Source organism: Alexandromys fortis, unplaced genomic scaffold (genome assembly GCF_014885135.2).
Source record: "Alexandromys fortis isolate MF-2015 unplaced genomic scaffold, M_Fortis_MF-2015_v1.1 scaffold_80, whole genome shotgun sequence".
NCBI classification, from domain to species: domain Eukaryota; kingdom Metazoa; phylum Chordata; class Mammalia; order Rodentia; family Cricetidae; genus Alexandromys; species Alexandromys fortis.
This window is the reverse complement of record NW_026068174.1, coordinates 892,910-964,746: the sequence shown is the minus strand read 5'-3', so window position 1 is coordinate 964,746 and position 71,837 is coordinate 892,910. Positions and strand designations below refer to the sequence as shown.

Here is a 71,837-nt window from a genome sequence, read left to right as displayed (position 1 = left end):
CTGGTTCCAGATCGGGTACTAGAATGTATTTGAATAGTTGCTAACCATGGAAAGGGGGTGCTAAGGAAATGGCAGGGATGATCAGGGTAGAGGAACCAGTTGCTTTCTTTGGAAGATGTATACATAGCTTGGTACAGGTGGTGGTACTGAGTTGCTAAGCACTTTGTGGATGCGTGTGTGTGTGTGTGTGTGTGTGTGTGTGTGTGTAGCTCAAGCCAAGTGCGAACCTGGTTTTCTAAGCTGTCCCTACACTTGCTGCTTCCCATGATACTAAATTTCTGGAAGCTGAGATTGTATGGTCCCTGGATTACATAACAAGACCAAGCAAGATTATAATGCCTTGTTCTCTGAGCCACAGACATGCAGCAATGTCCAGAGCTATAATGTTAAAGTCTTTCTGCACCTGAGTGGGCACATTGTGGGGACCTTCTGTGTCTCCAAAATCCTACAGGCCACCAGGTAAGCACAGAGACCAAGGAGGATTTTTTAAAATCCACTGGTTTCTCCAGGCCATTCCCTGACTTCTTTCTCATACTGCATGGTGATAAATTACATTTCATAATCTTTTCCTTTTTTGGTCCCATCCCCAGGCAGATGCCAAGTCCCACCCATGGGTTTGTGTTTCTTTCTGTCTTGCTATCTGTCCAGGAGCTGGCTTGTGTTCCACCTCTCAAGACCCCTCCTTCATGACCTTGTGCAGACAACTGTCTTCTCTGGAAGCTTCCACCCACTCTGCTCCCTATAAAGGTAGACAGGATAGCCAGCAGAGCAGAGAGGCAGAGAGGCAGAGAGGCAGAGAGGCTGAGATCAACGCAGAAACGTCCAACTGTCTCCCTCCACCATGCAGATCTCCACAGGGCTTCTGTGCCTGCTGCTTGTGGTCACCGCCTTCACCTCCCAGGTTTTGGCTCACCCAGGTAAGTCCCCTCCTTCCTTTGAGGGATGCCAGCCTTTTCTCAATCCAGATGGCAGGACTTTTCAGAGACTCTCTGCTAACTCTGCAATTTAAAGATGGGACAAGAAACCCCGACCAGTCAAGCAGCCAGAACTGACGTTGGTCCACATTCCCCACCACCCCCTCTTTTTCTCTCCCCAGAAGGATCATTGAGTCAGCTGCCAAATGCATCCACAGACAGCTCCTCACCTTGTCTGGGTACATGGCACAGTGAGCATTTGGGTAGTGGTGACCTGGAAGTATTTTGAGGGGAAGAGTTTCTGGAGGGTCTAAGATAACAACAGTGGCAAAAACGGGGAGGGGGGTCTTGAGACACAAGCTCACCTTGACTCTGTTTAGGACCTGCTGGAGGTGTTTGTGTCTTACCCCTTTTCCTATCTTTGGATAACTTACTTTTCCTGGGTGTGAACTTATGCATGCTAATCTAAATCAAATCAACAAGGGCCTAGAGCAAATTGTAATAATGCACACGCTCGGCTCTGGTATTGTATGCTCAGGTTTCCAGGCTGGTTAGGGCAGCAAAGGAAAAGAGTGCTCGCTCAAGGGCTCTGCGAGCAACCATTGCAAGCTCAGAAACATCGCGTGCCATTTCATCATCTCCCTCACTGGCCAAACTGATTAATACTGCCAGCCGACCAAAGTGGTGGAGAGGGAAAGAGAAAGAGAGAGAGAGAGAGAGAGAAACAGAGACACAGAGAGACACAGAGAGAGAGCAAAGTAACAACCCTAGTGTTCAAAACCTTCAGCAGGCATTGACAAGGGGAGTCCCTTTAAAGGGGTTCCCAACAGATATATTCCCTCAGGTGAGGCTTCCAAACCAGAGAGAGAATAGTAAGAGAAAGCACACTGCTAAATTGCGGGCTCATAACACTCACACGAAACTGACTTGGAAGCAGGAACAGGGAGTTCCCCTTTTGAGATTTCTTCCATGGATGAGCTTCCCACGGCTGAGCATCTGGCTTCTCTTTCCCATGACAAGCACTTTCATATCAGGGGATAAGTGAGAATAGCCTCTGTTGGCAAGAGTTCACCTTTTAACAGTTCTTAAGGGAATAATATTTTCCCTCTTGGACGTCTGTCTGTTTCCTCCTCCCGACTGCAGAGTTTGGGGGGGGGGTGTTAGTCCATCCCCAAGCAAAGAGATCTTGAAGAACTCTGGAGGGGGAGCAAGTCCGCTTTCAGAGACAGCTTCTAGTGAGCTCAAACAACACATAACAATTTAGCAACATAATGTACAATGTATTCAGCCTTTAAATTGCCTGCATGTTGTTATATGGCACTGCCATCTCTGTTGTTTGGGGACAAAAAAGGTGGATTGATTTAGTACATCGTAAGACAAATGTGCAGTAATATTCTGGGTGACCCCGCAGTCCTCAGTAGAAGGAAGTGAGCATGGCGGTCAAGTAATGTTAATTTGCTACACAATAATAACATGTATATAATTTGAATTCAATTCTTATTTATAGAAATGAAATTTTAAAGTAACTAGATGTAAGGGACCGTTTAAAAGAATGTAACTATGTGACTTCATCTTTTTATTAAATGGGTAAAGTTTTAAAAATTAAATACAGATTTTAAGTGATAAGACAATTTTAAAAAAGCTTAAATCCAAATCACACGATGTTTGAGTGAACTGTGCAAGGTGCGTGGGGATGGGAATTAACGATCCGGTGGATTTGATACCAGGAAGTTATTAAAATTTCTGCAATCTGCTCGTGGCAACATTACCCAAACTGATTTGAAAGCCAAAAATTGCAAGGTCTTTGTGTCTTTGCTAACTTTATTAGACTGGTTCATACTTGGAAAAACCTTGTTTTAGCAAAATCGGGATTTATTTAAGATTTCCTTTGTCTAAACTGTATTGAATGTTACACCAAAGTTAACAATATAGGAACAGTAAGGCTGCCCTTCTGGGTGTCCAGCAACTACAACTTGGAGACCTACATCAGCGCAGAGCAGAGGAAACTAGGGCCAGTTTTTTAGCCTTTGACCTCCAAGGACAGTCAGAACCTGGACTGTCCCTTCAAATCAGCAATCCTTTTGATAGGAGAGGCCACGGAATCTCCAGAAACTGGGCTCTAAGCAGTGCGTACCCTGTTGGAGGGCGAGTCGCCAGAGAAGGACGTGTTTTCTATGCTTCTGAAGGAAGCCATATGGTTAGCAGGCTCTGAGCCATCCTACAGGGAGCACAATTAATACGAAACAAACTGAACGAACAGAGCCAAAGCTTCTCCCAGCACCCATGGCAACCCCTAAGGAATATCCTGTGACTGAAAAAGAAGTTTCTCTGTGGTTAACCACATGGTCTAAAACAGCCAACAAATAATGTACAACGAAGACAGTCATTCAGATGCTCAGCTTTGGCCAGTTTAAAAGGGGCAAGCTGTTAAATTCCATAATGTTACTGATTTCACCTGTCCAAAGTTAAGTTCTGTAAGGCATTAAAAACTCCAAAAGAAGAAAGGCCCACTATAAAACAATAAACCAGCTGAGGGCTTACACTTTCTCCCTGATAGATACCCCCTGCCTCCAGATAATCACCTATGCACGCCAGAGGTTTATTTATTTGTCTGTAAAGCCTTCCTTAAACACTCCCTGCCTCCTTAAAGGGTTAAATAGGTGTTTTCCTCCATAAATCTTTCTGAAAACATCAGACCCTTAGCCATCTTACTATTTTAATTCTGCTTAGTTTCTTTGGTCCTTTATCTATTATCAGTGTCGTCCAGACGTTAAGCCCTAAAACTTCAAGTAATGCAGACAAAAGCTGCTAATTCCTGGCTGCTATGACCCCAGTCAATCTATCTTTTTCTCTTGACCTGAAGGCTCATATTACTAAGCTACCAAGTTTTTTTGGTTTGGAGTTTTGTTTGGCTCTTTGTTTGTTTGTGTTGTTTTCAGGCAAACCATTTTGCCACTTGGACTGTTTGCTTTTCTCCTTTCTGGTCTTTACCATCCTGAGAATGTTCTAGCACTGTGAGCAGAGCCTGCAGGGAAATCAATGACCTTGATCTGAACACTGTGTAAATAAGATGAGGCCAAAGGAAAAGTTCACAGAGAGACAAAATCTTTACACGTGAACAGGAGATGGTCATTCCCTTGTTTCAGCAGTGGGAAGCTAAGTGTCTATGGCTGCACCTTTACTCCCTCCATCACTGGTCTCTCCTGTGTGCCCCTCCTTTCACTTTATCTGAGGGTCACTCCTTTAAAACAGAAATGGCTGTTATCAGATCCTGCTGACGGTGCCAATTGTAGGCCGTGTGGTCTGGGGAGTGGGCTGTGTGAAGTTCTGAATTAGTGAGTACATTTCCTAAATACATACCAAGTCAAAGAAATAGTAAAAATACACACACACACACACACACACACACACACACGGGAGGGGGGGATTTACCATCAGATCCATTGTGCAAAACACCCAGTAGAAATGGACTTGAGGAGCCTTGTTGAAGCTGTCAGTTGGTGCTTCCAAAGACAGAGTAGAGTGCCCCTCCCTGGAGAGAATATAAGAGAAAGGTACCACCACCAAATCAGGGCATGAAAACCAGCAGAAACTGGCTGAGGAAGCCCATGAGGCAGTCAGCTGGAGCCCCTCACTGAGTTCTGGGGGCGGTGGGGGGGGCAGAAGCTTTGCCACGTCCTGTTAGTAACGGTCTCCCTTCCTGCTGTTGTCTGGGGCTCCCTACTGTCCCTCGTGGTCTGTTCTGCCATTCTGTCCTCTCTGTCACAGAGTTGGACAGTCATTCCCCTGACAGACAAGTCTTGGGGAAAACTTGATATACAAATGCTTAACTGAAATGGAAGGGAGCTTCCGGGGCCAGCTTCTCAGTGAGCGCAACAATATATCCCAGTTTAACAATGTAATGCCCATTCCATCTGGTCAGAGCTGATGGGTCCCCACTGTGCAGAGGACCATGGGCCGGGCAGTGTCCCACATCAAAGACACAGGGCTTTGTGATGTTCCCTCTACCCAGGATGTGCCTTTACTTCTTCCTAACTCTCTTCCTACAAAGCCCTGTTTGCATACAGCCATGCATCACAGATGGCTCATTCTTCCTGTCCATTTCCTTCTTCCAAAATTTAGGGTCCATCCCAGCTTCCTGCTGCTTTGTGATGACCAGTAAGAAGATCCCCAAACACCTCCTGAAGAGCTACAAAAAAATCACCAACAGCAGATGCACCCTAAAAGCCACAGTGTGAGTAGACACCCTATCCCCCACCCCGATATCAAACCTCTGGACCCAAACTCATTTCCAAGGCTGTGTCCTGATTAAAGAATCAGACAGCTTGTCACCTATAACCCAATCCATGAGCTTTCACAGCACAATGTACGGAGTCCCACCCAGCTCTCCGCCTCAGATTTGTTTCCTGGCCATGTCAGATCCTTCAGGTCCAAGAGAAAAAGATAAATTTACTGGGCCTTCAAGAACAGAAACCAAGACTAGAATCCCACTCTTCCTCTGCCCATTTTTACCACAGCGACCTCTGCACCCCTTAGCAAATGCTTCGGGAGGGTTTGAGGAGGAAAGAGGAGAAATTTCTGAGTATCCCCCTGACTGTTTTTTGCTCTTTTCTACAGCTTCAGGACCAAGTCGGGCAAAGATATATGTGCTGACCCCAAGCAGAAGTGGGTCCAGGATGCCACAAAGTACCTTGACCAAATCCTCCGAATCCCGAAACCATAAACCATCCCATCTGTTGAGACTAAACCACAGCCTAAAACACAAATGCTTGATTTATTCCCCATTCCTAAGCTGTGCTCTCGGGTCATCCCAACTCCATTCCCCAAGGACTTGACCTCATTTCGTTACGGGTGGGACTGGAAGTCATTTCGTCCTGTGAAATAAGCCAGACTCGGAAAGGCTGTGCAATTTCTTAAATATGCAAAATCCTAAAAGGGGGCTTAAAAGATGCCAGATTATTGAGGAATGGGGTGGAACAGGATGGGGGAAAAATTGAGGATCATACAGGAGTAAATATGATCAAAACACCTTATAAACATGTGTGAAAATGTCATAATATAATGCATTGCTTTGCATCATTAATATTATAGTAATTAAATATTAATATTTTAAAACTTGTTACATTTAAATATTTGGAGTTTTAAAGCATATTTTTATGGATATCAGTTCTTTTTGTTGCTCATTTGTTTGAGACGGTGTCTTATTGTGTCACTCTGGCTGACCTAGAACTCAATATGTAGACCAGGCTGTCAAACTCACAGAGATCAACCTGTCTCTGCTTTCCAAGTGCTAGGATTGTAAAGGAATGTGCTACCATGCTAAGCCAACATATTTTTTATTAGTATATACTAATTATATGTAATAACATATTTCACTACAACTTTTCTTACATATCATTTTTAATGCCTGAGCCTTTTTAATTGTTTTTATTGAGCTATGTATCTGAGCTTGAGGAGATCCTAGCCCTCTATGAGTCCAGATTAAGTCCTCTTATGTTCTGTTCTCCTCCCCATTTACCTGGTAGTGGTCACCGTTGTGGAAGTCTGTTTTTGTATTTCCAGGAGGATATTGTTATTGTGGATGTAAGGTGTGTGGTGTTAAATGGAAGTGATTTGATTTGGCATTCATAAAATCCATGTGTATCTTTATCATCACTGAGTTGTGTTTTCCTGTGGGAAATTCCATGCATGTTGGGTGGGCTAAAGATGGCAGTCGAGGGAGAACTGCTTGTGAGGTGGGGCTGTGTTCTTCACAAAATGACTCTTCGGCACGTGTTTATCGAAATCCAAATGTTCCATTCTGGCCTTACAATTCTTGTTCCTACCAGCAAAATCCCAGACACACACACACACACTGAAACAGTCATTCTGAAGGAGTCCCCCACTATACCTGCACCCAGCCTGGGAATCCTGCTCCAGTCAGCCAGGTCCCCACTCCATGGTCCTCAGTCAGTAGCTCTGCTGGAGCCCTCCACCGTGATGGAATGCCATGCTTGTTCCAAGTCCCCACTGTGACCCACTACAACTGTCTTCGGTAGGTTTCCACCCTGACCTTACTTCTTTGTCTTGCAACCCAGACCACACAGACACTGCAGACAAAGAAAGCACAGGAAGGCAGGTGGGGCTGGACTTGGATGAAGGCATCACTGGTTATTACCTGACCAAAGCCATCTTAAGGAGAGAAAGGCCTATTCCAGCTGGAGTTTGAAGGCACAGTCCATTGGGTGGGCAATGTGGCAAGAGCACATTTATCTGCAGCAACAGGAGCACGAGGCAGCTGAGCTCCCTGGTTCTGCAGTCAGGATGCAAGGTTGATGCAGACTGGCATTCCACCACCTTCTCCTGTTTGTGCCCCTGGCTTAGGAATAGTGTTGCCCCTCCCCCAGGGCAGTTCTTTCCTCCCTCATTTTAACCTTTCTGGAAATTCCTGCAAAGATAAAACCGGAGGCATCCCTCCTGTGTGATTCCCGATTTTGTCTGTATTAAAAGATAAGCTATCACAAGATTAAGAGATGGGTAGATGGTAGACAGTGGGAGTTCCAGGAGGCACTGCGGTCCAGGCAGGGAAGAGTCATTGCTTTAGCCAATGCCTAAGAATAAGAGTTAGTGATGTCTGTCCAATTCATTGGGTACCTCCCCTAGGTATATATGTCCAAGATGGTAAGAAACCCTGGAAAGAGCACAGAGGCCAGGCTGTCATGGTGGGAAGTTTAGAGAGTGGTAAGTAGGGTGAGCATAACGTTTTATCACCCAACTTTGGGTAGTTTTCCAAATGAATGGTAGCTATGACTAATTCCTCTTAGAAAGCAGATATAATTTGGTCAGTAAACCATTACCCTGATCAGAACATAGATTGTTTCCAGTTAGTGAGAAGAGAAGGTTCATGGCAGAGAAACTTCATGAAAAACAGGTGGCTATGAGTGGGAATATTGAGAGAAAGAGGGAGAAGCACTTGACATACTATCACATTAGGTAGACAAGAAGCTGTGTCCGTGTGTGTAGAGGAAGTATCTCTGGTAGACAGAAAGGAAGGAGAAACCACTAGAGGAGTCCAATGCCAAATGAAGTGCTATGTATTGAGAAACCGGTGACAGAAACTTCCCAAGCACCACCAAGCTGCAATCAGAACTACTCTCTAACACAGCAGCCTCAAAAGAGCAGCATTAGATTCCAACTTTACACACTTGAGAGAAGTCAGCTGCAAGGAGACGGGGCTCCAATTCCTGGGTGAGCAACTCAAATCTGCATTCTCCTTCAGTATGTCAGATGGAGCAGCATCTCTCTATGACTCTAGTGCCTAGCCATAGAGACCAGCTCAGTCGCCAAGGGTTGAAAAGGTCATGGCTGCTTGCGTGTATAACTGTATCATCTGCAACTGCTAGTCCTGGGCCTGAAGCTTGCTGGGTAAGGCTGTGTACAGAGGATCACTACATTGCATGGCCCCAAGAGACACCATCATGTCAAGCTCTCCTGGGACCATGGTCACCATGGCAGAAGGCAATAAATACGTCAGCATGAGGCACTTGGAAGAATGACGTCGGGGAGGTGGGTGATCTCAGTTTATAAGTACAAGTGATCGCTCTTACTTATTTGGGGTCTTTATCATGTTAGTCTGATACCATCTTTTGGGTAGGAAACTAAAGACTCTGGCCAACAACCCTGTAAAAATCATCCACACTGAGACTTGTCTCTTCACTGTATCATGAGCTCCACTCACAGAAGCAAGAAAGGCTGGCAGAGGATTCTGCATGCTCGGTAACTGGAATCCCTGTTCTCTTTTCTTTTCTTTTCTTTTCTTTTCTTTTCTTTTCTTTTCTTTTCTTTTCTTCCTTCCTTCCTTCCTTCTTTCTTTCTTTCCTATTTTTTGTTTTCTATTTGTGTCTCTGGCTGTCCTAGAATTCACTCTGTAGGCTAGGGTGGCCTCGAACTCACAGATATCCGCCTGCTTCTGCCTCCCTGAGTACTGAGATTAAAGGTGTGTGCCACCACTGCCTGGCTTGGAATTCCTATTCTATCTTATACTGAACCTTTCTGGAAGTTTTTCTGTGACACAGCATCTAGTAACAACTAAGTAATGGCTCCATGGCCCTGACATCATTTAAAAGCCCTTTATCTCTTCTATAGCCTAGCAGACCAACTCTTAACACCAACTAGGGCAAGGTGCATGCCCAGGAGACACATAGCAGCCATCAGACAGTCCATTGGAAGCACCAGGCTCACAGACCCTCCTGATCCAGTAAAATACCAAAGACACATCAGAATAAAAGATCAAAGGGTAGCAATCTTTGTTTATGTGAAGGACTGAATAGAATTTGGTCACATCCCTTATACCAAGCTTCCTTTCCTATCTTTTGAAGGATTTTGAATCCATTTCTCCTCTAGCAGATCATAGCATGACTTACCTCTGGAACAGAAAGTCTGATGTACAAATCACTGTACATGTTGAAGCCTTCTACTGCTATACAGACTTCAACCAACACCTGGGCTGTCATTGGTCTATCTGGGAAGGAAACTTCTAGATGATAATATTCTGGCAGAGTGCTGGAATGTGAGGAAAGTAGAATTTTTGTCATGATGTAGTCATAGCTAGATAATCCTACAGAGAGCACCAGGATGATGCTAACCCAAAGTGTGGGGCCTGGCTCTTATATACTTCCTTTCTTGTCATGGCTCAAGGTTTCAGGGGAAGATCCTATGGTGGAGACATAGAGGGAACTTCAGGCAGCTCATACACTGAAATAGAGCTTTAGTCCTCAGGAGGGAAAACCTGGACAGCACACCAGACTCCATTCGGGCCCTTCCTCATCTCTCTTCAAATACATTTGCTCATATGAGATCTAGAAAATTCCAGAAGTCTTCTTAGCTCCAGCCCTCCAGAAAACTTGCAAGAGAAAGGTCAACAGATTGAGCTTCAGTCTGCTTCCCACCACTGTGGGTGCTCTGTAGTGGTGTTTATTCTCATTCCACAGCTCACCCAGCCTCAACCAACACCAAAGCTAGGCCAGGCAGCTTGACTGTGCTGTTGACTACCCCCCCCCCCCCATACATGAGGGCTTAACCTCTGGTCATCCTGTTCTTCTGAAGGCCAGCTTGTGGCAGCTGCTCATAACCACCTGCCAGCCTTGAGTGAAGGAACATCAGGAAATAGATAAACATTCTACCCAGATGCCAACATTGCCCAATGAGGAGGACCAGCTCCATCTCCCTCTGATGACCAGGGCCCACATCCAGCCTTGTCTCTAGGTCTGTGCCAAGTGATAACACAGCTGTAACTTGCTATTTCATGAGACGCTCCAGCACACATGGATGTATTCTTCGCCCATGAGTCAAGATTTCTCAAACCCACCACCTTGATCAGCTATAGCAGAAAATATAAGTACCTGTAGTTGATCATGAGAAAAGATAAAAAGTGAGGTCACTCTAATCTCCACCTTTGATTCTTGGATTATGGATTTTACAATTAGGGATACAATACCACACAGTACTGTATTGTCATGACTTTGAAGTCTGTAATGATTCTCAAGATAGATTCCATCTTTTCCACTCAACTATATTTTCAGCAGGCTGCCTACTATGCTCTCTCACTGGGAGCTTCCAGGGAAAAGTGGGTACTGAGCAGGAACCATGGATCCCCTAAGCACAACCCAGTGGCACACCTCATTAGTTGTGGTGTGCCTGGTATTCTGCACTGATGTGAAGTGGAACGTTATGTCAAGGAATCTCTGGAAATAGTGCAGGCTAAGGTACTGGAGTCAAAAAATGGCAAACTCACACCTGGAAATTGTTTGTTCCAGTTAAGGTGAGTCATTGCCGCTTTCAGGGTAGAACCTGTACACATTAATCAGATGCACCGTTTCTGCTGCAGCTCTTTAGGTTTCTGGATGGATAGTCCCACAGTAGGGCTCAGCATTAGCCTCTGCTACTAGCCTGCCAAGCTGCACGCTACATCAATCTTGGTGGGCAGGAGCCCTTGCCATGGGGCCCAGCATTAGATAAACTGGCTCCTATGACTAATTTATGCATGCTCCTACCGCTCCAACACTGTTTCTAGAGGCTGCTCTGTGGCAATGACTAGCCCATTCTATTTCCCTGGGGTCAGTATATCCTCATGTGCTGTGTGCTGTTTTGTGGAAGCATGCATTATGCCTCCTACTTCAGTTGTGGTTTTGTTTCTCTTTGATAAGGTCCCTTACAAAACATCCCAACCAGTCATCTATGACCACAAAAGTAGTCACAAACCACATAATGATGCTCCAGGCAATTGCAGCCAGCACACAGGAGGGGAGGGCCCAAGAGATGATGTGTAGTGAGACACACCTAGTACTGGCATTATCATAGTTCCTTGAATCAGCTTCCAGTGCAGATTCTAGGAACATGGTTCAAGTGATGCTAGAAGGGGCTTTAAGATCTGAGATGAGCTTAGCTGCTAACACGGCACACGGTTTACAAGGGTTTGATTTTGAACAATTTTTAAAGATCTTCTGTATAGAACAAACTATTGAGCTGAGTTACTCATTTGCAGAGAAATACTCCATGAAAGAAAAAGTCAACATGGCAAATTCCACTGTTGGCTCAGGGAGACTGGAGAGATGGCTCAGTGGTTAAGAGCACTGGCTGCTGATCCAGAGGACCCAAGTTCAGTTTCCAGCACTCACATGTTGGTTCACAACTGCCTGTAACTCCTGTCCCAAGGGATCTGATGTCCTCTTCTGGTTTCTGAGGGCACACATGTACATAATACACAGGCACACATGCAAGCAAAATACCCATATGCATAAAATAGAAATAAATAAATAAATAAATAAATAAATAAATAAATAAATAAATAAATAAATGCTTACCCCAATCACTCCAATACTTAGTGGCCAGTCTAATAGGTCTGCTTCCATTGATACCCAGCCAAGACCCTCCATCAGCAACAAACGATTATGACTCAGTGAAGGACCTGATAATCATTAGCACCTTCCAGCAATAGGATTGTTTTTAAGGTATGCGCACTGATTTCAGACATGATTCCAGGACATGTTTAATGGACAACAGCAGAATCTAAAGGCAACTTTTATATGCATAGGGAAACAACAACAAAATTCATGTGGTTCTCTTCTCTGGGATATCCTTTTATTGTAAGGGTTTGGGAATGGATCCTCAGCGTGTGAAGCGCGCACAGTACATAATATTTCACAATGACAATGAATTACGATTTGCTGGCTCACATGCTTATTTACTATGCTGTACCTTTTACTGTTTCCTTTAGAGTATGCTGCTTCCAGCTATGTTTTTTTTTTCCCAAAGGTGAACTGTAAAACCGTGTGCTGTGTTCCATAGTCACCAGCCTCAAGCAACTCGTACTCACCGAGTCTCTTGATTGCATCTTTTTCTCTGGTGCTGATTCGATCTCCTACCTCCTGCTTGGTATGGCCTATGATTAGCATATCAGATGGGCTCAGTAAGTGGCCCCATCAAATGACTGACCTGAAAATGAAATTAAACGTGATTAAGGATTACAGAGGTGGAAAACCAGAGGCGATCACTCTCCAACCATGTCCCATTTTATCACAGCAGTCATCTTGAAGAATAAACGCAAAGGAAAGGAGACCATTAATTCAAGTTTCTGCTTCATTAAAGGCCATGAGATGAACAGACGTTCAAGAAGGCCGGCATCAGGGAAATTCTGATGACTGAGTTGGAGGCACGCAGAAGCATGCCCCACTCGGTTCCATGGGGATCTTTGCTAAAAGTTTTCAATGTTAAAAGGCTGGAGCTGGGTATGATGTTGGATTTAGGAGTAGTTCTAGGTGATTAAAAAATTGAGCAGCAAACCTCTGAGTGCTTCTGTAAAGACACTTGAAGAAAGCCAGTCATGGAAGGAAACGGTTTGCCAGAGGAAATCTCACAGAACTGTTGCCTTTGCCACATAACCTGGATGTACATAGGCAGTGCCAATAGGTTCATTTTGAGTACCTTGTGGTGACTACACAGTGGCCAAAGCTGATGATGCTTATCTCAGGACAATGCCTTTATCCTTGACGTGCCCTTGAGTTCCAGCCCCAGGCCTCCTCTCATTCTATATGAACAAGTGAGCAGAAGATATCCCCAAACTGTGTCCACCAGGAAGATGCTCCTACAACTTCTGCCTTCTAAGGCTACTCTGAGATGAGCAGCAGAATGACAGATACCCATGTTTGTCTTCTGTCCACACACAAAGCTAAAGCTTTCATGAACCAAGCTCAACCTTGCTCTACCGTCACTTTTCATAAGTGACCAATCGGGCAGCCATGGTGGGAGCAGAGTATGTGTCCTGGCAGAGAGGCTGATGTAGAGATCGGAGCCAACTCTTCCTCTGGCTTACTGTGTCTTGGTTGTGTTCATCCCAGTGGACCAACAGCTTCATCATCCAGGGGATGGCTGTCAGGCCACCCCACACCATGATTTAATGTATTTCTTAAACCCACTTCATAGTGGCTAGTACTGGCCACAAAGTCATTCTATTTCCCACAGCCAATGCCAATTCATAAGGAGGTAACCAGTAGAGACCCATAGGCCACAGGCACCACCAAAGATATGGGAATGTCTTTCCTGATACTGGTGGAGTGCCAGGCAGAACATAAGGGTAGCCAAGACAAGAAGTATCCCGAGGCAAGACTTGCTCATCATAATGTTGTTCTGTAGCTCACACTTTCTTTCTGTGCTTTAATCTCCACCACCACAAATGGGGTACAAATTTATGAACTATATGCCTAGCTTCTATTTGGGTATTTATCAAATAACCAGGGATGTGTCCCAAAGCACAGATTCTAAAATGTGGAGGTCAGAGGACAACAAACGGCAATCATTTCTTTCCTGCCACCATGTGTGATGCAAGAATCAAACTCGGATCATCAGGTCTACATGCAAGCATCTCTGCCCACGAGCTGTCTCGCTGACCCCCAAGCATAGATCTTCCCCCAAAGACTCCCCTTTGCTACACCACAACAGGGCTGTACTACAATCCCTGGGCTGTCTGCAGCTCTGACACCCCACACTTAACCACACTGGAAGAGAAGGGTTAAAGAAGCCTGCCCATAAAGGATTTCATGAACAACAAGCAAGCAATACTGTACATTTAGTGGTGTGGGTATGTACTCAGCAGGGGCCAAGGGCACATCCATAGGTCTTGTCTGCTGTGGGAAAAGCACACGGTTTCACTGAACATTGGTAGTAAGAGCTTTCTAATAACTTCCAGAGAAGCAGTGTTAACAGCAGAGATTTATCGGGAGGATTAAACTCATTAACACACAAACTCTAAAATCCTGGCATGAAGAAAACATTTTTACAAGAGTAGCCATCAATATTTATAAAGCACCCTCTGCATACATTTCTGTATTAAAATTGGGTTTGTGTAAACATTTCTTTTATGACAGCTATTCTCAACCTGTGGGTCTCAACCCCTTTGGGGGTTACATATCAGATATCCTGCATATCAGACGTTTACATTATGATTTATGACAGTAGCACAATTACAGTTACGAAGCTGAAATGAAAGAATTTTACTACTGGGGGGTCACCACAACATGAGGAGCTGCATTAAAGGGTCACGGCATTAGGAAGGCCGAGAAGCACTGCTCTATGGGCTGCCAAGAAACTTTGTGAAAGACTCGTAGCAAATCCCAATGCATTCTCTTTAGCAGGTAGCTAAACTGAAACTCAGGCATTAGGGATACAGATACGCTCAGGGGACAGGCATGGGACCACTGTGTGAGAGACAGGGGCCACTGATACCTTAAGCGTCTTATTTCTGTCCTAAGTCCTCAGTTTTCCTCTCTGGGGAAGAACAAGGTGGAACATAGTCAGCTACGGGGTCCTAGTCAATTCTTCCTCTAGTTGTATCGCCCAGGCAGAGGGTAGGAATCCGAGACAGCTACACAGCGAAGCTGGGAGTCAGGGCTCCAGCTCTGTGCCCCTTATCATCTGTGCTCTCTGGAGACCAGGTAGCAAACCAGGGAGTCTCTTCTTCACTGTTTCCAGCTGCCATCAGGGTGCCTTCTTCCCATTCTCAGTAGTGGGGAAGATGACTTACGTCCACATTCAACAGCTGCTACACAAAGCCTCATGAGAGAGAAATACACAGATAGGCAGCCACCCGCTCGCTAGAGGGCAACCGCGCTGGGCAGAGTAGCTGCCAGATCCAAAGCTAAAGGGTTGGCCTGACATGACCCACTGGAGCCCTGTGGGTGGTCTGGGTGAAGAGTCCAAAATGACAATGGCAATCCAAATGTCTGATGTCATTATCACTCAGCCATTGACTCAGGTCACATGGACTCTCGGGCTCTGATCCAATTTAGCCACAGTCCTCAGGTCCAGGGAGCTCTGATCTTGGGCAAGAGACCTTGGGTCTCATTCATCTGTCTGGAATTCCTTATCTATTTTTCTGGAACACAGGCATTCCTTGGAAAATCAAGTGCCCTGCCGTGCCCACTTTAAAAGCATGAATCACTCTCTAGGAGAAAAGTTGAGAATTGCTGCTTATACTTGGCAGTCCCAGGATCCCACATTTCCTCTGACGTCTCTAATCCCAGTGACTATTAAAATTACTGAAAACGGATTAAGTACTCTTCACTGACAAAACACTTCAGGGCTGGTAAAGATGGCTCAGTCAGTAAGTTCCTGTCGCTAATGTACATGAACCTGAATTCGGAACCCAAGCACTCACAGAAAAAGCTGAGGCTTGTGGGCCAGCTGTTCTAGTGAATCAGCAAGCTGCAAGTTCCAGAAGAAACCCTCTTGGAAATAAAATTATGGTGGAGAAGAAATCGAGAAAGACATCTAACATCAACTTCTAGCCTTCACAAATATATATGTACATGGGGTATACACACACACACACACACACACAAATACCCATACACATCCCCCACACACAATGTTAAACCCTTTTCATGTGTCTACTCATTGGACCTTTCTGGCAGCAATGCCCACTGGTTTTAAAAGTTGAAACTGCGTTACAGCTTCATCTCTTTCCCCCTTTGCCACAGTCCATGGCTGGTGAGCACCAAGCACCTACCTAGGAGGCACAAGTGAGCATTTCGCTCTGTCTTAGGACAGCAAATGCCCAATGCCTTCATCCTGAAGAAGTCCAAGTAATGGACATAGTCCTTGACATATTGATCTAATGACCCCAAAAGATATGTGCCCTCTGTTTGGGGCCCCTGTGTCCATTACGATAGTCAACTATGGTAGGGTTTTTTTTTTTTTTTTCCATTGGAGGTTCTCTTTGGGACCACAGAATGACTGAGGAAATCCCCTCCAGATATGAGGAAAAAGGAGAGTCATGCCCATCACGCATGCTGCCAGCTGACTGGAACCTGCAATCCAGACCACCAAAACTCTGTTGTCTAATATGCAAATCTGATCAGCGCTGGATGATACGTGGAGGAAGGGGATGGAAATCGAGTCGCAAACCCTTCCTGGGATTTGGAACAATGGAGGGAAAAAGGCAGCCATTCAAGGAGCTGATGGTGAGGGCCGTGAGGAGCAGGCAGCACAGGAATGCATGGAGCACAGCGAAGCTGGACAGAAAGATGCTCCATGCTGGTAGTGATGCAGCTTTTCTCTGTGCTGTTTGCTGTAAACTCTCCCACTCTACGCTGAGTGTCCACTGGAGGGAGCCAGTCTTCAGCAGACGCCACATCTGAGTGCTTCACACCTTGTATGCCTATGAGACACCTTGCTCTGGTGTGTGTGTGTGTGTGTGTGTGTGTGTGTGTGTGTGTGTGTGTGTGTGTGTGTGTGTGTGTGTGTGTGAAGGGGACTGCCTTTCTGTGTTCATGTATTTTATATTGTGCTGTTCCCTGAAGCTGGGAGTGAAGGCAAGGCACATCAGAGCCTGCATCATTCAGTCTACTGTTATGGGACAATGGTCTGTATTCTGTCTATTTTATTTTAAATAAATGCTGATTGGCCATAGCCAGGCAGGAAGTATAGGTGGGACAACCAGACAGGAAGTAGAGGCAGGTCAATGAGAACAGGAAAATTCTGGGAAGAGGAAAGCTTGGTCTGCCCAGCCACAGAAGAAGCAAGATGTGACTGCCCCACTGAATAAGGTGCCCCACGTGGCTAGCATAGACAAAAATAATGGGCTAATATAAGTTTTATATATATATATATATGTGTGTGTGTGTGTGTGTGTGTGTGTTATATAGCCAATTATAAGAGTTAATAAGAAGCCTGAACTAATGGGCCAATCAGTTTATAACTAATGTAGACCTCTGTGTGATTTCTTTGGGACTTAACAATAGCGGAAAACAGACAGGACAGAAAACCCAGAACAACAGTCTGCTCCACTTGCCCACATAGCACTGGGACCCCTGCTACCATTCACTCTGAGAAGGCACTGACAACACAGGCTTGAAGAACTACTGTTCTCCATAGCCACCGATGCCTCCAGCTCGACATCCTCTGATCTCCAGACCCTAGCGCTTTCTCCCAGTAAGACTCTATAGTCCTCCATCCAGCCAACTTCTTCATTTAACAAACCCTAGAGATTAGAAGGCTGATGGGGCCAGCACTGGAAAGCCTGGATCTTCTCACCTCTCTGAGGACCATGGCTTCCTTTCCCACAGAAGACATTTCAAGGCAAAAGAAGCAGGGTCATAGGATGATCCAACTCAGGACACTTCCTTTCTTAGACTGAGCCTGGCTGCTCCTCCTCTCCTGATCTCACCCTGTGATCCTCAGAAGTGGGTGGAAGACTGAAGCTTCAGCCCACAGGTTCCCTCTTCCACTTTCTGGAAACTTCCCCAAGGCCCAGTGCCTACTCTGCAGATTGGAGATCTCATTTCATCATTCCTAGACTGTGCCCTGCCATGAAAGGAATTCCTTTCACCTCCTGGACTTCCACCTGATATCAAGGAGCAGGACACAAGTCTGTAAAAGCCAGGGACATCACTCAGAGGAGAGATGTCAAGAGAACACTGGACTCCTCCAACATGAAGATCTCCACAATGCTTCTGCACATGACACTCAGTGCAACTCCCAGGATTTACTCAGCATAGGAGGAACCCTTCATCCCTGTAGCTATATTGAGCAACTCCAAGACAATCAGATCATGAACAAATTGTGTGTGTGTGTGTGCGCGCGCGCGCGCACGCGCTTAAAATTAGGTATCAGTTATCTTTTCTTTTGTAGTCACACAAACCTTGCAGGTAAAACTGAGACTAGAGGGTAAAAGTATGGTCTTGAGAGATGACCCACCATCTTAGGGTCACCAGGCTTTCTAACAAGACTGGTCAACAGGGAGTTTTACAAATGACAAGGCTGCTCTGACATGGTGATTCCAATGCCCAGTATCAGCTTCCTGAAAGCCAAGATTTTGGTTTCTGTCCAACTCCAGCCCGTGGCTACTCCTTCCTTCTGTTCACCAGAACCTCTATCACCACTGGAGGAAATACTATCAATTATTGTGATACCTTCTAGAACATCCCCCACCATGTCATCTCCATTTATCTAACCTATTCTTAGCCTAGAGAATGACTCATTATCTATGAAGAGAGAGACCCCTGGGAAAGAGGCAACAATGGGTATAGTGTCCATGCTTCCCGTTGCAGTGGACAGAATGAAGAGAGATGGAAGGAGGAATTAGTTAGAATGGACAGGGAAGGGCAGGCAAGAGACAGAAAGCCTAACTGGCAGGCTTTGGATGTTGGTCTAGGTTAAAATATATATCAGAAGTTTCAAGGTGTCAAGCATGGAGGTTTGGAGGTTCTTAAGGTCATGAAATGTACAGCCTGGGTTCATTCCAAAAGTGACAGAGAATCACAAGTGGCCTTTGAACTAGCCAGAAAGAGAGGCAACCTAATCAGTAGTAGGCTTCTGGTGGCCATGGCAGATCAGTGTGTGGAAAGGAGCAGGTCTCTATAGTAACTCAGGAAAGAAAGGTGTAGGAGAGCCAACAGCTCGTAGCAATAGCAGGCTGTAATGTGACTTAACGGAAGGCAAGTAGTTCTAAGGGCAGACCCGAAGGGCTGGAGAAGACATACTACAACCAATGCCCTAAATACCCCCCAATTCTAATTCCTCTGTCACTGCTCTACCAGCCCCAGCGCAGAGGTACATGGTGTGTGAACTCAGAGCTAGGACCTCCTCCTCCTGGAAGGCTCCCCAAGAATCCTTTGCAGCATACAAACTTGGCCAGCTTCTTTTTCCAATCTGGGACTCACTGCAGAAAGCAACCTTTTCCCTGTAGGAGAGACCAAATCTGCAAGACTCGAGGAGAGGGGGATGGCTTCTGCAGAAAGCACTGTCAGAACCATGGAACACTGGCAGACCACTGACTAGGGAGGGTCACAAGATGAACTAATGCTAGTACCAGACCTGGTGCTGAAACCCAGTACAAAGAGATAGGTTAATCCCCTCCCCTTCTGGGTCTCAGTTTTCCACTCTAATAAATGGGGATGGGCCTGACTTAGAGGCAAGAAACGAGGGAAATGGGTTCACAGATCCCTACAGCTCTAGGAGCCATGACTCTGAGTAGCATGACTCCATGTACACGGTGTCATGTGGACATGGGCTGGGGGAAGAGATGGTAGGAAAACTATTTCAAATGTGTCATCAAGTACCATCCAGGGACAAGACTAAGAATCTTCTCACAGCATAGGCACTGCCTAAGATAGGTACCCAAAGTCTCAGAGACAGTATCAACTAAACAGACTCATTCATCATCCTGCCAGACCCAGTAGCTCTTGGTGTCTCTTTTGCCACCAAGATTCTACCCTCGAGCACCAATCAGCACTAAAAAATCAAGCCTGGTATAGGAGCATACACTACTCTGGAATAAAGAGGACAGAGATGTCCCTACATGTTCTGCAGTACTGGGCAAATCTCGGCAGATGATGGGGGGATGATGACAGGCAGGGAGTGGTGACATGGACACCAGGTACCGAGCTTCAGATATGTTTTTCTCACACATCTTTTGTGATGCTCTGTCTTTTGATTTTGCAGCGGTCCTCACCCCATGTGTCACCATGGAAGAGTTACACGTCATTATTGAATGTTGCAACCTCAATGTCTCTTCAGGCTGTGGCTCTGCACCGAAGTGTCAGGGCAATCTGTGCACACCTCGCTCACTTTTGTACTAGCAATGGTTTCTAAATTGGACACTAATCAAAATCGCTGGGACTGCTCTAGAAAACATAGGTATCCAGTTGTGTTGTATAAGCAGTTTCCTATGAATTAAAACATTATCTCCAGGAGGGAGCCAAGAAGATCATGAGACTGGGGGGGGGGGAGTGCATGAACAAACATGTTTGGGAAAGTTGGATCTTGCAAGAACCAAAAAGGCTCCTCCTCGGTGTTGAGAAACAGTAAACAACAGCTGGGGAAAGACACTCTGACCTGGGGAGCTGTAAGGAGGAGATTTCTCACCTGTAGAGCTTTTGTTGAGCCTGTGAATGGACTTTTTGGTGACATCGATGCTTCTGAGTCGTGTTTGCTCTTACAAGTAACCCCTACCCAGACGTCTGTGGTTAACCCCAATTATACTCATTGATTTATTAAGTTGTACTTGAGAGCAGGTGGTCCATTGGTCTGTTTGGAGTCCCCTTTCTGGGGTGGGAAGATGTGTGTCTTGTGTCTCTCTAGGAACAGTCCCACGCACAGCACCAGACCTTGTCCCAAGGTTCTGAGTCAGGGTGCTGAGTTGTGGGAAGATGCCCATCAGGTTTTTAACTGGGTTATTCAGAGATGTCAAAGGTTCTTATACCCCGATATTCTCTGGACTTCCTCATGGTCTCGTTGGGTTCTAGCTCACTACTCTGAACTTGCGTGTGACTACAATTTCAAATTACTTGCCCACGTTCTACACTGGCCTCTGATTACCCTTCAGTCCCAGCTTACCACCAATCATGCGTGTCTCTTTCTATGAGTTTTATGATTTTTGTAAACCTTGACTACATCTACGAAAAAGTCAAGGGTGTCCCAAGGACATGTGACACTAGAGGCATCTTGCACCTGTCCTTGGCCCATTGCCTCAGTCTCTACTAAGACGGAAGGCAGATTTCATCACAAGAAACTTGGCTCTTCCATTGCACAATCATAGTCATCCATAACTAACTCCCTGTCTAGACCACAGCTGTCACTGAAAGAGATTCCACACAGCAAGGAGTACCTCCCGGACTCAAGATTAGGCACAAACCACAGAGAGATTCTTTATTAAAGAAAAGTTAAAGTGGCTGCTCTCTGACTCAGGCAGGAAAAAGGCAGCAAATAACCTTGCAGGTGCAATTGGTTTTGGTTTGTTTGTTTGTTTGTTTTATGTTTTTTTTTTTTGAGACAAGATTTCTCGGTGTAACAGCCCTAGATGTCCTAGAATTAGCTCTTATTAACCAGGCTGGCTCGAACTCACAGAGATCTGCCTACCTCTGCCTCCCTGGGATTGAAGGTGGAGGTCTGTTAGAATGGGCTAGGATGCAGGGGGATATTTTGATGGGGCATATTAATTAGGTGAGCCAATGGAGGCTTTTGATTGCTGAATTTTAATACTTTGATAACTGGACCTTAGTAGTCAGTCTCAGAAAGAGGAAATGGCCAAACAAGGGAATGGACCTTGGATGTCTAGCTTTAGGAATGCAATACAGTGATTTTTTTTTTTGGCAAGGAAGAGGGAATGGGAGAGAAGATAAAGGCCTTCCAGACCCATGCTCATCATGTTTGAGCTGGCCGGAGTCCTCCAGTCACCCCAGTCATTAGTTCCTACATTACCAGAAGCTGTCTGATCTGTTTTGGAAAACTATGAAGTAAGAAACCACCAAGAAGAGCAAGAGACAGAAGAGCCCCACCATGGAGAACACGGCCAGCAGCTGGCCAGAACAACTCCAGAGCTTGACCAGTCTAAAGTCTCATTCTTCTTTTGCGCATGAAGCTTCCTCAAACCGTGAATAAAATCAGAGCCAAAGGAAGGGAAATCACATGGTCAAAGAGACTTGCTGATTGTGGTCCTTAAATTCCCGAAAGAAACTAGACATGGTGTCTTTACTGGTATACCTACCTGGTATATTTTTTCTAAAAGCAATGGTAAGTAAAAGGGGGGGCAGTGGATAAGCATATCATGAGAATTTATATACATGCATGTATATGTGAACATACATACATGTATGACATACATTCAAAGAGATCTGTAGGGAAGAGAAGAACGCAAAACACATAGACGTCACTCAGGGTCAGTCTCCTCCCATCCTTTTATTGTTTGCTGGTTTCATACATTTATACAATGAGTTGTGGTCATTTTCACCCCCAATTCCTCCACCCATGCCCATCCCTCTCCCACTGGCACTTCTCAATGTGTCCCTCTGCTGCTTCACTGTCTTCCTTTTGTGTGTGGCCCCATGAGCTTAATTGGAGTTAATTGCCACTGAAGATACATCTGTGGCTATACCACTGAAAAAGTCCCATCCTTTCCCTCAACAAGGTAACATTTAATTGCCAATAGTCCTCCTAGAAAGGGTGGGGCCTCATGGGCCCCTCCCACATCCAGGATGCAGCCTTGAGAAGCCCAGTGTTGTGCAGATCTACTGCAGGTAAGCACAACGTAATAAGTTGGTGAGTGAAACAGTCAAGCTGCATCCAGATGTCCTTTGGCTGCACATCTCCCCATCCTTAGTTCTTGCATTTTCCCCCTCTTCTGTGATGTTCCCTAAACAGGTATTAAGGCTGGCCTTGTTGGGACTGACGACTCCACTATCTCCAGGTTCCTTCTTCATTTTTAAACACAGTGTTCCTATTTTCCCAAACTGGAGGTGTTTCCAAAGACACTACACTTGTGGTACAAAAACGAAGAGTCCCAAACAACCCAAGATGAGTACTTTATGCTAACTGCAGAGATATTTGATACTTTGGGTGTTCCTGTGCTTCCCTGTGTTTCCTACACGAGTATGCAATCATTTAGAAATTAAGTCTTTGCAGTGTCTTTTGAGTAGGGTCTCAGTATTATTTCAGAAGCTGGTCTTAGAAATTTGACAAATCTTCAGAGGGCTCCAGACGAGTGATGGGAGTATAATTCCCGTCACCATGAAAATAAACAGAAATCTATTGACTATGGAGGCTAGAAGGAACACAGGGCTTCTATGGACCACAGCCTCCAGAACTCAGCAAGTGAACAGCTCCACCCTTCAGTTGTATATGACTGTAGAAACTTCAGAGATTGGGAGGGGATAAGAAATCATTTAAAATCCTCAAGGATCAGATGGAATTACTTGGGATCAGTTGACTCCAGGAACACTCTCTCAGCGATGGTCATTTGTACAGCACATCTTTGCCATGGATCCTGAAGTTGCGCATGGAAGGAGACACTATCCACCTGCACTTGCCCTCGCTACACACCAGCATTTTCAGGAGCCTTGAGAGAGATAGATTGTACCGTCCGTATATTTGCCATTTTATATGGCATACAACACAGTCCCAATTATTACACTGATCTAAAGATGCTACGGTTGACTTAATGGGATATTTTTATCTTTAAAAATAAAGAATAAAAGTGAATTTGGGAGGACTGGAGAGATGGCTCAAAGGGTAAGTGCACTGGATGCTCTTCCAGAGGACACAGGTTCAATTCCCAGCACCCACATGTAAGCTCATAACTGTCTGTAACTCCAGTTCCAGGGAATTCACTATCTTCACAGTCAAAACACTAATGCTCATGAAATAAAATTAAACTAAAAAATGAATTTTGGCATCAAAATAATAAAACGCTTGGCTCAGAATATTGTGTTACTTTCCTTGCCACTGTAACAAAATATCTGAGGGATTCAACTCCAAGCAAGGGATTTATTTTGGCTCATGGTGCCGTGTCTATCATGGCAGGGAAGGCAAGAGAGAGCAGCTACCCGGCAATGAGAGTGTGTGGCAAGTTCCACCCATATCAACTGAACCAGGAAGCCCAAAACACTTACCAGAAGCAGACACAGGTGTAATGTTCCCCCCTCAGTGACCCACTGCTACCCCAAAGAGACCTTATTGCAAAAGTTCCACAAACCCTCAAAACAGTGCCACCTGCTGGTGTTCAAACACATAAGCCTATGAGGAAAGCTTCACATTCAAATCACAGCAAAAGCACAGTATTAAATGACATTATATATAATATGAAGCTTGAGTAGCAAATTCATATTTCACAGTGTCTGATAGACACTACCTAGAGGATAAGTTTGCTTGTTTTGTTTTTTCTTAGACAGGGTCTCATGCCGTCCTGGAGCTTGCTACGTAGCTGAGGATAACCTTGAACTTACGATCTTCCTGAATCTACTTCACAAGTGCTGGGATTACACTCAGACCACATGCCTGGTTTATGTAGGAATGGGCATAGAAATCAGAGCCCTATGTATTCTAGGCAATCACCATGTTATATTCCAACCCTCTTAAGTATGTGATTTTCATAAATAATTAAATAAAATATCACCCTAAGTACCAATTAACACCTGTGCCCACTGAGAGCTTCATCGTCATTTCTATTTCACTAAGCTAATGTGGATAACTTGATATCATAATCATTAGCATAATAGCCTGGCATTTAGATAAAAGCCAATTGCAAGATTATGGGATTGTTACAGGTTCATTTTTTTTTTTGTCTCTACACAAACAACAAAAGTATGTTTTATTTAGAATGCTACAGAGGGCACTAAATGTTATAAAGCTATTTAGATGCACCACTCTGACTCACATCAGAATTTAACAAAATTTAAGTGAGTGGGCCTTTGACCATGAAGGCTTAGCTGTTGTTCAGCCCGAGAATGTCACACAGTGTATGTCTGAACTCTCCTGAACAATGCTCAGCAGCCCCTGAGCTGACATGCTGACATGGAACAACTGGGCACCGTGAGGAGAGTCCCTAGCAGTTCCAGCTCTCACCCTGCGCATTTGGCAGGACTGGGTTTCCATGTAATCGTGAAAACAGACAAGAACTCATTGCTTACTTCCGTCAGTAAAAGGTAGTTAAACCGATATATGCCACTCTAAGCAGGGGCCACTGAGCTGAGAGAAATATTTCTATGTCTTTCACATGCCATGGACTCTAGGGATATTCACTTATGAGGAACCTCAGTCAGAGTCAGCCACAGACTGCTGTACCACGTCAGTCATACCACACCTTTCTTCCACTCTAGGCAGAGCCTGGATAGGACAACAAGAGACCTGGGGGCTCTTTTACATTAAATCTTTGGTTCTCTTCCTCATCTACTTTGTGATGGCTATTCTTGGTTGTCAACTTGACTACATCTAGAATTATGTAAAGCACAAATAGTTGGGCAAATCTGTGGAGGATTTCTCCCTTAATTTGAAGTGGGAAGGACCACTTCTAATCTGATCTTTGAATGGGAAGAGTCACCCTTAATCTGACCCACACCATCTGCTGGCAGCCTATACAAAGGACATGGAAGAAGGAAGCCAGCTGTCTCTTTACCTGCTTTCTCTCTCTCTGTCTCTCTGTCTCTCTGTCTCTCTGTCTCTCTGTCTCTCTCTCTCTCTCTCTCTCTCTCTGTCTCTCTCTGTCTCTGTCTCTCTCTCTCTCACACACACACACACACAAAGTCCATGCCTTCATTGTCATTAGAGCCTAGCTTCCAAAATATACTAAAGACTAGTTGAGATATCAATCTTGTGGCCTGAGAAATTACTGGATTCTTGGACCTTCCACTGATAGATGGCCATTGCTGGACTAGCTGGACCACAGCCTGTAAGTCATTCTAATAAATTCACTTTATAGATAGATAGATATAGAGATACAGAGATATCCATTCTATATATTCTGTTCCTGGGCACCTTATCGCTTACTGGCTGTTTCTTCCTCTCTAATTGGTGTTGCATGACGGCTGTTGTTTTGACATGGTCACACACTTGTCGTGGGTCATACAGCCTATCATAAATCGTTTCAGCTGCCTAATTCTTTCTCTCATTTGTAAAGGTAAAGAGTTGGGTAAGGATAAATGCCTCCTTCAACTCATTCTGAAACACTGTGACCATTGAGGATGGGAAAGAACCCCAAAACAAAGCAGAAAACCTGATTTCCAGGAGAACCAAGTTAGAATCTGTCTCGGTTCCAGTGTGTGCCCTTCCTCTGCCCTCTTTTTCCAGATAGCTGTTTCTGATTGCAGTTTGAGATCTCTTTCATTAGCCACAAGACCACAGGCAAGATTAGCAATTTTCCTTAGAAAATTGCTCATTGGGAAGCCACTCAAAAGAAAGGAAAGAGGAGCAACATAAATAGTCCCCTGGACAGAACAGCACCTCGTCTTGCGTGGCTTAAGTTTCATTTCAACTTCTTGCATGGAATTCCTTGAATTATGTTTAAAAATAAAGCAAGAGAGGGAAGTTGCATAATGAAGGGGACTAAAAGACTGACATAGACAAAATCTGCACAGAACTAGAATCCTGGAGCCCTTTGGTGTCCATTGACATTGGGAGACGACTCCCATTCCTTATAAGACCCCAAGCTGTCCTGCCTCTGGGTTATGGTAGCAATCCAAGACCTCTTTTGTTTGTGTCCAGAAGATATTTTGTCATTACTCAACTGCAGTGTTGGCTTGGGCTCATTCTTCCAACACATCTATGTATAGTTACCTGCCAGATTAGGGCTTACAGCTAGTGAACTCACCGTACATTATCCATTCTTCAAAACAAGTTTTGACATCAGATAATCTAACAGTTACAGTGGGTTCTGTTTCTATGCAAGATTAAAATATTAAATATAAAGAAGTTATGCGCCTTCTGACATAGATAATAGTTATATTATCTGTCATATCCTGTTAGAAATGAAGACATTCTAAAACAGCACACTAGAGTGCCCTGCCCTTTGGCTATTGGATGATTCAAACATTAGATCCCTAGAAATAGAAAAATTTCCAGGTATCTCATGCCAGTGAATGGAAAGGCTGAGGTCCTTGGTTCAGCCAGAAGGGGTGCTTGCCTTATGAAAATAAAAAAAAAAAAGTTTATGACATGTCAGACTGTCTACAGAGAAGGCTAGAGCTGACACAGAATGGCAGGTATGTCCACACATTGGACTGTCTCTCTATGCATGCCTTTGGCCTTCTATTTACACCTAAGCCCCATATTAAAACCCAAAAGATGGGTTTGGCTAGAGCCCTTTCCAACGACTGAATTGCTCAGTGAATAAATCTCCTTTTTCTGCTTGTCATTATTAACTGTGCTGTTAAGTGGACTACAGAAGATGTGTACCTAAACCTGGCTTATTAGGGGACTGCCAAGGCCCAGGCTCTGACCCTAACTTCAATAACAATTTTAATCTATTTTCCTAGTAACCAAATCAGACTTTCAGCCCCGTGCTATCCTGTTTCTCTGAAAAAAAAAAAAAAAAAAAGCACAGCTCTGCAAATACCCAGGGTCTTACATTAACCTGGGCCTTCAGTCATAGATGAAGCAAGTTAAGAAGAACTTGAAAACTATTCAATCCAAGGGTGGCAACCACACCTTGTTGGTGGCAGTACCATTGTCTGATGCTATGCTCCCAACAGATCTGAATAGGTCTGTCAATCACAGCATCTTTTCATCAACTCAGGACTTCATCGTTGTTTGTCTGTTCATTTTTCTGCAGCACTTTCTGGTCATCCGCTCTCAATCTCTAAAGCTGACACATAATTGAGGACTCCCTGTCAATCACCAAACTTGCCAAAATTCTATCCTTTATAGCAGAGTTGGGATAACTTACTTCCTCATGGTCACAATGGGGAAAGTTATTGAATGAATCATGACTAATCTCAAGTTGCTTAACAGTGACTCCTTTTTCATCTCACCAGCTCCTTTTGTTTTCCTGCAGCTACAGTTTCCATACCCATTAGTGTTGCCTGCTTGTGGCAGCTCGGAGCAGGGACAGAGAGTTCATTTCTAAGGGAAAAACATACACAAATCTGACCTGTAAGGCAACACACCTCCACAGAGACAGACACACGTGACACCCCTGGCATCCCCACAGACCAGAAGGCAGTCTCCTAGGACACACCAAATTCCCCTCCTGTAGAGGAATTACTGATCACACTCCTGTCCTAATGGCTGTAGAGATGCATTAGTAGTTAAGAGCAAAGCCAGTAGTATAGAATATATTTGGTGTAATATAGGATCTGAATTCAGTGCCCAGTACTCATTTTAGGTTTAGGAGCTCCAACACCCTCTTCTGGTCTCCCCTGGCACCTGCACACATGTATGCCTACATACTCATAAACATAATTAAAATAAATAAATAAGTAAATAACAAATAAATCAGCATTTTAAAGGAGATAAATAAAACCTATGCAAAATTATCTGTATTATTCCGCCTCTATCAAAGTGTAACTGATATATGGAAGGGTACATGTATTTTAAAGGCATGATTTTATGCAGTTCACATGCATTAGCAACCAGCTCACCATCACTCAGGTCAAAACATAATTATAAACAATCCTTTTGATAAAGCTGCTGCAGCCTCATCATTACTGCCTCTATCTAATTGGAGAGCTAGGAGATTAATACATCAAAAGGCAGAATGTTCCAGGCGCCCTTCTATCATTACCCACAACAGAAACCACCATTCTGACCTCTATTATCATAGGTTAACTTCACCTTTTAACAAGATAAAAGTCTTCTTCTTCGCAGCTGCCCAACGTTTGTAAGACTAATTGACTCCTATTTTAGTGACGGAGCAAGCTTTACCACAATGTAATCATCCGAATAGGAGGTTTTACAATACCCACACATTTGATTTATTAATCCCTTAGCTGCGGAATTAAATGGAGACGTGAATGATAATGTTGTATCAGCTTTGTCACATGTACTATTTGTAGCTGTAAAAAATGGAAATCGAATAATTCATGACTATGGAAAAATGAATAAATTAGTTGTAGCATGCCCATGTATATAAGCTTTATGGAGTATCTAAGTCCAAGATTATTGGAGCATACTTAATGACTTGTCAGAAGTCTCAGCCTGTCAACTGAGAAGGCACTATGAGATCTCGGGTCAGAAATTATTCAAAAGTCAAGAGCTGTGGCAGGGAAATTTTGTAAAGTGAACTTCACTGGTGTTGAAAAATCCTGTTTGGTGAAAGGCGTTGTTAAAAGGAAACTCCACAGACTGGAAGAAGGTATCTGCGATGACCAGTCTCCTTTCAAACAGAAATTTTATCCAAATCCGACAAAGAATTCTTAAGCCCAGCAGGAAAAAAAAACCAATCACATATTAAAGATGACTAATGATTTGAACAGACACGCCACCAACGACCATACAGGGAAGGAAAACAACACAGGAAATGATTTCCTGTGACTTCTTGCTTCCCTACTTGGACATGGAAAGAAGTCAGAGGGTTCGCTCTTGCTGGACAGGAAGAATACAGCTGAATCAACTGAAGACAGGCAATGCTCAGATCTGCCAGAGTTCTTCAAGGCAGAAGGTGGACAGAGAACCACAGACTGCAGGAGCAGGAGTCCTGGGGACACAACCACCTGTTGGGGAGATTAAACTTCAGCTGGAAAATGGCTGGGTCTTGAAAATGTAACAGTACATCCCACAGGGTGAGAAGGGGATTCCTAACTCTTGCATAAATTTTATTTCTAGAAGCGTTACCAGGCTTATAGGAAGGAGTTCACACAAAGATTCTCTCATGCCTTCACTAAGGACAGTGGAATATATTTTTGAAATATATTCAGAAGAAGTGCTGTCATCCTACAAAAAAAAAATAAACAGTGCTAGAAGATTCTACACACATTGACATACTGCTGGGGAATAAAGCCACCATCAGGCTTGCTCAGCTGTGAACGTTGAAGCCGTAATAACAACAGGCTTAACAGGATGTCCCCACAGGCGCAGCAGTGGCATGAACATCATGGGAGCAACCAACCTCTTTCTGATTGGGAAGAACTCACTTCTAAGTGGACATATAATTAAACCCAACCCCTAAAGATCCATCACTGCACTTCTGAACCCTCGAGAAGCTTCTCTTTGTGGCAGATGATGGCTGACCCAAAAACTTAGAAATGGTCAGTGTGTACAGAAGAAGACTGTGGGATGCTCAGCACCTAAATTTGACATCTTCATCATGCCCCCAATTCCCAAGGTTCTGGGATCCTTGTAGAAGAGGAGCTAGAAAAATGGTAACAGCCCAAGGCAGTGGATGACGACAGAGATATAAGAGGGAATTGGTACATATCCGCTAGCATTGGTAATGACAGCACACACAAGACCAAGTTGATCTGGAAGTTCCACCTCCAGCTGAGGAGCAGCTGGCAACTGAGGGCTGCCAGGAGTGGGAGAGTCAGATTTCTTTGGGGATGTAGCTTGTGAGAGACTACTCATGTTCCTGTAGCAGACCCTATACCCATTCTTATACTCATGGCACTAAATGGTCTCCATAGGTTCAAGAAAGAAGGAGAAGGAGAAGGAGAAGGAGGAGGAGGAGGAGGAGGAGGAGGAGGAGGAGGAGGAGGAGGAGGAGGAGGAGGAGGAGGAGGAGGAGGAGAAGAAGAAGAAGAAGAAGAAGAAGAAGAAGAAGAAGAAGAAGAAGAAGAAGAAGAAGAAGAAGAAGAAGAAGAAGAAGAGAAACATGAAATTGGGAGGAGATCATGTGGTAGAGACAGGAGACTGGGAGAAAGGTCATGGGGGATAGAGTTCATTAAAACACATCATATATATGCATAAAATTCTCAATCAACATAAAATATTTAAAAACATGCTCAGAGTTTGGTGTTTCTACTAGTCCCAAAGGAAAGTTGCTTTTCCAGAACCTAATCTATACAGGGAATGGGAAACACCCAGGCAGAGGATCATCAGGCCTCCTTGAAGTAGAAAGGGCAAGTGCTGAGGGCCTGGTTTGAGAGCAGTTGGTGACTAAGACCTAATCATACCTTGCCACCACACCTACAGGGATTCTCTCCAGAACACCAGAGAGGTTACTGCGGAAAGAGCAGCAATATCCAGATAGTCATGCAAAAAAGACTTTCCAGAGAAACCCTGTCTCATTTTTACATAATTGAAACCCTAAAGACTGACTTACCTCAGTTTCCGTGTACTTAGCCCAGTACACTGTCCCTGATTTTGACAAAGTGTCACAAATAAATAAAAAATGCAAGAAATACACAGATTTGGGAGGGAGGAAGCAAACCAGGGACCTCAATAAAGACATAGCAGAAAATCTGTATTCGTTGCACTGAGAACTAAAAATAATTATGGGTAACACTGTAAGGGCTAAAGTTGCAAAAAAAAAAAAAAAAAAAAAAAAAAAAAAAAAAAAAAAAAAAAAAAAAAAAAAAAAAAAAAAAAAAAAAAAAAAAAAAAAAAAAACAAGAAAATGTCAGCAGGGACGGGGAGACACTAATAAAGAACCAGACAGATGGTCTAAGGATCAAAGCACCCTGACAGAAAATAATGACGTCATCCAGGGTCTCTCCAGCAGAGCAGGCAGAGCCAAGGAATCAATCAGTCAGCAGAGGGATGGGCCCATGGAAGGTTCCAGAACTGAGATGCAGAGAAGAAATAAAATGGGATATTCCAGAACTCTGAAAGACAAATGCTGAAAGCGCATATGCAAAGTGAGGCTATCAAAGGGAAGGAAGGAAAAAGGAGAAGGAAAACACGTAAAGCATGAGCAGCTGAGAATTTTCCAGAACTAATGACAGAGGCCAAGCATATGCCAGATGAAGACTTCGGTTCACTCTCCACAATACCTCACAGATCCGGGAGCACAATCAGCGGGGCTAGGTGACCTGCACAGTGTCACTACTCATCCGGGTTTAATGTGATTCTAAATGACATTTGTGGAAAGTTCTATTAAGTAAGAACTGAAAACAAAATACACATTCTTTTCAACATGACTGCAAACATTTACAAAATGACCTGTGTTTGGTAAGTGTAAAAGAATTGAAACTGCATAACACAGGCTTCTCAGCCATGATAGAATTAAACTAAAGGGCAAGAAAAGAAAGATGGAAACTCTCCAAATACTTGGAGATTAAACTTCATAGTTCTAAATAACGCATCAACTCAGCAAAAAAAATCTCAGGAGAAAGTCGAACATATTTTGTACAAAATAGAACTAAAACACAAAGTAGCAAAATTTGTTAGATGGAGCAAAATCATTAGAAGGAAATGCAAATATTGAAAGAAAGTAGAAAATAAGAAGCATCTAAAATGAACAACTTAATTTTCCACCGAATGAAAACAGAAATAGAAAAGTAAATAGAGATCCCAAGGAAGCAAAGGAAAACAAGAGCAGAGAACAGAAAAATCAATGAAACCAAAACCTGATCCTTAAAAAGAACAACAACAACAAAAATCAACAAATCTACGGCTAGGAAAACCACAAGAAATTAAAGGTACAAGTTACTACTCTCCAAAACACAAGCAGGGCCATCACCACCACTCTTCTGTACACTATAGACAATAAGGACATGGTATAAGGAACTCTTCGCCCAAATTTTGAAGCTAAGTGAAAAAGTCAGTTTCTTAAAATACATACTACCAATGCTCACAAAAGAAAAAAAAAAGCCGGGCTGTGGTGGCGCACACCTTTAATCCCAGCACTCGGGAGGCAGAGGCAGGCGGATCTCTGTGAGTTCGAGGCCAGCCTGGACTACAAGAGCTAGTTCCAGGACAGGCTCCAAAAGCTACGGAGAAACCCTGTCTTGAAAATCCAAAATAAGTAAATAAATAAATAAATAAATAAACAAACAAACAAAAAAGAAAAAAAAAGAGATAACCAGACATCCCCCCCCATATCAGTCAGAGTTGTGTAAATAGCAGTTCTCCAACCCAGAAAGAACCAAGATCTCTCAAATGGGTGGTGCCTAGTGAGTTGGAAAGGATATTTAATTAACATATAATTGCTCAACACCTTGTTTCAAAACACAAAAGTAGAGAGAACATTTGCAAATCCCCAGGGAGATCTGAATGGACAGCTGTTCAGGGCTTGCAGGCAGGAAGACTCCATGCTGCCGCTTGTCTATCCTTCCCAACATAAGCCGGGTGACGAATCACAGCAGAGGAAACGCAGGGCCTCCAGGAGATCACACACGAGACCCATGAGCATAAATGCAGACTGCCTCAGCAAAGTGTCCGAAGGCGGAACCCAATAACATATTTAAAAGTGAAATGCCACAATGAAGTCTAATTTATTCCATGGAGGAAAGGCTAGGGAGACAGGTGAGTGGACATGTGCCGCTGCCCAAGCTTGAGGAACAGAGATGGGGTCCCCAGCACCCACGTAAGAAGGTGGGCTTGAGGCTCTGGGTCCTCAACTCTAACACTTCAGGAAGAGAACAAAGACAGGTGGATCCTGGGTCCTTGATGGCCAGCTGAAGTGGAGGACTCCAGATTCAGTGAAGAGACCTTATCTCAGAACACAAGGTGGAGAAGTGATTGCGGATATGAAGTCACTTTTCAACCTTCACACTTACTTGCTCAAGTGAGTACACTCAGACATGCATGTGCCTCACACACGAATCACACATATGCGCAAAAGCTAAATCTTTTTTTTTAAAGTTAAAAATGATTGTGGCAATCTATCACATCAATTAGATGAAGGACAAAAAAAATCACACAATGTTATCATCATCAGACACTGAAAAGCTTTTAAGAAAAGTACACACAAAAGCACATATCCATTTGGGGTTGTGCAGCCAAAGTCATTTCCCAACACACTGGGGACAATGGGGAGCTTCTCAATCTAGTAAACATCCACAAAGACGTGCAGCGGACTCCACACTCACTGCTGGTAAGTTTCTCTTAGGTTGGAAACTTGCAGAGCAGGGACGCTCCCTCTCCGTCTCAGTGCCACAGCACTGGAAGTCCTGGCTGACTCATTAACACAGACAAGAAAACAAAGAAATTCAGCTGTGTTCAAGAAAAACATGATTGCCTTTTACAGAAAATTACAAAGGATCAACAATAAGTATAAAACAACACTCTCACAATTAATTTGTGATCATAGAAAGGTATAACATTCAATAGCCTTCCATTATATCAGTAATGGATAGGAAATTAATGACACCATATCATTTACAATACCACTAAAACTATGTACACAGTACTTAACCATCGGAGAGACATGTGATATACATGAGAATAGCTACACACCTCTGTGAAAGGAGAAAAAACTCAGCCGATGGCGAGATCTCTGTGTTCACAGGGGGAGACTCAATACTGTCAGCCTCTAAGCTCTTCCCCGGGTGACCTTTTCATACAACACAATTTCAATCAAAATCCCATCTAGTTCTCTGATGGATATTGACAAACCGGTTCTAAAGTTTACACAGAGAGGCAAAATACCCAGACCAGTTAGCACAGTGATGGAGAAGAAAGTCAGAGGACTCACATTACTGGACTTCGAGACTTATCACACAGCCATAGTCATCAAGATGTCGTGAGAGTGATGACATGGAAGAAAATAAATCAATGGGACAGAAATAGATCCACCCAAACTACCTTTGAAAACCAACAGAGGCAATTTAGAGGAAAAATTTCAGCAAATGTATCTCTAACGACTGAGCGGACACACAAGAAGAAAGTGGGTCCAGACGTAGACCTCGTGCTTCTCACAGAAATTGATGTGAAATGACTCAGAGAAGTAAGCCCTTCTACAACTTAAAATTCAAACCCTACAGCACTTTGTGGACTCCGTGGGTTTTAGAAGACAGGGAACGCCCAAAACTGGGAAAAGACAGTGGGGGTGGGGGTGGGGCAGTGTGATTGAAAGGGGGAGAAGGGCAGGTGGATTTGACCAAAACAAATTATATGCAGGTATGCAATTCTTAAACGGCAGAGAGATAACCTCTAGAAGATAGGATGGGAGAAAATAAGTGACTTGGATTTGACATGAACTTTATAGATACAGCATCAAAAGCACACACAAGTAAAATAACTGACAGATTAGATTTCAAGAAAACCAAAACTTCCACTCTATAGAAGATGCTGTTGAGCAAGTGATCAGGCACAGATTAGAGGAAATTATTTGCAGAACATATATCTGAAAAAAAAAGACTTAAATGAAAAATATGTCAAGAATTCTTCTTAAAAGTCACTGCAGAAAGATTAGAATTGGACAATAAAAACAATAGTGTGTAAGACCCAAAGGCAGCACACAGACATCACCAAGCCTTCTTTACAGTACTAGTGAGTGGTTTGGAAGGGGAATTTTGAAAACAGTTACATTCACAATAGCCTCAAAAAAAAAAAGGAGAGAAAACTAAGATTGAAGCAAGAAGGCACAATGACTGTACAATGAAGTTAGAAAACATTGCTAAAATAAAATAAAGAGGATGTAAGGGAAAGAAAGCTTACTCATAGATTCACTTAAGATGCAAATACTACAGCAACCTACAGACTCGAATCCCTGTCCAAATCCTAGTGTCATGTTTAGTAGAAGCAGAGATGTACATCCTAAAATTCACTTAGAATATCAACAAACCCTAAAAAGTCCCTATAACCTTGAATTCCAAAATCTGCTACTAATTCACAGTAACCAAAACAGTGTGGTGTTGACAGTGTAGTGAAACAGAACAGAGATCCCTGAAATAAATCCTACCACATGTGGTCCAATAATTTTTAAGAAGACTGTCAAGAGTATTCGATTGCTTTCCCAGGAAATGATTCTGGGAAAACTGGATATTCTCACGCAGAAGAATGAACTTGGGTCTTTTCCAAGCACCGCATTGAAAACTTAACTCACAATGTATCAAAGACCTAGTCTGAGATCAAAAAAACAATAAAACTCTGAGAAGATAGCATGGTGATGACGCTGGTATTAAGAGTGACTTTCTGCGCGTGGCTCCCAACTCACAGGTGGCAAAACAAACAACGAAACAACGCTGCACAACTTAGACTTTGTGGTAACTAAAAGGTTTTAAAAGACAGCATCTGCAAAGTGAAAGGGCAGTCCAGAGAAAGGGAAGAAGTACTTGAAATCATAACGAATTCGTATCCAGAACAGAGAACATCTGCAGCTCAACAACAAAAATGAATGACTTGACTCAAACACGGGCAAAACATTCCTGCAAAGAGAGCATGCACACAGCTGATAAGTCCATGAAAACATGTCCATCGCCAGTAAACATTAGAGCACTAGAGACAAACGTTGTGATGAGTGACTGCTTCCCATCTACTAAGATGTCTACTAGAGAAGATTGTAACAAGGGTCTCGAGGATGTGGCGGGAATGGAGCTTTGTGTGTGGCTGCTGAGCATGTCAAATAGGACAGCTCTGTGGGCCGAGTTCCTAAAATAAACAAAGACATGATTACCGTAGCCTCCAGCAATTCCACTTCTGGATAGTTACTCAAATCTAAAGTGGGTATTGGTGAGACACTTGCCAACCCATGCAAATCAAAGGGTTTATTTGCAACTAAAGCACGAAAAACTAGCTCGACGTTCATAGATGGATAAGCACACTGCCAAATCTAGTGTGGAATCTCACAAGGCCTGGAAGAAAGAGAGAAACTGTGGTATGCGCCAACAACATAGAAGTCTCCTGAGGCCATACTGCTAAGTGGAATAAGGCAGTTGAAGAAGGTTTAAATGCATTGTGCATTTGCTTACATGAGGTGGAGGAGTTGAAATCACGGAAGGGAACAGTGTCAGTGGCTACTGTGGGGGGACGACACAATGGGTGAGATCAGGTGGCTCTGCAGGGTCAGGGAGCAGGTGGGGATGGGGATGGTTTATTAAACATAGAATGCTCATCACAAAACAGAAAGAGTCATGGAGACTGATTGCAAATTCATGTGAACTACACACTTTATAGTTAAGAATGATAAATACATATATGTTCATGAAAAATAGTAATTAATTTTTTAAAAAGTAGAGAGTGAGCTATTAAACTAGAAAGTGCATAGAGGAACTTTACATGCCATATTGCTTAGTGAAAGGAGCCAGCCTGGAAGTGCTGTAATCTAAGACTCAATGGTGGTGATGCTGGAGTGGTAAGAGACAGGTGAGGTCAGCAATTTGCAACCTGGTTTCCCTCCACATCTTCCTATGACCTCTCACCCACTGTGTGTCATGACGGGCTTTGGAAAGTCATTAGCAAACAGACCCAAACTTCCAGAATCTTCATGAACTCATGGGCTTCTCCAAATGATTTCACCGACTTCAGGATCAACTCCACTGCAGATTTCCCTCCCTTGAAGGATCCCCCCAGTGGAGGGATACCTCCACTAAAGATCTCTTCCCTATAAGATCAACCCCCTCCTGCCACATGATCTCACCCACTGAATTATATCATCCATTGCAGGATATCCACTGCAGGATTCCCACAGTGCAGGATCTCGTGTTCACTGAAAGGTTCCACATACCATAGAATCCTTTTACTACAGGATCTACCTCACTGCAGGATCCCACTCACTGTGGAATTTCATGCTCACTACAAGATCTTTTCCACTGTAAGGGTCCACATGCTGCAGAAGCAACTGCAACCAAGCCACTGCAGGGTCTCACCTACTACACAGTCTTCCTTCACTGCAGAATCCCTCAGTGAAAGATCCTACACATCATAGGAACCCCCACTGTGGGATCCACTTATTGTAGGATCACACCCATTATAACATTGCCCCTCCATTGCAGGATCCCACCTACTCAAAATCATACCAACTACAGACTGAGTATCTCTAGGACTTTGAGACTTTCAGACATTGAGCCAAGCATACTGATGTAATTCTATTAACCCAGATGTTTGGAAGATGAAGACAGTTGATACCAAATCCAAGGCCAGCCTGTTTTACACAATTAGTTCAAGACTTGTTGGGCAACTAAGTTAACCCTATCTCAAAAGAGAAAGAAGGAAAGAAAGAAAGAAAGAAAGAAAGAAAGAAAGAAAGAAAGAAAGAGGGAAGGAGGAAGGGAGGAAAAACAAAGGAACAAAGAAAGGAAAGGAGCACATGCAAGGCTAGGTCTAACATGTATAACATGTGGTAACAAAAGGAAGGAAGAAAGAACTAGGAAAAGGTAGAAATTTGCAAACTCTGTATCCTGTCATTCCTCCAGGATTGTTTCTCAAGAGCCCATCTGCTTTAGGGTTGCAGTACCTGGTGTAATAAAGGCCAAAGCCAAAGACTTAGCCTATCTCCAGCCACCTGCAGAACCCGGCCTCTCTTTACTCCTCTATGACTTCTAGTTCCTAATTTTTTTCTTTCATACAGATGTTTTTCCACTTCAAAGAAATGAGAAGCCCTTTGTCCCGTGACATCATTTCCTCTGTGTTGCTGGGCTCAGCTGTATACCTTTCCACCTCAGTTTCACAGTCTAAGCAGGCAGGAGACAGAAACCGCACAACTTCCTTCCGGCTGTGAGGAAATCACCCCAGGATCTGGTGCCTACTCAGCACAGCCTGGAGGATCTTACTTCTTCCTTCAGTCGGATCCTAGCAAGTTCCCTGCTCCATATAAAAGACAGATGTGGCCTCCAGGGGAGCAGAGACAGTGGTGCTACCTCCTGAAGCCTCCAGCTTTCCTTCCAAAGCCTTTGACCTCAACATGAAGATCTCCACAGCGCTTCTGTGCCTGCTGCTCATAGTTGGCACCATCAGCCCACAAGTGTGGGCTGGGCCAGGTGAGGCTTTTCCTTTCCCAGTCTCTCAGCACATCTCAGGACTCCTGGCAGGTCTGCTGTTGGAGAGACGGGGAGTGCAGGAGAAATTAGAAAGAGCCGTTGTGACTAGCCAGAGAGCTAGAACTAAGTATCCAGACTACGGAGGCCAGGCCCTGTGATGTCTCCGAACCCAGCTATGGGACAAGATGCCATAGGCAACCACTAAGGATACTGCCCTAGCCTTGTTTGGAGAGGTGGCCCAAAGTGGCCTTGTAGGTGAGAAGGCCATCTCAAGCAATAGAGGAGTGACAGGAATGATGCATTAAAGAAGAATTTTGGAGTCTTAGTCCAGAGTGGGTTCCAGAACAGTAGGCATGTGTAGATAGTGGAGAAGCTTCTCAGCTTAAAAATAGGTTGACTCTAAGTCATCAGCAGCAAGGGGATGGACAGTAAGTTCTTACAACTAACTTTCCTGTGTCAGAAAATGATGAGGCTTTTTTTTTCCATACACAGTCAATAGCCAGGACTTATTCAGTAATATTCTGTGATTGGGCGCTAGATATAGAACTCAGGAGCCATGACTCTTAGGGACAACCCAGTCTTCTCCGTCCCTTGTGAGAGCACCTTGCAGTGTTTCCTAACTCTCTCTTTATAAAATTATTTTCAGATGCGGTGTACATCCCAGTCACATGCTGTTTTGAAAGGGCTAAGAATATCCCCATGAAGAGGCTGAAGAGCTACAGAAGAATCACCAGCACCAAGTGTCCCTGGGAAGCTGTGATGTAAGTAGGCCACGCCCCAGCACCACGGGCTAGTTTCCTATCTGAGGAGAAAGGGAGAGAGGAGTCTGGACTCATAGCCATGAGTCAAGCAAATAGAACATATTACTCACCTGGTCTTTTCCTCACCTAGATAAACTAAGCCAATTGGAGAATCCATTAATATAAATCAGTTTGAAGAGATTATACCCAATTCATTTATCCAGAAAATTGGAAGGATTGATCTAGCAGAGCAAGAACAGGGCTTCTTCCTGCGTCTTCTTTCTTACACCATTATCAATCTTCTCTCCTGACTCTCCATCTATGGATGAGTAGAAGAGGTCTGAGGACCAATAGGCCATGCATGCCCTGAGCAGATTGCTGAGAGCACTCTGCCTAACCCCACCACACCCTCTCCCAACAGCTTCAGGACCATACTGAATAAGGAGATCTGTGCTGACCCCAAGGAGGAGTGGGTTGTGAAGGCCATAAAGAACTTGGATCAGAAGTCTCAATCTCGGAATCCTTGAACCTTCATGTCTGAGATCCCCGGGGAAATCTTCTGTACTCTCCCCTAACCTTTCCCCATGGGCAGTGTGATGGTAATTTATTATGACGTTTAAAAAGATACGCTTTTAAATATTTAAAACATAGACTTGTTTAAATAATATTTAACGATATTTAAGTTATGTTTTGGCAAAATAAACTGAATTTAATCTACATATTGTGTATTTACTTTTATATGAATGCAGTTAAATTATTGACAGCTTGTCAGTGTTCTCCCTTGCACCTGCCTGTAGGATTGTTTAATCCACACATGGTACATCAACATTATACAAGCTTTTGTATTCTTAGAAAACTGGTGTTCCTTTGAATGGTGGGTGTGCTTTCTACTGCTGTGTTTAGTGTTATTTTATGGCCGTGGCATTTTAAAAGAAAAAATAGATATGTGTTTTTAAATACTTTACTCCAATTTGGGGTCACGTTAATCTGAAGGTGAAACCCCACAGCAAAAGGTAACAGAGTGTAGGATCACCCTGCAGGAAATGTCTTGTGGCTAGGCTAGACTCAGCTAAGGTTCTAGAAGAATGTGGCACGACATGCCAGTCCCCTCTAGTCCTCTGGTTCAAGCCCTCCCATCAGCTGCCCTCATTCATTAGCTTCTCTAAGCCTATTCTTTCCTCACCACACCCAACTTTTCGCAGAGTCCCTTTATGACCTCATGCAACAGTCTAGAGACTTTTCTCTCAGACCTTTGCCATGTAATAAATTCTGAAGCCCAGAGTTGGCATATTAAGACTGACAAAAAACAGCAAGGAAAACAAAACATCTACGTCCTACATATATTGGGAATTTCATTTGAGGATGGCTCTCCAACATACCTGCTGTAGGCATGATAGACCACAAATGCACAGTGTCCTTCTGAGTTCCCCAGGAAAGAGGGGAGGGTACTGAGTTAGAGAAAGGAATCTAGCCAGCTGCATGCCCCAAAACTGGAGGAATTGGTGGTAGGCATTAGAAATAAAAGGTTGTAGCCATATTGCAGGGACTCTTGAACTGCAGGATGGGAAACCAGTATGAACTCAGTAAGTGGTCTCACAGTGTAAGGACAAGGACACACTGAAAGGCAGTAAAAGAAGAGTTGTCAGGTCTGAGCACAGGATGCCATGAGGAAGGAAGGGCCTAGGAGCAGCCAGTGTAATGGCACAGGAAAACCTCAACAGTCTAAGTTGGGTGCCAGCAGAGAGCAATGCTGTGTGGAATGCTGTAGAAGGGAAACAAAGAACCCTAAAAATGAACTCATCCCTTATAGCCTCACACAGCAGGTGTGTAAGGGGCTGGCCGTTCTTAGACTCAGAATTAATGTGGTAGTGTTGTGGTCTGAATGTCTGTGCTCCTTCGAGATTCATACTGGAATATAGCCCTAGCTATTTGTGTTGAATGTGTATGCTCTTTGAAGAGAGTAAGGCTCCTCCCTTTACAAGTCAAAAGAGAAGGCCCAAACAACATAGCATGAACACTAGTATTGTCACCTGGATACATTCAAGCACATCAGAGTCAGAATGGAAATATGTTGTGTGCCAATGGGGCAAGGCACACAGAACAACCACAATGATTCATCACTATACCTACAAACCACTCCTAGCATCAATCTATTCACAAGGGTAAAGATCCCAACGCCAAAGTTTCCTCAAACTCAGCCCCAATACTTATAGGCTCCCTCACCATCTCACCCCACCATCCTAGAGACCAAGCTTCCAGCACTTATCCCCTGAAGAGAGCCATATACAAACCACAACATTCATTGTGGTGAGGTTCAAGGGGGAGTGGGGGCTTCGGCAGATGATGTAGTCAGGAAGTGTCTGCCTTCTTTGTAAGTGGCATCAATGTTAATAAGAGAGGTTTGGGGAATTGTTTTGCTTTCTCACTGTGGGAGAACACACAGAAGGTGTGCAGAGTCAATACAGAGCAGGAAGCACCTGACGTCAACCTTGTTGGTACCTTGATCTTCAACATCAACAAATCCAAAAACTGAGCAATCAGTCTCCTCTTATAAGTCATTATGTCTAAGGTAATTATGTTTTAATAGTAGAACTAGACTGATATATTTGTTATGGCATGCTGAGAAATGTCCCTTCTCGGCTCAAGTGTTGAACACTTGTTCCCTAGCCAGTGGCATATTTGAGGGTGATGGTGCAACCTTTATGGAGGGAATAAAAACTAGAGGTGAGTGAGATGGAGTAGGTCATTGGGAGGCAATGACCCACCTTTTTTCTGTCTGCTGCTGAAGCATATCCAGTCCCACGTTCCTAAGACTCTAAACCATGCTCTTCTGATCACAGTGCCATCCAAAATCCATGATGTACTGTGCTCTCTGGAACTGTGAGCCAAAATAAACCCATCCTCCTCGAGTGTTTCTGCCAGGTATCATAGGGAGGTTTCAGAATGGTCAGGAGAAAGAAAAATTAGTGGGTAAGATGCTTGGTCCACCATGAGAACCTGAGTTCAGATCCTCCAGCTCTTACATAAAGAACCAGCTATGGTAGCACCATCTGCATCTCCATTCACAGGAAGAGAAACTAATAGAGGTAAACTTTGTCCTGAGCCCTAACACCTGAGAATTCATGAGCATCCTTTTAAAGGGAAGGAATCCTCTCCTTAGTGTTCTTTCTCCTCCAGTCATGTATTTATGTGTGGCATGTGTGTTTGTGCATGACTGTGTGCACCATAAACCTAAACCAGGCAGAAAAATAAAAGAAAAGCAAGAGCATAGATAAATAATAGAGAAAAATCAATGAGTCCAAAGTTGAGTCTTTGAAAAGACTTCATCTAGGACAGCCACATGAAATAACCAAAGACACCAATTACTATTGTTAAAAATTCTAGAAGGGCTATCTCTACCACTGCCCTAGACAAGACAGGATCAGGGAGAATAATAGATTTATTAAGAACTCTTGGTTCAGAACTAGAAGGCATAGAAAAAGCCATTCAGTTTCTTGAAATACATACTCTGCCAAAACTTGCATATAGAAATGGGAATAATCAAGATATGTCTTTATCCATTACATAAATTGCGTAAATAGTAGCCTTCCCATGATGAAAGCACAGCATCTCCCAGCAGATTATACCAATGAATTCTATTGAGCACTGAAGCTGTGAATGATGCCCCTGCTTCACAACTGGTTCCAACGTTTAAAAGCAGAAAGAAAACTTGCAAATTTACTCTCTGAGGCCAGGAAGATCCCCAAAGGCAGAGGCATGCTGTGCTGAGGTCATAAGTAAGAAGAGTCAATTCTGTCATCTGTTTCCTCTTCCCGACCTATCAGAAGTCACATAATATAACACAGAAAAGTATGGGCCAGACGTGCCCTCCCTGCCACTTAGTCCTGGTCATCACCAGGCTCATGGAAATGCTCAACATCCTTAGCCATCAGAGAAGTGCAAATCAAAACAACTCTGAGATTTCATCTCTACCTGCGAAAATGGCCAAGATAAAAAACACTGATGACAGCTTATGTTGGAGATGATGTGGGGTAAAAGGAACAGTCCTTCTTTGCTGGTGGGAGTGCAAACTGGTTCACCTGCTTTAGATTTCAGTAAGGCGATTTCTCAGAAAATTAGGAAACAACCTACGTTAAGACTCAGCAATACCAGTTTTGGGTATATACCCAAAGGATGCTCAATTATACCACCAGGACATGTGCTCAACTATGTTCATAGCAGCATTGTTTGTCATAGCCAGAACCCGGAAACAACCTAAATGTCCCTCGACTGATGAATGGATAAGAAAAATGTGGTACATTTACACAATGGAGTACTACACAGTGGAAAAAGATAATGAGATCTTGAAATTTGCAGGCAAATGGATGGATCTAGAAAACATCATATTGAGTGAGGTAACCCAGACCCAGAATAACAAACATCATATATACTCACTCAAAAGTGGCTTTTAGACATAAAGAAAAAAAAAACAGCCTACAGTTCACAATCCCAGACAACCCAGGCAGCAAAGAGAACTGTAAGAGAGGCATACATGGATTTAATGTACATAGGAAGTAGAAAAAGACAAGATAGCCTGAATAAATTGGCAGCATGGGGATGATGGGAGAAGGTAGGAAGGGAGGGGAGAGAAAAGGAGGAGAATGAAAAAAAGACAAAATGACAGGTAAATTTTATGAAGAAATGCTTATAATTACAAAAAAGAAGGAAAAGTAGCAGAGACAATTCAAGAAATAAAGGATAGTATTTTTATGAATTAGTCCTGTAATGAATATAAGAACTTCAAAAAAGATAATAAACTTAGATACAATTTTTTACAAAAATTAAATGAGTCATAGATATAAGTCTATCTACTGCTCAAAAGTTGAAACTACATAACTTAAAGTAAAAATTGGATGGATGTGGATGAATTCTGTCTACTCTTGGATATCCCTTGATATATCTACTTGATGTCTACTCATGGTCCACTAATTTAACCCGAATAGGTTATTAAAATGCTCTTTGTTTGGATGTCCTTTGTATATTTCAACACATTCTGCTCATGTTTTTTTTTCTAGAGCATTGAGTGTGTTCATTTGTCAACATTCACCTTTCATCACTGCCATTTCCCTGTCAATGCAAAAACAAAAACAGAACCAAAACTCACAACTCTCACCAAAAATGGAATAAGAGATCAGTTAAGCTGGAGCTAAATATGAGGAATCGGGTTCTAGGCATAGAAATTGATGTCACCTCACAGTCATTTCCCAAGGTGTTAACAGTTCGATGAAGTTTTTATAGCATCAGAACAAAGAAACTTGTAAATAAAGGCACTTTTTTTTTAATTTACTAAAGATTTCTGTCTCTTCCCCACCGCCGCCTCCCCTTCCCCTCCCCCTCCCCCAGTCAAGTCCCCCTCCCTCGTCAGCCCAAAGAGCAATCAGGGTTCTCTTCCCTGTGGGAAGTCCAAGGACCACCCTCCTCCATCCAAGTCATCAGGTGAGCATCCAAACTGATAAAGGCACTTTTTAAATACATGGGCAGAAACATGAATAAATGGTCCCAGCAATGTGGAGAAACTTCTACTATGGGCCCTCGGGTGTGGCCTGACAGAGTCTGGAGCTTTGGCAAAGGGAATCAGAGTTCTTGTAAGTTAATATATTACAAAAGGATTCAATCTTTCAGGCACAGATATTAAGTCTCACATAGACACGGAGAAACAGTGGTTATTTAGGATGTTAAAGACCTTGCAGCATTCCAACCTCTCCACACTCACAGTCTAACCAGGTAACCAGCCTTACAGAAAGTTTAGCTGATGGCGCAATATCTAACTCAAGAAAAGAGACAATGTTTATTTATTATTATTTATTTATTTATTTATTAAAGATTTCTGTCTCCTCCCGGCCATTGCCTCCCATTTCCCTCGCCCTCCCCCAATCAACTCCCCCTCCCTCATCATCCCGAAGAGCAGTCAGGGTTCCCTGCCCTGTGGGTAGTCCAAGGACCTCGCACCTCCTTCCAGGTCTAGTAAGGTGAGCATCCAAACAGCCTAGGCTCCCACAAAGCCAGTACGTGCAGTAGGAACAAAACCCCATGCCATTATTCTAGACTTCTCAGCAGTCCTCATTGTCTGCTATGATCAGCAGTCCAGTTTTATCCCATGCTTTTTCAGACCAAGTCCAGCTGGCCTTGGTGAGTTCCCGATAGAACATTCCCATAAGACACAATGTTTAAAAGCTGCCACTTAGCAATCCAGATGGTTATGATTTATATTAACTCAAACTTGAGAGTGTTTTGATAATTTTTTTTAAATCCTAGCAATGAACTCTGTCTTTTTTTAAAATCCTGTGCAAAAGAACAAGTGATTATGGTTGAGTTCTTGTTTTTTGTTTTGTTTCATTTTTGTTTATGGAACAAAGTCAATCTGTCCCTAAAATCTCTAAAAATAAGAGAACAATAAAATCTGCGGCCAATTTACAATATTACTGTTTTTGAAGTTCCTATCTCAGATGTATGTGGGTCTCTGTGCATGGGTATACCTGTATGGTATGGGTTCCAGCTAACGGAGCACATCTTAAACCAAGGAAATAGTGTTTTGCTGTTCCTATAACATTCGTGCCTCTTTTGTACCCAGCGAGTCTGGCCCAGGCCAGCATTACAGTAGTTCTCAGAGATTAAGGATTACTTTCCTCCTCTAGTAACATACTTAGCACCTCTCAGCACGGTGAAAGCCACAGGAAGGGATAAAAATCCCCGGTCAACATTAGTGTGACTTCTCCATGTCCTACGACTGAAGTATGTGGTGTCTCTGGCAGTAGTATTTCACTGTGTGATATAGGAGAGGAACTAAGAGCAATGACGACAGCCTGCAATGTCTGAGGGCTTATGGGATTGCACTGGCGAACAACTTCAAAACTAGAAACCTGGTCCCACACTGGATCTTTTTATTTACCAGCCTGTGATGCCTAGTAGGGGCATTGTTCTTGTCTTACAGAGTGACACAATTTAAACTCTTTTTTTACATGTAGATGTATATTTATAGGAATATTCTACAGTAGTACATTTCTTATAACTTTTTCAAAAAGTCTATAGTGTTTACCCTTCCCTGTTCTCCCTTCTCTACCCTGACGTCCCTTCTCCCATGCCACTTGATGATTCCTGCTCCATTATTCCCTTCCCCCATTTACATGACTTCATTCTGTATCCTCTCTTCAAAACCCTCTTTAAGGCCCCTTCCTAGTTTATGAACAATTATGTGTGTTCCATACAAAAATTGTCTAAAGATTAAATACTATAGCATCCATATATGAGAGAGAGTGAAGTTTATATCTGCGTTACCTCACTCAGGATGATTGCTTCCAACTCTCTCTATTTGCCTATTAATTTCATAGCTTTGTTTTCCTCAACAGTTGAATAATAGTCATTATTAAATATGCCATATTTTCTTTACCCATAATCAACTGGTGAACAAGTTGTTTTCAATTCCTGAATATTGTAAATAGAGCAGCAATGAACTCAGACGAACAAGTATCTCTACAGTAGGTTACAGAGTCCTTGGGGTAGATGCTTCCTAGGGTACAGTTGGCAGAGCTGGTACACAGTGGTATAGTTGGGTCACATGACAGACCAATTTCTAGTCTTTGGAAGAACCTCCACACTGATTTGCACAGTGGCTGCCCCAGTTTGCACTCCCACCAGCAGTGACTAAGTGTTTCCCTTTCCTCATATTTACTCCATCACTTGGTATTTTTCGTTTTGTTTTGTTTTGTTTTTGTCTTAGACTTTCTTATTGGGCTAAGAGAAATCTCAGTGCAGTTTGATTTGCATTTCCTTGATGGCTACAGTTGTTGAATATTTGTATATATGAAAATAAATGTTTATCAGTTTGTTTAGTTACTTGCCCTACCTCTTCACTAGGCTATCTTCTTAATATTTAATTTTTTTAGTTCTTTTTATATTCTGCATACTAACCCTCATTCAGATGTAAATATTTTTCCTATGCTGGAGATTGCTGTCACACTTGAATGATTAAATTCTTTGTTGTATAGAAATTTTTAGTTCTATACAATGTGCACCATTGTCAATTGTTGGTCTTAATGTTTATACTACCAGGACTGTTGAGAAAGTTTTATCCTGTGTCTATGAGTTCAAAAATATCTCTTACTTTCTCCTTTATTAGTTTCTTGGTGTCAGGTCTTATGTTAAAGCCCTTGGACTTATATACAGGGTAAGACATAATGATCTAATTTAATTCTTCTACATGTAGCTATCCAGTGTGACCAGCACCATTTATTGAAGATGCCAGATTTTCTTCATTGTCATTTATGGCCTCTTAGTCAAAAATTTGTAGTACATGGCTGTTTGTGCATGGACTTATATATAGGTCATCATCTATATACCAATCAATGAATCTGTTCTTATTCTATAACTATTAAGATGATAAGCTCTTACATGCATTTAATACTAAAGGTTCAAATTTTTCACCTCAAATTGTACCCGCTTCTGCTAAGGCTGAGGTCTGTAGAAATGTTTGGTAAGATTCTTCTTCATCTACAATGACAACTGAGCATCCAGGTAGCAGCTCAAAATTTCCACAGTGTTCCTAATTCTTGGTTTCTATATTTCTTAAATTATATTTCGTGTTTATATATTTTGAAAATTGTCTAAGGCATTTGGAATTTTCTTTGTTATTTTCTGAATGACAAATGGTGATAATCATGGCTTTAGTGAAGGTTCAAGTGGAGATAGTGTGTCCTCATTAATCATGCTTTTGTTATGTCCCTTTGCCTGCTCAAACTTCAAGCCCTACTTGAAACAAATCTTCATTATGGGAAAATGTTCTGTAGACACAGTAAAAATACACAGTTGGCTTAAGGAGCAGGATGACTCATTGCAAGCTGAAGAGATTTGACTCCCTCGGCTTCTTTACCTCATAAGTCTTCTTTATTATTCCCACTTTAGCTATATACTATTATGTGCTGCATTTTAATGCTGTGTCTGACTGAGGGCAAAACCAAGAAAAATCATAAAATATTAGCCATTAGCTCATGATGGCCAATATGTTGGTTATAAACCAGGAATTTCTTCCTGAGTGGCTTTACCAACTATGTCCTCACCTGAACATATTCTTCTTGCCCTCTGATCCTTGCCTAAAGCAGATCCTAGGAATGAGACTTCCTAGCATTGCTGGGCACGACACTATTTGGCCTCAACATGCATTTATGAGGGCGTTTTACCAATAGGGTGATTGTGAGTTGAGTTCCCCAAACAAAAGGCCACAGACATACCAAGGATTCTTCAAGGAAACAGAATCTCTGTGATGTGGAGAGCTATGCCACTGCAGGATGCCTTCTCCTGCAGGATTAGCACATGCTGCCCAGTTCTCCAGGACTTGCAGGCTGATACAGATGTAGGAAAGCAATTTGCCAGGCTGCTAAGGGAGAACCACAGAACAAAGACAACCTGAGAACATAGTAAATTCTGGTCTAGCCTGTCCTACCAACTTAATCCTCATCTCAAAAACCAAACAACAACAACAAAAATATCTACAAAGGGTAGCGGTATGGCTTCAGTTCAGTGAGAATATGTGCAATATCTATCCTTGTGCAAGGCCAAGGTTAAGATGCAAAATTCCTAGTAACAAGAAAAGAAAATAGGAAGAAGCAGAAGAGAAGAATTTCAGGCTTGACATTTTTTTTTTCAGAGTTCCTTGGAGCCCATTTGGGCTCGGAGGAGCCCACCTGCCCAAGGGTCGCAGCATTCTAGAGTAAAAGGAGCCAGAGGCAAAGACTGAGCCTATCTCCAGCCTCTTAGCAGCCTCCAAGGGGAACACTGACCTCTCTCTGCTCCAGAATAGCCTTAGTTTCTATTCTTCCTTCCATATAGATGTTTTTCTATTTCAAAGAAAACAGAATCCCTTATCCAATGGTATCACTTCCTCCATGTTGCTGGCCCTAGATGCTTATATTTCACTTTCTACTTCACAGTCTAACTTGGCAAATGACGCTACAAGCTTAGCTTCCTTCTGGCTTCCAGATAATCAACTTATAATCTAATGCCAACTCAGACAAGGAATCTTCTTTCCCAAGGTAATGGTTTAGTGGGCACTAACATCTGAGCACAAGACATCCCAGAGCTGCAGCATGGACTGCAGTTTTAAGATGGAGAGACTGGGACTACAGGAGACTTAAATAGAACCATTGTGCCACAGATAGCTAAAACCAGAATCAAGTGCTCAGAGTACTGAGGCCAGACACTGTGATGTCTCACGACAAGATGCTGCATGCACGTACAACAGATATTGCTCTAACCTAGTTTGGGGAGGTGGCCCAGAAGTTGACCTGTAGGTAAAACAAACATCTGGAGCAATAGAAGAGTGACAATGATGGCTTAAAGAATTTTGGAGTCTTAGTCCAGGTGGCTTCCAGAACAGCAGCCATATGTGGATACTGGAGAGACTTCTTAGCCTAAAAGTACTTTGGCTCTAGGCACAGAATCAACGTGATGGACAGCATCACTTTCCTTTGTCAGAAAATGATGAGATTTCTTTTCCATACACAGACAATTGCTAGGTCGTATTCTGCAATATACTGTGATTGGACACTAGATACAGAACTCAGGAGCCATGACTCTTAGGGACAACCCAGTGTTCTCCAACCCTTGTGAGAGCACCTTGCAGTGTTTCCTAACTCTCTTTATAAAATTATTTTCAGATGTGGTGCACGTCCCAGTCACATGCTGTTTTGCAAAGGCTAAGAATATCCCCATGATGAGGCTGAAGAGCTACAGCAGAATCACCAGTACCCAGTGTCCCTGGGAAGCTGTGATGTAAGTAGGCCACGCCCAGCACCACAGGCTAGTTTCCTATCTGAGGCCAAAGGGAGAGAGAAGTCTGGACTCATGGTCATGAGTCAAACAAATAGAACAGCTTACCCACCTGGTCCTTTCCTCACCTAGGGAAACTAAGCCAATTAGAGAATCCATTAATATCGATCAGTTTGAAGAGATTGCATGCAATTCATTTATCCGGGAGACTGGAAAGATTGAGCTAGCAGAGCAAGAACAGGGCTTCTTCCTGCATCTTCTTTCTTACACCATTATCAATCTTCTCTCCTGACTCTCCATCTATGGATGAGTGGAAGAGGTCTGAGGACCAATGGGGCAATCATTCCCTGAGAGCACTCTGCCTAACCCCACCGCACCCTCTCCCAACAGCTTCAGAACCATGCTGGATAAGGAGATCTGTGCTGACCCCAAGGAGAAGTGGGTTGAAAAGGCCATAAAGAACTTGGATCATAAGTCTCAAACTCAGCATCCATGAACCTTCTTTCCTTGGCTGAGAGCCCCAGGGAAATCTTCTGTACTCTCCCCTAACCTTTCCCCATGGGCAGTGTGATAGTAATTTACTATGACATAACAATAGAGATGGTATAGCAAGTTAAAACATAGACATGCTTAAATAACATTTATTGATATTTCATTATGCTTTGAACAAATAAACTGAATTTAATTCATAACTTGTGTATTTATTTTTATATAAACACAGTTAAATTATTAACATGTCAGTGTTCTCCCTTGCACCTGTCTGTGGGATTGTTTGATCCACACATGATGCATCAACAATAAATAAGCTTTGGTATTTTGGGGGAACTGGTGTTACATTTAATGTAGGGTATGTTTCCTATTGCTGTATTCAGTGTTAATATAAGACTGTGGGGTTTTCAAAGAAAAATACATATGTGTTTTAAATACAGTATTCTAATTTGTGGTCATGTTAAGTAGAAAGGAAAAACCCCACAGCAACAGGTAACAGAGTGTAGGATCACCCTGCAGGAAATGTCTTGTGGCTAGGCTAGACTCAGCTAAGGTTCTAGAAGAATGTGGCACGACATGCCAGTCCCCTCTAGTCCTCTGGTTCAAGCCCTCCCATCAGCTGCCCTCATTCATTAGCTTCTCTAAGCCTATTCTTTCCTCACCACACCCAACTTTTCGCAGAGTCCCTTTATGACCTCATGCAACAGTCTAGAGACTTTTCTCTCAGACCTTTGCCATGTAATAAATTCTGAAGCCTAGAGTAGTCAGCATATTAAGACTGACAAAAAACAGCAAGGAAAACAAAACATCTACGTCCTACATATATTGGGAATTTCATTTGAGGATGGCTCTCCAACATACCTGCTGTAGGCATGATAGACCACAAATGCACAGTGTCCTTCTGAGTTCCCCAGGAAAGAGGGGAGGGTACTGAGTTAGAGAAAGGAATCTAGCCAGCTGCATGCCCCAAAACTGGAGGAATTGGTGGTAGGCATTAGAAATAAAAGGTTGTAGCCATATTGCAGGGACTCTTGAACTCCAGGATAGAAAACCAGTAAGAACTCAGTAAGTGGTCTCACAGTGTAAGGACAAGGACACACTGAAAGGCAGTAAAAGAAGAGTTGTCAGGTCTGAGCACAGGATGCCATGAGGAAGGAAGGGCCTAGGAGCAGCCAGTGTAATGGCACAGGAAAACCTCAACAGTCTAAGTTGGGTGCCAGCAGAGAGCAATGCTGTGTGGAATGCTGTAGAAGGGAAACAAAGAACCCTAAAAATGAACTCATCCCTTATAGCCTCACACAGCAGGTGTGTAAGGGGCTGGCCATTCTTAGACTCAGAATTAATGTGGTAGTGTTGTGGTCTGAATGTCTGTGCTCCTTCGAGATTCATACTGGAATATAGCCCTAGCTATTTGTGTTGAATGTGTATGCTCTTTGAAGAGAGTAAGGTTCCTCCCTTTACAAGTCAAAAGAGAAGGCCCAAACAACATAGCATGAACACTAGAATCGTCACCTGGTCATAGAAGCATAGCACTCACAGGAAGAGAAATAATAGAGTAATCTTTGTCCTGTGTCCCTAAGGCCTGAGAACTCATGAGCATCCATTTAAAGGGAAGGAATCCTCTCCCTGGCATTCTCCCTTCTCCAGCCATGTATCTATGTGTGGTATATGTGTTTGCACATGCCTGTGTACAAGATAAACCTAAACCAGGTAGAAAAGTAAAAAGTAAAACAAGAGTATAAATAAATAATAGAGAAAAATCAATGAGTCCAAATTTGGGTCTTTGAAAAGAACAAGAAGACAGCAAACCTTCCTCTAGGACAGCCGCATGAAATGTCCAAAGGCACCAATTACTATTGTCAGAAATGCTAGAAGAGATAAGTCTACTACTGAGCTTGCCAAGACCGAATCAGGGAGAATAAAAGATTATTAAAAATTGCTGGTCCAGAACTCGAAAGCATAGAAAAAGCCATTCAATTTCTTGAAATACACACTCTGTCAAAAAATCACATAGGGAAGTGGGAATAATCAAGATATGTCTTTATCCATTACATAAATTGCGTAAATAATAACCTTCCCATGCTGAAAGCACAGCCTCTCCCAGCAGATTACACCAATGAATTCTATTGAGCACTGAAGCTGTGAATGATGCCCATGCTTCACAACTGGTTCCAAAGCTTAAAAGCAGAAGGAATACTTGCAAATTCACTCTCTGAGGCCAGGAAGATCCACAAAGGCAAAGACATGCTATGCAGAGGTTACAAGTAAGAAGAGTCAATTCTGTCATCTGTTTCCTCTTCCTGACCTATCAGAAGCCACGTAATATATCACAGAAAAGAAAAGCATGAGAGTCAGGTGTACCCTCCCTAGTCACTTAGTCCAGCCGAAATGGCCATCTCCAGGCTCATGGAAGGTAATCTGTCACAAAGAATGAGGTGCGGAAGTGATTGAGGAAGAGGTCACAATGTCAACCTCTAACCACACACAAACCCACAGGTGAGATCAACCACACATGCATTAGCAAGCACCAATGGAAGATACACACATGTACATACATGAGCACACACACAAGTATACACACATATACAGACACACAAACACACACATGCACATATGCACACATATGAATAAGATCTCAAAACTTAAAAACGATGGAAACATTCATTGCTGTAACCTTTCACATTAATCAGCTGAAGGACAAGAGGTCACACTGAAAAGCATTTAACAAGAGTGCATAACCATCATGGATCTAAAACCAAAAAGACTTCCCAACACACTTGGAACAGAAGGGAGCATCTTATACCTAATAAACATCTGCAATGACCTGTAGTGGATTCCACACTCACTACAGATGCTGTTCTCTCCAGACTGAGCCTAGCAGAGCAAGGACACTCGCTCTCACCACTGCAGTGCTGCATCAGTGGAAGTCTGTGTGACTCATGGACAGGAGAACAGTGAGACACACAGACGGAAGGAGGAAGTTAAGCTGCCTTTAAAAAAAGCATAATTGACCATTGCAGAGAATCAATAACAGACACAAAAAGTAAACTCTTATAAATAGTTCATGGTCAAAGAAGAATTTCAGAATTGACAAACAATACATATTGGTGGGTAAAGCATTTGGTGGTCAAAAATGAGACCCTTAGTTTGGATTCCACAGTTCCAACATTTAAAACAATCAGGCATGGTAACATCCATATGCAAAGCCAATGCAAAGATAGGAGATGGTAAGTATATTATGGATAGTCAGTCTACCAAAACCAGCAAGATCCAGGCTTGGGTGGGAGGAACCATGCCTAAAATAATAGGACACGAAATGAAGAAGATACACAGCTTCAACCTCATGTCTTCATATGGGTATTCAGCCATTGTTTCAGAACATGCATAAACATAAATCTCATGTACACACATTACATACACACACACATACATACTCATATACACTCATACACATTTGCACACAAAGGTCAAAGAGCACAATTCTAATGTCTAAGATAAAATAGCCTTCCTGTATATCAATAATGAACATCTCAAACTGAAATTAATGATACGATATCATTTATATTAGCACCAAAAAGCAATTACATAGGACTCAGTCTAAGGAAAAATGTACAATATTTATAAGAATAGCCAAAAATCACTATGAAAGAAGAAAGAACTTCAGTCAATGGCAAGATAGATCTTTGTGTTAACAGGTGTGGACTCAATACTGTCAGCCTCTGAGCTCTTCCCCCATGACCTCTTCAGACACAATTCCAGACAAAATCCCACCAAGTTCTCTAATGGATAGTGACAAACCGGTTCTAAAGTTTACACAGAGGCAAAATACCCAGATGAGTCAACACGACACTGAAAAATAAAGTCAGAGGACTCACATTACCTGACATCGAGGCTTACCACACAGCCACAGACATAAAGACACCGTGGGACTGATGGTATAATAGAAATTATATCAATGGTGCAGAAAGAGAAACACACAAATTGTCACTGGAAAGTAGCAGGGACAATTCAAGGACTAAAGGATAGAACTGTCAACAAATAGACCTGTAGTGAATGTAAGAACTGTGAAGAAGATAATTAACTTAGATACAGACCTACTTTTCACAAAACATAGATATAAGTCTATCTACTGCTTCAAATTCAAAACAGTATAACTTTGAGAAGGTAATATTGGAGAAAGTATAGGTAAGTGTCTTAGTTACTTTGTTGGGACAAAATACCCTAAGAAAAGTGATATTCCAGCACAAGACATTGACAAACACGTCTTAAGGGATGAATAGTTTGTTTTGTTCTAGCGTTTAAGAGCATAGAGAGTTCGTGAAGGTCAAGTAGGCATGGTTGGAGGATAATGAGGCTGGCCTGCACATTGCCTTGACAGCCTGGAAGCACAGAGTGAAGAAGTGAGCCTGGTTACAAAGCCTCATAGTCTGCCCCAGTCACTTACATCCACCTGCAAGACTCATCAGTCTCCTAAAGTTTCTACAGCCTTTCCAAGCAAGGCCATAGCACAAGTTTGGCTCTCACAGCCTAAGAAAAGAACATGTTCTACATGTTCTGTTCAAATAATAAACACTAAACAAAGTCAATTTGGAGTGTAGGTTAAAGTCCATCACTGAGAGAAGCCAAAGCAGGAACTCAGGGTAAGGACTGAAGCATAGACCATGGAGGAACACGTTTTCCTTGTTTTCTTACCCCGGCCAGCTCAGATAGCTTTCTCATACAGCCCAGGCCCACCTCTCTAGTTATGACAGCAATCACAGTGGATTGAATCCTCCTTCTTTATCAGTTATCAATGAAGAAAATGCCTCCCAGACATGACCACAAGCTAATCTGATGGAAGCAATGTCATATTTGAGGTTCCCGCTTGCTAAGTGTGAAGTTGACAACAGAGGTAGCTACCAAGTCCACCCTTAGTCTACTTTGACATGACCTTTCCTTTCTTGTTTGTCCCCAAGATTAAATATTAAAACCATAATATAAAACAAGGTAAAACTGTAAAAGTAATATAATCTTTTAAAAAAGTTCTGACAGTATATCTTTAAAAGTTAAATGTTTCTTAACTTGAAGTTAATTTAAAATCCAAATTAAGTTATCTATTGTCTTGTTCCGAGAGAAAAGAATCCTTGCACAATTAAAATCAAATCAAAATTAACAAAAATTCAACATTATAAATATCTCAGTATCTGACATCAGGAACGCATTCATGATCTTCTGAGCACCTAAGGATGAGGGCAGCGGCCATCTGCAGCAAACACAGGATGTCCGGTAGCCACAAGTTGGCTCCATTCCACAACTGCTGCTAAGTTTGGGGGTCATTCCATGGTCCTGGGAACTCTTGGTGTCCACAATGAAACTGATACCGGCTGTCACTCTCTGACCTCTTCAAGGTCCACAACTCTTACACATGGTACTAAGCCTCAGCCTTCTCTCCACAGCCCCTTCATGCCTGGGGTTTCCAGGAGACCTCAACCCTGACACACAGGGCCAAGCTTCACATGCTCTCCATGGCCCATGTTTTCATGCCCAACAATGACTTCTTGGATGGATGTGGATGAATTCTGTCTACTCTTGGATATCCCTTGATACAGCTCATGGTCCACTGATTTAATCTGAATAGGTTATTAAAATGCTACTTTTTCCGAATGTCCTTTGTATATTTCAACACAATCTGCTCCTGTTTTTCTAGAGCACTGAGTTTGTTCATTTGTCAGCATTCCAACCTCTCCACACTCACAGTCTAACCAGTGAACCAACCTTACTGGAGGTTTAGCTGATGGCGCAATATCTAACTCAAGAAAAGAGACAACGTTTAAAAGCTGCCGTTTAGCATTCCAGATGGTTTATGATTAATTGCATTAACTCAAACTTGAAAGCATTTTGATAATTTTTTTTAAATCCTAGCAAAGAACCCTGTCTTTTTGTTTTTTTAATCTTGTGCAATAAAACGAAAAGAGCATGCTTGGTTTTTTTTTAATCTTTTATTTTCTTTGTTTATGGAACAAAGTCAATCTGTTCCTAAAATACCTAAAAGTAACAAAACAGTAAAATCTGTAGCCAATTTTTAATATTGCTGTTTTTGGAATGCCTCTCTAAGCTGTATGTGGGTCTATGCGCATGCATATATTTGTGTGTGTGTGTGTGTGTGTGTGTGTGTGTGTGTGTGTGTGTGTATGGTATGAATTCCAGCTTATGGAGTGCGTCTTAAATCCAAGCAGAAAGTTTTTGGTTGTTCCTATAATATTCATACCTCTATTGTACCTGACACATCTGGCCAAACCAGCATTACTGTAGCTCTAGGAGATTAATGGTTACTTTCCTCCTCCAATAGCATACTTAGTACCTCTCAACACTGTGCAATCCAGCTAGCAGGGATGAGAATCCCCAGTCAGTACTAGTGTGACTTCTCCAGTCTTACAACTGAAGTATGTGGTGTCTCCAGCAATAGAATTTCACTGTCAGGTTTAGGAGAGGAACCAAGAGCAATGACGATAGCCTGTAATTTCTGGGGGCTTATATGATTGCACTGGCCAACAACCCCAAAACTAGAAACCCGTTCCCACACTGGATCTTTTTATTTACCAGCCTGTGGTGCCTAGTAGGGACATTGTCCCTGTGTTATACAGTGATCCCATTTAAACTTTTTTCTATGTATAAGTGTATATTTATAGGAATATTCTACATTTCTTATAATGTTTTTAAAAAGTCTTCTGTGTTATTTACCCTTCCCTATTCTCCCTTCTCTACCCTGACCTTCTGTCTCCCACCCAAGTTGTCCAATCCTGCTCCATCTTTCCTTTACCCCTTTATATAACTTCATTTTATATCTCTTCTCTTCAAAACCCTCTTTAAGGCTCCTTCATAGTTTATGAGCTTCTATGTGTATTCCAAACAAAACAATATATATCTAAGGATTTAAAACTAGCATCTATATATATGAGAGAGAGAGTGATGTCTCTATCTGTGTTACCTCACTCAGGACGATTGTTTCCAGTTCCATCTATTTGCCTATTAATTTCATAGTTTTGTTTTTCTCAACAGTTGAATAATAGTCATTATGCAAATATGCCACATTTTCATTATCCATAATCAGTTGGTTAACAAGTAGGTTGTTTTCAATTCCTGAATATTATATATAGAGCAGCAATGAACTCAAAGAACAAGTATCTCTTCAGTAGGTTAGAGTCGTTGGGGTACATGCTTCCTAGGGTAGAGTTGGCAGAGTTGGTATACAGTGGTATAGCTGGGTCATATGATAGACCAATTTCTAGTCTTTGGAAGAACCTCCACACTGATTTGCACAGTGGCTGCCCCAGTTTGCACTCCCACCAGCAGTGACTAAGTGTTCCCCTTTCCTCATATGTTCTCCACACTTGTTATTTTTGTTTTGTTTTGTTTTTGTCTTAGACTTTCTTATTGGGCTAAGAGAAATCTCAGTGCAGTTTTGATTCACATTTCCTTGATGGCTACAGTTGTTGAATATTTGTATCTATGCTCATGCATGTTTATCAGTCATTTGCATTTCATCTTTGAAGTACTTTCTGTTTAGTTCCTTGCCCTTATTTTTCACTGGGCTGTCTTCTTGACGTTTGATTTTTTTTTTACTTCTTTTTATATTCTGCACACTAGCCCTCTTTCAGATGTAAATATTTTTCCTGTGCTGTAGATTGCTGTCTCACTTGAATGATTATGTTCTTTGCTGTATTATATCAGTTTTTAGTTTCAGGTGATCCCTTTGGTCAACTGTTGGTCTTAATGTCTATACTACCAGAACTGTTAAGAAAGATTTTTCCTGTGTCTATGAGTTTAAAGATATCTCTTACTTTCTCCTTTATTAATTTCATGATATCAGGTCTTATGCTGAAGGCCTTGGAGTTATATACATGGTGAGGCATAATGATCAAGCTTGAGTATTTTCCTTGCAGCTATCCAGTTTGACCAGCACCAGTTACTGAAGATGCCATCTTTTCCTCTTGTTTATTTACAGACTCTGAGTCAAAAATCTGTAGTAGATGGACTTATATCTCGGTCTTCATCAATATATCAGTCAATATGTCTGTTCTTGCGCTATGACTATTGAAATGATAAACTCCTATATGCATTTAATACTAAAGGTATAAACTCTTGGGTTCAAATTTTTTACCTCAAACTTGTACCAGCTTCTGCTGGAGCTGAGGTTTGCAGAAATGCTTGGTGATATTCTTCTTCATCTACAATGACAATTGAGCACCCAAGTAACAGCTCAAAATTCCAACAGCATTCCTGATTCTTGCTTTCTCTATTTCTTAAATTATTTTTCATTTTTAGATATTTTGAAAATTGTTTAAGGCATTAGGAATTTTTTATTATCTTCTAAATGACAATGATAATCATGGCTTTAGTGAAGGTTTAAGTGGAGATAGTGTGTCCTCATTTCATCATGGTTATGATGTCTGTTTGTCAACTCAAACGTCAAGCCTTACTTGAATTATGGGAATATTAATTTTGGGAAAATGTTCTGTAGACATAGTAAAAATACGCAGTTGGCTTAAGGAGCAGGATGACTCATGGCAAGCTGAAGAGATTTGACTCCCTCAGCTTCTTTACTTCATGAAGTCTTCTTGATTATTCCAACTTTAGATATATACTACTATGTGCTGCATCTTAATGCTGTGTCTAACTGAGGGCAAAACCAAGAAATATCATAAAATGTTAGCTATTAGCTCATGACGACCAAAATATTGGATATCTATAGATATCTTTCTACATGGCTTTACCAACTATGTTCCTTTCTTGAAGGTTTTCTTCCTGCCTACTAAGCCTTGCCTAGAGTTTATCCAAGGCATGAGATTTCCTAGCATTGTTGGGCATGACACTATTTGGCCTCCATACACACTGAATAGAATGTCTGACCGATAAGGTTATCGTGAGTAGAAGTTCCCAGACAAAAAGCTGCTGTGCCCCTGCAGGACTGCACCCACTACAGGATCCCCTCGACTGCAGGGTTAGTACATGTTTCCCAGTTCTCTTAGACTTGTAGGCTGATTCAGACATAGTAAAGAAATTCTATAAATGCAGCATTTGCTAGTTTGATATTGGAGAATCACAGAACAAGAACAGCCTCAGGAAGAAGTAAGTCCTCGTCTAGCCAGTCCTCATCTCAAAACCCAAACAACATCAAAAATACCTAACAAGAAGGGCTGTGGCATAGTTGCAGTTGAGTGGTAGAATTCTTACTTCAGCAAGGCTCTGGCTGGCATATAAAATTCCTAGTAATAAGAAGAGAAAGGAGGAGGAGGCAGGAAAGAATAGAACTTGCAGACTTGAGTTGACCACATTTCCGGGGCTCTTTGGAGCCCATCTGTGTTCTGAGGAGCCCACCTGCCCAAGGGTCGCAGCATTCTAGAGTAAAAGGAGCCTGAGGCAAAGACTGAGCCTATCTCCAGCCTCCTAGCAGCCTCCAAGGGGAACACTGACCTCTCTCTGCTCCATAATTACCTTAGTTTCTATTCTTCCTCCCATATAGATGTTTTTCCATTTCAAAGAAATCAGAATCCCTGAGCCAGTAGTATCACTTCCTCCATATTACTGGCCTGAGATGCGAACCTTTCGGTTTCTACTTCACAGTCTAAACTGGGGGGAGGGGGGAGTGGTACATGCTGAGCTTCCTTCTGGCTTCCAGATAATCACCTCATAACCTGATGCCTACTCAGAGCAGCTCCGATCTTCTGTTCATCTTTCATTAGGCAACACCCTCCCTGTCAGGCTCCCTGCTTCCTATAAAAGGCAGACAGAACCTCCAGATTAGAAGAGCTAGACCAACCCAGACGACTCCAGCCTTCACTCCAAAGTCCTGTCTTCAACATGAAGATCTCTGCGGTGCTTCTGGGCCTGCTGCTCATAGCTGTCACTGTCAGCCCAGGAGAGCTGGCTGAGACAGGTAAGGCATCTTCTTTTCTAAGGTAATGATTTGTGGGCACTAACACCTGAGCACAAGGCATCCCAGAGCTGCAGCATGGACTGCAGTTTTAAGATGGAGAGACTGTGACTACAGGAGAAATCAGAAAGAGTCATTGTGTCATAGCTAGCCAGAGCCAAGTGCTCAGACCACTGAGGCCAGACACTGTGATGTCTCACAACAAGATGCTGCATGCATGCACTACAGATATTTCCCGAGCCTTGTTGGGAGAGGTGGCCCAGAAATGGCTCTATGGGTGAGAAGGACATCTCAAGCAATAGAGGGATGACAGGAATTAGAACTGGAAGAAGCACTCTGGGGTCATGGTCACGAGTGGCTTCCAGAACAACAGCCACATGTTAATACTGATAAGGCCTCTGTGCCTAAAAGCAGGTTGATGTGAAGCCCACAGCAGCAACGTGATGTACAGCTAGTTCTCAGAGCTTACTTTCCGACATGAGAAAGATGGGATCAGTGAATCAGATCTCAATATAGACAAACATCAGTGAGGAGTCCTGTAGTTTGACAGAGGACATCAACTCCTAGATCATATTGTATCCCTACAATCTAGATACAGAATTCAGAATCCATGACTCCTAGGTAGACACCCATCCTTCATCTTCCTTTGTGAGAGTACCCTGTAACATCCCCTGACCCTCTCTTTCAGATGAGGTGCCCCCTCCTGTTTCCTGCTGCTATTCTCTAACCCAATGGAAGATCCCCTTGAGGATGCTGCAGAGTTACCAAAATACTAGCGCCCAGTGTCCCCTGGCAGCTGTGATGTAAGTGATTACTGCCCAGAACACCCAGGAAGGGTTCCGGGGAGGGTGGTCAGGACACACAGGCAAATGAATCAAATATGACCCGCTTTTTGAGTGGCTCCTTACTGACATGTGGAAACTGACTGAGGAAGAAGGAACGTATCCTTTCCAGGAGCCTGGAGAGATCCTCCCCAGGTCCTTTACCCAGTAGATGAAATAGCTTCAACTAGGAGAGCAAGATCAGGGCTTTTGTCTTCCCCCTTCCTCGTTTTCTCCTCCTCCTAGCAGCTCCTTCTTCTATGGAGCAAGAGTAGTTGAGGTCTGGGGACCTATGGGTGATGCCCTGAGCACGACTTCTAAGATGCCATCTCTCCACAGCTTCAAGACCAAGTGGGGTAAACAGATCTGTGCGGACTCCACACAGAAGTGGGTCAATGATTACATGAAGTTCCTGGACCAGACGTCCCCAAATCTGCAGGCCTAACCCTTCGCACCTGGACTGACAGACAGTCAAGGCCTGAAGTTCTCCCCTAACTTCTCTAGGCACGGAGTTCTTGTAAGCAGACCGTGTCCAGGCCGGGTGTTTCCTCATCCTTGTCTCTTACCTGAAATAATTCTGCTTGTTTCAGAATTATTCAGAATTCATCCTATCTGAATAACTGAAATAAAAGCTCATACAGATTTGCAAATGTACCCTGGAAATGTTTATTCAAAGCAAAGTGATGAGAAGATAAGATCACTATCAGAGAGCAGGCCAATGAGGGAAGATTTACAGGGGTTCCAATTGACTGTCCGGGGTTTCATTTGAAGGGGTTCAAGGGAAGAAGTGTTGTTACTAGAGATATAATTCAGAAGGTGCTCTATTTTGGTTGACAGGTTCGGGTTACATAAATCTTTGGCCACTGATCCTATCCCTTCCCATAATGCACCTTCTTTTTTAGCACATGCAAGCCCAGTGTGCATACGCATGAATGGTAAATAGGGAATTCACTCCCAAAGTTCACTTGAGAATAAATTTTTGCCTCATTGTCATGCACCACAAACGGATCTAGGCTCAACCAGCCCTAGATTTTGTTCCAGCTTGTGTTTGATTAGGAAAGAAAAGCTTAAAAAGGGTTACTAAGCAAAGCAATTTATTTCATCATTCAAAGCTTTTTGCACGTGGGGGTTCTAGGTTGCTACAGGTTTACAGTATACTCTTTGAAGGAGGGGTATACATAACCCAAACCAAGTAGAGTCAAAATTACTAAGATGTTCCCTTTGCTTGCTTACCTTAACTTCCCCATGAAAAACTTTCCTTCCTAATTCATAGAGAGCTATGTCCTCTATGTCTGACACACTTACACGTAACACACAATAGGATCATTGTCAGTATTAGTATTAGTCATGGCTCTCTAGAGAGCCAGGGACAGCAGAATGAATACATATTGAAAGAGGATGCACTAGATTGGCTTGCACTGGTTGGTCAGAGTAGTCCAACAATGACTGTCTCTGTCTTGGCGGTTCCAATCCAATAGCAAAGCCTGGAGGATTCCTGGAGAACCACTGGTCTTCATTCTATGGTGGAAGCCGAAAGGCTCTAATTCTAATGACAGTAAAGGAATCAACACCAGCAGCAATAGGGTATATGAACTTGCCAATGAGAATGAAGGCCAAGTAAGAAAAAAAAGTTCCTCTTCCATATCTCTTCATAGGGCAGTCACTGCCGGAAAGTACTTAGGGAGGATCTTCCAGTATCAATCAGAGCACTGAAAACAGTTCCCAGACATGTCCACAAGGCAGTCTGATACAGACACCCTCCACTGAGGTTCCCCCTAAGGACATTCTAGGTTATAGCAAGTTGACAACCCAAACAATCACAATATCCAAAGTTAAAATAACCAAGAACACATCAAGGCCTAAAGAAGTAAAAATATCAATGAAGGAAATCCGTGTCTTTATCAATCAAAACTCCTATGCATCTGCCATTGTCTGGATAGATTTGTAGCAGGCCCCCAAACCTTGGCACAACTGACACCATGTTAGGAGACCCTTTTGGGCCTTGAAAGTCAGCAAGTAGGCTGCAGCTCCTGACAAAATAGGAACAAGACCTAGCCCACCTGCCAAAGCAGGAGCAAAGCCTAAGTCAATGGATTCCCGAAAGTCTCTGAGTAAAAGTCCTTGAATGAACTATGTTTTTGGCTTCTGTAGTTCTGCTTCTTGTAATAGAAGTGTGCTCATGTGCTCACCCACAATGGGGGTTTTGTATACCAAAGAAAAGACCCGTGAGGCTTAGGGCTGCATGATTTGGGCAAGTTTCCCCATGTAGTCATCGGCCAGCGATAAAGACTTTCTTTTCATCTTTAAGATTGTCTCAAAGAACCAAACAGAAGAAGAAGAAGAAGAAGAAGAAGAAGAAGAAGAAGAAGAAGAAGAAGAGGAAGAGGAAGAGGAAGAGGAAGAAGAAGAAGAAAAAAACAAAACAAAAAGACTGTCTGAGTGACCAGGTAGTGATGGTGGATTTTTAAGTCTCTGAGTTTAAAGCCAGCCTGATCTTCTACAGAGTGAGTTCCAGAACAGTTTCCAAAACTACACAGAGAAACCTGTTTCGAAAAAAATAAACAAACAAGCCAAAACAAAAACAAAAATGACAAGATTTTCAGTGTGGCTAGGCAGTGGTAGTACAAGTCTTTAATCCCATCACTGGGGAAGCAGAGACAAGATGTATCTCTGAGTTTGAGGCCAGCCTGGTCTAGCCTGGTCTACAGAACGAGTTTCAGGACAGCCAGGGCTACATAGAGTAACCCTGTAGGAGAGAGAGAGAGAGAGAGAGAGAGAGAGAGAGAGAGAGAGAGAGAGAGAGAGAGAGAGAAGTTTTTTTAAAAGATTGTCAGTGTAGTGGTCTCTGGCGAACTACCTTGCAGCAGTTGTATCTCATCTCAAAACAATCTAGAGTTATTTGGGAAGAGGGAACCTCAGCTGAGATTGGCCTGTGGGGCATTGACTGATGACCCATGTGGGAGTGCTCAGTTCGCTGTGGATGGGACGACCCCTGAACTATGATACCGGGTGCTGTAAGAAAGCAGGCAGAGCAAACCAAGGAGAGAAAGTCCATAAGCAGCACTCCTCCGTGGTCTCTGCGTCAGCTCCCACGTCCAGGTTTCTGCCCTGCCTTCCCTCAGTGACGGACTGTTACCTGGAAGAGTAAGATGGAACAAATCCTTTCCTCCCCAAGTTCCTTTGGTCATGGTGCTTTGGAAACCCTAAAGTAAGGCAGTTATCATAGTCCTTAATCAGACTGACTCCACGCCTTGCCTCTGAATCATGGAACCTTTCCAAACAAAAAGACTTGGCTCAAGTAAGATTTGAAGTGTGCGTAGGCAAACAGACAGAGTAAAGGTTGAGGAAATGAGAGCCCGGCATCTTCATCTGGACCTTACTGAAGCCAAGACTGGCGGTATGCTTGTCAATTAGAAAGTATTAAAGAAAATGCCAGATGCCTTGGGCAGGTTTCAAAGCATCTAAACTTAAAGATAATTAAGAAATGGAAAATCTGAGAATCAGCAATTCTGTCAGAAAGGGTCCTTGAGGTACTCAGCTGTCACTGTAGTTGAACGGAAACATCGCCCAGCTTTTCTGTAGTCCAGAAGGATGTGTCTCCAGCAGAAGGCGATACAATTTTGAGGACAGAAATACAGAGCTAAACGGTATTCTCCTTACAAGTCAGAGAACAGAAGATGTCTCGACCTACCTGATAGTCTTTTCCAGGTGGAAGGGAATTCTTGATGCTACGTCTTTTCCCCATTGAGGAAATCTGCTTGGTTTTTCTTTTATTCCTTTAGCTGTCCCTGGTCTGGGAGTTCATTGTAGAAACACTGTAACAAGTTCTGAGTTTTAGTTGCCAGGTTTAATGTTTTTCTCTTATAGACATGTTTTGGACACTCTTTTACTTAATGTTTATAGGATAGTTAGTATTTTTTGAAGTAGATAGCAGATGTTTGTCGAAAAAAAGAGTATATGCTATATTTATAAGAACTGACAGGAATTTCTTAAAGTGCTAACATATTTAGCTGATTTGTCAGTTGATGCCATTGATCTATTTAAACATTAGCCTGGAAGATTGACTATAGAGACACAATGAAAGTGAGAAACCAGCTAGTTTCCATTATGCTACTAGGAGCCATTTGAGTCTGTAACCAAGTTAAGTCTCTGTTTGCCATAAAATTTCAATTTCTACTTCTCCGAGCTGGGCTGCACCTTATCCCAATAGCCATAAATGTGCCATAAACCAACTGCCCAGAGGCACCTGGTCTCAAATATGTATGTGTATGTATATATAATGGATGGAGGGAGGGAAGAATGGATGGATGGATGGATAGATAGATAGATAGATAGATAGATAGATAGACAGACAGACAGACAGACAGACAGACAGACAGATAGATAGATAGATATCAAAAGCCATTACAGACTCTGCCACTAAAAGCCTCCTGTGACTAATTCCTGGAACTGGGTAAATTAGTCCCTTCCAGAAAAACCTGCCAGGTCAGTGCTTGTATAGCCAACTCAAATGCTTCCTACGTCCTCTCTGCAACTTTTAGTTCTATCTTTCTACCATGTGAGCTCCTGGAATGGAACTTGGGTCTTCAGATGTGGCAGCAAGAGCCTTGACCTGCTGAGCCACCCCACTAGCCTGCACATGTTTTTAAATGCTTTGCACGCAGTCAAATTTAGTTGGGACAGAGAACCCAGAAGCAGTGGCTAATGGTATATAGGGCCACTCTGTGGGGATACCTTGTGGCTTGACTCCACTGAGATTTGGGGAGTCCATGGCCCCAGCCCTCTAGCTCCAGCCCTCACACCACCCAGCCCTCTAGCTCCAGCCGTCGCACCACCCAGCTGGTTCAGCATACCTATCTTGATGAGAAGTCTCTCCCATGACCTCTTGCAACAGTCTGCCGACCTTTTCTCTCTAACATGGGTTTTGTTTTGTTTTGTTTTTCCATTTAATGATTTTTCAAGCCCACATTAGCATCTTAAGAGTGAAACCAGACTTCTGAGGAAAACTAGAGGCCTGTGTTCCACTTTCACTTTGAGGTTTTTCTGAGGATAACTCTCCTACTCATCTTCTCTGGAAGGGAGGTGAGTGTTATGGAAATGAAATAGACTGGGCCCTTCCAAGCTTCCGGAAAGAGAGGAGGTCAGGGGTCCAGGGCATGGAGCCCCTGCCAGCTGAAAAATTGGAAGACAGCTGAATTGGGATTGGAAATTAGGAAGAAAAAAGTTGCAACCTGGCTTTAGTGGGTTCTTGAACTTCAGATTGGACATCTGTGGTTCCTAAGGTGATTTGAAATAAAATTGTCACCAAATGAATTGGCACTATTAGGAGGTGGGGCTTTGCTGGAGAAATAGAATATATAATTATGAATAGGTGGGGTCAGGGGGCTGGAATCAGAGAGAGAATTCAAGTGGGGAGGTGGGGGAGGGAGGGTAATAAATGGGAAATGTGGGGAGAGACAGCTAAAATTGAGGGCTATTTGAGGGGTGGTATGGAAATCTAATATGACAGAAGTTTCCTAAAACATATGTGATAAATGAAATTGCCAAATAATAGGAGAGATAGAGCACCAACTGGATATCTTGTCACAACTGGATATATGAAGTTTCCAATGCCAGAAATGGGTTACATCTAATTGAATTGTTGGCCAAAGAGGTCCCATGGGAGCCCCCGAGCAATCCAGCCTATTGCTAAGGTTGCAGGTTGCTTTCCAAACTGGTAGCAAAACTCTGTTGCTAAAGACAACATCTACACATCTCACTGAACGTGGAGAAGTCAAACTAGTGCCCACCTAGAGCCTTCACCCCTAGGAACTATTGTTCTTGGTACCAGAAGGTACCCTGCACACTACAAGAGAAGAAACATTAATACGAACCCAGCTCCAAATACTTCTGACACTGGTGCCCTGCCTGTAAGGTGCGTTAACGCAATGGTAACAAAAGGTTTGTGTGAGTAACCAACCAATATCTGCGTGCATGTCTGCTTCTTGTTTTGTCATGCCTTTGGATTGGGCCTACTACAGGAGAAGGAACCCAGACCTGACCTTGCTCGGGTGACCAAGAACCTGAGACTAGATAGCCCACGGACCTATGGAAAACCAAATACTACTGTATGAAGGAATAAAATAATAAAAAGGCTCCTAAGGACATTCTGCTATTCTCATACATCTATGCCTCACTCAGCCCTCATCAGAGAAGCTTCCTGCTGCAGCAGATGAGAACAAATATGGAGACCCACAGCCGGACAACAAGCAGGGAGTGGGAGACCTTGGAACACTCAATCCTAAATGGTATGCCTTCATCAAATCCCCTCCCTTGAGCTCAGGGAACCCAGTGGAAGAGAAAGCAGGTTGAGTTTAAGAGTCCAAGGGGGTGGAGGACACCAATGAAATGAGGCCTTCTAAACACAACCGAGCCAATGTACATATGAACTCACAGAGACTGAGGCAGCGTGCACAAGGCCCGCACAGGTCTACACTGGACGAGGCCCTAGAAATGAAAGAAGTGGATACATGCCCCTATTCCTAACCCAGAAGGTATCTTCCGCTGATAAAAATGTACAAATGAAGGTTTAGTTTTCTCCAAAGAAGTCTCACTGAGGAAACAAAGTACTCTTAGCTACTGTAGGCTGCATGCCCAGCAGCTGATGACCAACAGAAAAATTCAGTGGCATCTATGGGGTTTCTTGACTGACTTTTCCTTTTTCTTTCTTTCCTTCGTTATTTATTTATTTATTTTATTCTTTCTTTCTTAATTTTTTTGCTCTTTCTCCCTTCTTTTACTCTACAGGTTTACATAAATACTATGCCTTCCAGTTTTGTGTTTTTATGGAATTCCCGAGTGTATGAATGCGCGGGTCTCTGTGTGGAGAGTTGTTTCTTGTGCCTTTTCTTGGGCTCTTTCCTTTCTATTTGTTTATTTTGTCCTATTCCAATGTGTTTGCTTTTGTCTTATATTTCATTTATTATCAGCCCTTAGGAGCCCATTTTTTTTCTAATGAGAAACAGAAAAGGAGTGGATCTGAGCTGGATAGAAGCAGAAACTGGGAGGAGTAGAGGGAAGGAAAACTGTAATATATATATATATATATATATATATATATATATATATTAATAGAATAAAAAAATAAAATACATAAGGAAAATTTTTATCTTTGTCCAGCCAGCCCCTGTGGAGAGACGCCACGATTCCAGCCCAGAGGGAAACACAGAACACAGGGTAATGTGTTGATGTGTAAACTGGGTTAATTCTCTTAGGGCAATACTCTTTCCCCTCACCTTATCCAGAAGTGGCAATAGCACCCCCATAGCGAAGGGGTGTCTGGCTAACGACCTCCACCTGTACCCTTATCCTTTGCGGTAGTCACTTCTCTTGGTGGTCATATATGCTGACTGGGGTTGGAAAAGATGATTAAAGCCCCTGGTGGTGAAGCCATTAAACCCATCCAGGGGCTCAGCTTCTCAGAACCACCTCCAAGTCAGGTATCGCCTACTTGGAAAGGCGGTTTCACTAAAATTCTCACTAACGCCCTGGAGCAATAAAGCAACTATATAACATCAGGGCACCAAAGGGAGAGTGCTCCAAGGGGCTTCAGCAGACTTTAGCCTCTCTTCCACAGTCTCGAGGTCAAACTGAACATAGGGATTCATGAACTATTGGGACCACAAGTCCAAAATGTCCAAGGCATGAAGACTCACCCCAGACTGACACCAGGCTACAGCCAAAGGACACAACTCAAATTTTCAACAGCTGAATTCTGAGATTTGTTGTTTACGTCAGATAAGACTGACCTGTGTCCTAACAAATGAATGTGATAGCATGTGGCTCATAGTCTTATTTAAGTGACTGGTATTTTATGTGCCTGGGCTTGAATATTAGAGTTTTTAAATCTACACCTTTATATGAGGTGATTCATATCTGTGTGTTCCAATGCACTCCATGCAAACTGGGGACAGAAGACACACAGCCATGGAGGTCACTAAGTGAAGACTCATTCTCTTGGGCATGTTTTGATTTCACCCTGGACCTGGGCCTGCAGTATGGTGTAAGCTATGACTCACGCTACTCTTTCAACATCTGTTCTTAGTGCTTCTCACTTCTCGTATTTATTCCCACAAGCCCATCCTGGGTGACTTGCTGGGTCATGAGCAGCCTGGGCTATATACTTGCCTATCGCTCAGAAGAGTAGCCAAAAGGGTTTCTTTCTGGGTAGCATCCTTCCAAAGGATGACATTTTGGTAGACATTTAAATGCCTCTGATTTCCTCTTTTCAGTGGCTGGTTCTGAGATTCATTCTATAGGCTTAGATGATTCAAAACCATTGTTCAGAAGGCAAGACACCAAGTATCTTCTGTGTCCCCATTTCACTTTGTCACCTCCTCAGTCTGATCAAAGTTCCTTCCCAGGTGAACTGTTTGCACACAAGACCTAAACTACATTTTGTTTTTTTTTTTTTTTTGATTCATTTTTTTTAACACGGTCAATATTTCACCTCCTCCTTGGTCAGTGCCTGAATCTAAGAGAGCAATTAACTGGGATCAGGGCCACAGGCTCATTTGGGTACCTGTTGGGTGTGTTTTCCAGAGCTAAAGCTAAAGCTGGGACCAAGATCAGGGATTTAGCAACAGGCTCTTCACAGTCAGGGCAGCTCACTTATCAGGGCTAACCAGCATGCAACTACATTAGCCACTTGACCAGGGAAAAGGGTACCAGGGAAATGAGTTAAAAAATAAATAAGAAAATTTATCAAAGACAGTGGTAAATAAGTTACTTGTGGTTGAAAAAGGGCATAGACAAGTATAAGAAGTTGGAAGGTTTAAAAAATCTTATGACATTGGTCCAGTACTAGAAATTTGGGTATGAACTCATAGTTTTAAGGATGGATAGATAGATGAGAGAGAGTTAGATAGACAGACAGACAGACAGACAGACAGACAGACAGACAGAAATAGAGCTAGAGAGATATATAAACATACATGCATACATGAGAATATTAACATATGCACATACTGGTTATGTTCACTGAGAACATGTAGAAACAATGAAACATGTGTGACAATGTGTACACCAAGAGTCAATATATAAATACTACTCTCTATTAAAGAAGCAAGAAGTTCCTGGAGATAAATTGCTGGCTCCAGAGTTGCTACATCTTGTCATGTCACAGAGAAATGAAGTAAAGTCCTTACAACTGCAGGAGGTCTGTGAAAACATGGAAGAACCAAAGAGGAGAGGCTCACACTAGCCAAACCTTGACAATCCATTCACCAAAATAAATACAATAGGTTTGAAAGTACAAAGTAAGTCATTGTAATCCCTTTAGTAAAATCAGAGAAGGGACGATCTTAACTTAGATAATGCTAGCCGATACAGGGAGAGGAGGAATGACAGAGTTATTAAAATCACCCTTTGGTAGTGTGAAAGTAAAAATTAACTCAGCCAAGAATCGTCAACGAAGCCGGGCGATGGTGGCGCACGCTTTTAATCCCAGCACTCGGTAGGCAGAGGCAGGTGGATCTCTAAGTGAGTTCGAGACCAGCCTGGTCTACGGAGCTAGTTCCAGGACAGGCTCCAAAGCCACAGAGAAACCCTGTCTCGAAGCAAAAAAAAAAAAAGAATCATCAACGAAGTGGGTAGTGGGTGAATAGTTGACTAGGAGTATTGGCATAGAAAAGTATCTCTCCACAATATAACTAATAATAACTAAAGAACTAAAAGGTCTGTGAGGAGCCATTTCCCTCCCAAAAATCATTACAGGAACCATCGCCTTGGGGAGTCTGCAGAGAACCCTACACCCATAATTATGTTAAGAATCATTCTATTGACAAAACCTGCCCCACACCCAATTAAGCTGTTAATTGAGAACTATCTATTAGCGGAACCAGCCTCACATTCCAGCTATCCAGGGAACTAGGTGTGGCAACTCGTGACTTAAAACCTACATCTTTTACTCCCTCTTATTAGATTTTCTGGATGTTTTGAATAAGAAGTATTTTCTACTTTCCAACTAAGACTCCTTTCTCAGACAAGTGAGTAGGGTGTTCTCACAGTCTGGGGTTCACCTTTTCACTTCCTTAAGAATTACTGAAAGAGTTTCAGAATTTCAACATAGCTTAGTTTTTTTTTTTTAACTATTTTCTGTTATTAATAGTAACTTTGTCTTCTGTTTAAGAGAATATTTTCTCATGCAAGGATATGATATATCTTCACATATTCTTTTTTTTTTTTTTTTGGAGGTGGGAGTTTGACACAGGGTTTCTTTGTAAATTTGGTGTCTGTCCTGAAACTAGCTCTTGTAGACCAGGCTGGCCTCGAACTCACAGAGATCCGCTTGCCTCTGCTGCCTGAGTGCTGGGATTAAAGGTGTGTGCCATCATCGCCTGGCATATCTTCACATATTCTTATAGCAACTTCTATTATTCTGTTCAGGCTACAGTCTACCTGTAATTGATTTTTAGAAATAGTGAAAAGTAAGAATCATAGTTTTATTTTTTAATAAAATATCCCATGATCTAGTACTAGCAATTAATAATGCATTTTTTTCTAACTATTCTGGAATGCACACTTTGTTATGAAACTAGTATATGTGGGTGTAAAAAGTATTGTCCTTACTAGATGGTTTCAGC

At 42.7% G+C, this 71,837-nt stretch overlaps 3 protein-coding genes across 3 annotated transcripts; all 3 read left to right on the top strand.

Annotated features, from left to right (window-relative positions):
* The first annotated feature begins 682 nt into the window (after window positions 1–682).
* On the top strand, window positions 683–6,563 carry LOC126492362 (eotaxin-like). The gene is made up of 3 exons (XM_050128739.1): window positions 683–917; window positions 5,037–5,148; window positions 5,532–6,563. The coding sequence occupies exons 1-3, from the start codon at window positions 842–844 to the stop codon at window positions 5,635–5,637; spliced, it is 294 nt and encodes a 97-aa protein (XP_049984696.1). The 5' UTR covers window positions 683–841; the 3' UTR covers window positions 5,638–6,563.
* A 31,709-nt stretch (window positions 6,564–38,272) lies between these two features.
* On the top strand, window positions 38,273–39,909 carry LOC126492360 (C-C motif chemokine 12-like). Its single transcript, XM_050128738.1, has 3 exons — window positions 38,273–38,452; window positions 39,099–39,213; window positions 39,614–39,909. Exons 1-3 carry the CDS (start codon window positions 38,377–38,379, stop codon window positions 39,717–39,719), a joined length of 297 nt encoding a protein of 98 aa, XP_049984695.1. The 5' UTR covers window positions 38,273–38,376; the 3' UTR covers window positions 39,720–39,909.
* Window positions 39,910–60,161: 20,252 nt separating this feature from the next.
* On the top strand, window positions 60,162–61,869 carry LOC126492359 (C-C motif chemokine 8-like). The gene is made up of 3 exons (XM_050128737.1): window positions 60,162–60,397; window positions 61,083–61,197; window positions 61,555–61,869. The coding sequence occupies exons 1-3, from the start codon at window positions 60,322–60,324 to the stop codon at window positions 61,658–61,660; spliced, it is 297 nt and encodes a 98-aa protein (XP_049984694.1). The 5' UTR covers window positions 60,162–60,321; the 3' UTR covers window positions 61,661–61,869.
* Window positions 61,870–71,837: the final 9,968 nt, after the last annotated feature.

Bases quoted from the DNA above. Each gene is read 5' to 3' on its own strand.
- LOC126492362 (XM_050128739.1), top strand. From the start codon at position 842: ATGCAGATCTCCACAGGGCTTCTGTGCCTGCTGCTTGTGGTCACCGCC. The intron at 918-5,036 runs GTAAGTCCCCTC...TCCAAAATTTAG, and splicing joins CCAGGTTTTGGCTCACCCAG to GGTCCATCCCAGCTTCCTGC. The intron at 5,149-5,531 runs GTGAGTAGACAC...TCTTTTCTACAG, and splicing joins TGCACCCTAAAAGCCACAGT to CTTCAGGACCAAGTCGGGCA.
- LOC126492360 (XM_050128738.1), top strand. From the start codon at position 38,377: ATGAAGATCTCCACAGCGCTTCTGTGCCTGCTGCTCATAGTTGGCACC. The intron at 38,453-39,098 runs GTGAGGCTTTTC...AATTATTTTCAG, and splicing joins ACAAGTGTGGGCTGGGCCAG to ATGCGGTGTACATCCCAGTC. The intron at 39,214-39,613 runs GTAAGTAGGCCA...CTCTCCCAACAG, and splicing joins TGTCCCTGGGAAGCTGTGAT to CTTCAGGACCATACTGAATA.
- LOC126492359 (XM_050128737.1), top strand. From the start codon at position 60,322: ATGAAGATCTCTGCGGTGCTTCTGGGCCTGCTGCTCATAGCTGTCACT. The intron at 60,398-61,082 runs GTAAGGCATCTT...CCTCTCTTTCAG, and splicing joins AGGAGAGCTGGCTGAGACAG to ATGAGGTGCCCCCTCCTGTT. The intron at 61,198-61,554 runs GTAAGTGATTAC...ATCTCTCCACAG, and splicing joins TGTCCCCTGGCAGCTGTGAT to CTTCAAGACCAAGTGGGGTA.